General features: G+C 45.3%; 2 protein-coding genes and 2 non-coding genes across 7 annotated transcripts; all 4 read right to left on the reverse strand.

Annotated features, from left to right (window-relative positions):
- Positions 1–9135: 9135 nt before the first annotated feature.
- Positions 9136–33105, reverse strand: LOC118235090 (CMP-N-acetylneuraminate-beta-galactosamide-alpha-2,3-sialyltransferase 4-like). Of its 4 annotated transcripts, XM_035432084.1 has the most exons (13): positions 32769–33105; positions 22603–22691; positions 20194–20265; positions 19040–19117; positions 17332–17404; positions 15623–15712; positions 13710–13807; positions 13271–13334; positions 12876–12971; positions 11711–11900; positions 11170–11307; positions 9448–9600; positions 9136–9263 (listed from the first exon to the last, which is right to left on the reverse strand). In XM_035432084.1, the coding sequence occupies exons 3-13, from the start codon at positions 20213–20215 to the stop codon at positions 9174–9176; spliced, it is 1092 nt and encodes a 363-aa protein (XP_035287975.1). In that variant the 5' UTR covers positions 20216–20265; positions 22603–22691; positions 32769–33105; the 3' UTR covers positions 9136–9173. The 4 variants fall into 4 exon arrangements, with proteins under 4 accessions (XP_035287975.1, XP_035287976.1, XP_035287977.1 ...); XM_035432085.1 differs by lacking the exon at positions 22603–22691; XM_035432086.1 differs by lacking the exon at positions 19040–19117 and having other exon boundaries at positions 32769–33104.
- A 1397-nt stretch (positions 33106–34502) lies between these two features.
- On the reverse strand, positions 34503–50565 carry dcps (decapping enzyme, scavenger). Its single transcript, XM_035432089.1, has 6 exons — positions 50308–50565; positions 49691–49841; positions 43354–43499; positions 41795–41908; positions 40360–40470; positions 34503–34855 (listed from the first exon to the last, which is right to left on the reverse strand). The coding sequence occupies exons 1-6, from the start codon at positions 50515–50517 to the stop codon at positions 34589–34591; spliced, it is 999 nt and encodes a 332-aa protein (XP_035287980.1). The 5' UTR covers positions 50518–50565; the 3' UTR covers positions 34503–34588.
- Positions 50566–51248: 683 nt separating this feature from the next.
- LOC118236826 lies at positions 51249–51412 on the reverse strand. The gene has a single exon (XR_004767106.1). It is a non-coding gene; the product is annotated as a U1 spliceosomal RNA (small nuclear RNA).
- A 645-nt stretch (positions 51413–52057) lies between these two features.
- LOC118236791 lies at positions 52058–52176 on the reverse strand. The gene has a single exon (XR_004767075.1). It is a non-coding gene; the product is annotated as a 5S ribosomal RNA (ribosomal RNA).
- Positions 52177–56236: the final 4060 nt, after the last annotated feature.

The following is a 56236-nucleotide window of genomic DNA, read 5'->3' on the forward strand; positions in this document are numbered from 1 at the left end:
TTACGGTGAGGACATCCTGTTATTGCAGTTCCCGGAGACCAAACTGAAGGAAAAACTCTTCTCCGCCTCGCCATTTAACTTGGATGAAATGTAGAAAACATAGTAGTAAAATAAATGAAAATGCAATGAGAAATCAGCCATGCGCTGTGCGCTCACGCGCTCGCGAACGCCGTTTGCTTTTCCGCAGTTTGGTCACACAAATTCTAAGCATGAGCGCGAGGGGATTGCAAAAGTGCCAACATTTGTCTGTGACGCATTTTCCCGTTTTAAATGTCGCGGTGTTATAGGTCACTCAACACATGAAACGACACGAGCAGTTCATATCAACGGAAAGTCTTTAAAAACCCCCCTCCAGCTCCATCTGTAAGCGTCACTCAAATATGAATAAGCCAAACGTCTCATTTATAATTCACATCACGAAAAAGACTCCAGATATGGAAACAAGCTTCGGCAGCTAAACGTGAAAGAATTTACTGAGCATCGACGCTGATAAAATGATCTGATGAATCAGCGATAAGCAAAACCAAGTATTTGTACTTCAGGATCACTTTCGCCCAGATCAAATAAAAACCTTCCTTCAAAAGCCTCATTTACATTTCTGAAATCATGATACTGAGTTTGCACCGGCCCACTTGTCCTCTTTAATGGACATTCCTTCCTTGGCAGGAATTTACACGTTTACTGAACCAGCACTGGGCCAAAATATATATATATATTTTTAACATATGAAAAAGCAAATGATGATGCAGTTTATAAGATAATGACCAATATTAAAACAACATTTCTCCACAACTAAAAGTACAAGCACAATTTGGCAAGTTAATAATCTAAAATTGACTGGCCAGAATAGGTTTGTGAGGGAAAACGGTTCTGCTTGTGTTAACTTGGAAGTCAAAGTTACGGGCAAATGTTCACAGAATACAGGCCAATATCTCCATTCCCTCCCATTCTGTGCTATAATTGATTTATCTTCTGTATCAGTAACTCAGTCCAGAAAAAGCAGGTCTTCAGGAATTAAAGCAGTGAAACAGAGGAAAACAGAAGCACCCCCTCATCCCTTCAGGTACTAAAAGGCTGCTTCAAATCCCAGAACATCGACCCAGGCTCCAACACCAAATGTAACCCTCATTTAAACTTTTAAACGAGAAACATTTCTTTCCCCCTATACAGTTTTATCACTGATTCCAAAAGCTGTTTGTTTCGTTCTTGGAGAGACTGCTGAGACTGAGCCTCAAAGGAAATCCATGTGGTGGGGGGGGGGGGGGGGGGGGGTGCTTGTGGTTATTCTTTTGAGAAAAGAACAAATAATAAAGAAGATTTATCATTTAAAGTCCCCAACAATTCTGACATTCAGGATACGATCTGAAGATTTATCAGAACGTACTTGGCAGCCTAGTTAACTTTTATCACAACAAATTTAATTTCCCTGGTTTGTGCTCCGTAATCTACCATCGCCATGGTTACACTGTAACCTCATCCAATGAAAGAGACGGGAAAAAAGTGCAGCAGTGAATCTCGAATCTACAAAGAATCTACAATCCAAACCCGAAAAAATCTGTGAATTACATTCTACACTACGACCGGACGGGCATTTGCGTCAGCAGTGAAATGTTCTAACTAGAGAGGAAAGTTTAGTCAAGTTTTAAAAAATTTTTTTAAACCAGTTCTTTAATATGATTAGATGTATCTTTACCATTAACCCTCTAAGATGTATGAACACAAATGTGATTCGAATGTTCTTAACTGAACATTCTAATGCTGATGTTACATCAGCCAGCGTTCTAGAACAAAACATTCCAAAATTCTGCTCTACAAAGGGTTAAAAGAGAACAAAACTGTGGGATAGCGCAGACGGGCCAGAGACTGAGCCCTGCGGTACACCTGTGGAGAAAGAGTGGGTGAAAATTAAAGGAGCCGAACTCAACAAAAGCAGACAGGAGAATTTAATGACGCACGATGTGAAGTGTCGCAAAGAAATCGAGGAGATCGCCACGGGGGAGTTTTATGATGCTCATGCATCCATGGGCCAGCGGTGTCTGCTCGACAAGCCAGACAGTTTTGGAAAACCGGAATATTAACTTGCAGAGACGTGCAAGGATTCCATTTAAACAGCCCGTGTAATGGTACTGGACAGGGGGCCTTCAGAATGAATAACAAAGGAGAGTGTGTTTGTCAGAGCAGGAAATGACAAGCCGGCTTCAAGGCTCAGAGAATGCAGCCAGCGCCAAATTGTTCAGAGAAAATTTAGCCTAAACTGAAAAGTGTTAATGACATCTTTGATCAAAGCCGTTAAAATTATAGCACTCCCCACACTCCATGCTGGTAAAAATTAAATTTTTAATGAAATGTCAAGGTTATCAATGTGGCCTCCCTGTGCCTTAAAACAATGTCTTTCAGAGAGTAAAAAGCAGGTGCACTGGCACTTAGGTAGACTACTAAACAGAGCATATGCTATAAACAGGCATAAGCTGTTTCACACCATCCAAAAGCAATGCTATGGTAGGCTATAGATTATGTGTAATGCAACCACTGCTATTAAAACAACAACAATACAGACAGCAAATGTAATTGTTAATAACTTGTTATCATTACTTATAATCATTACTAATAATATTATATGTAATTATGTTGTTGTTGTTATTGTTATTATTAGTCCTATTATTATTATTCTATCCATTATCTATACCGGCTTATCCTGATCATTCACTCACACATCCATAGCTATGAGCAATTTTGTGTCTCCAATTAGTCTAGAGCTTATGGCTGTGAGGCGACAGTACCATCCACTGATGCCTTGCATAATGGTTTATGCTACCTATAATAATAATAATAATAATAATTATTATTATTATTATTATTATTGTAATTATTATTATAGCTAAGACAATGACAGAGCTGGACCGTAGGGTCTCTCAAAAGCCGCAGACAAAGGGATAGCACTACACTCGTATTTATTTCGATTCACAGATCTGCTTTGTGCCTTCGGATCTCACTGGGACGCCTGTGGGACTGCACAAGGGTCGTACTCATAATGAATTGCTTCCGCCTCTGGTGGGACTAATTGCTTCGCAGGCCTTCTTTCCACCGCGGGCACTGACAGAGCATTTAATTATTCACCGAACTTCACTGCCACGTTGCTCACATCACGGCAACGACAGAAAGGCATAAAACGGCCATCATTCAAGGTAGCAGTGCAAAAAACACAGAATCGATCACTTCTAAATAACAGTCGCCTGTAAACTTGGCCTAATAAAACCTAAAATCGTTACTTGGCACAGCTGTAGTGTAGGTAACTGGGTGCTGCTGTCAACCCTTAGTTCCTCAAGCCGATATCTGTTAAGTAGGCCACGCCTTTTCTGAATCGCGCCATAATCAGTTGATAAATGTTCCTTGTTTCTTTCCACTAGCCTACGCTTCGTTTTTGGACGAACAGCTGAGCTGACGGTCTCTGATGCTTATGATACTATATCTGAGCTCAAAAGTTAACAAGCAGGGAACCGTCCAGACCCACGGCGCAACTCACTTCCGCAGACACATTTTAGCTGGCACCACCGGCGCATGCGTCCCACAAAACGTCCCTCAAAGGTCGTCCGTGAGTGAGTGAGTGAGTGAGTGACCACAATGAAAAATGAAGGGATGGGAACAGTGATGGCCTCTCGCTCTCCATGGCACCGTGACCTGATCGCAAAAAGCGAGCGAAATGAAAGGAAGCTCTGGACCACGCAGCATACTGCAGCCGCCGCTGCGCATCGTTAGACGGCCCAATTAGCGTCTATTTTCTCCGTGTTCAGCGGAGCTCGACGTGGAGAGGAAAACCTGTAAAGGTTAAAGTGCGGACTGTCAGCTTTAATTTCAGATGCGGCTATTTACGTCCGTGTCCAGTGATCCATTTAGGACTTGCAGCCCTTTTCATATATAATCTCACATTTCAGGGGCCCACAGTAATTGGATAAATTAATATAGTCTTCAATAAAGTCTTCTTATTTGGTACACGATTGCAAATCATTTGCACTGATGACTGCCTCAGGCCTGCGACCCATAGACATCATTAGAAGTTGGCTATCTTCCCTAATGCGTCGCCAAGCTGGTCCTGCAGCCACCATCTTCAGCTGTTTGTCTCTGGGGTTTTTTTTTTTTTACCTTCAGTCTTGTCTTCAGCAAAGGAAATTCGTGTCGGACGCTAAGCAGGCTTTCTTCTTACGCACCCAGCGCATATTCAGCGTGTTCGTTTGAATGCACTGAAGTACAATCTGTGACGGTCATGTCCACACGTGCTGATTAAAAGCTCTTGAAAAGGACACAATCGCATTTGCATTCGTTTACTCCCCAAAGGACACGTAAGAGCAGGGGTTCAAAACAAGGCGTGGTGCTTCGTTCGGTCTTTGATCGCACCTACGGAAACCCCCCCCTTCCCCCCCTTTCCCTGTCCCAGCGCGGCACCTTCAGGCTCTAAAATAATCGCGATGGCATGTTATGTTGCTGCCATGGAAACGCAGTTTGCTGCCCTGTGTGGAATTAGCAGCAGCACCGGCGCACCGGGTTCGAATTCTGCACTGCTGCTGCTCTGCGAGCATTGCCGCGTGCTGCCTGTGACCTCACGGGCCCACTCTGGTAGAGCGCGGAATGACTTATCTGCCGTACCATTCTGCTATAGCTACACTTTGGTAGCAATCCAAGAAGGCCAGATTAGGGTCAAAGTTAATGCTTCATCTACAATGTACATCTTACAGTTCTTCCCAAATGCCTTATTGGAGCCAGTATAGCTACTGAAATACCCCCCTCCCTGATGTCTTTTCCCATTATTATGTCTGACCAGATTAAAGCGCGCACGTGACCGTTTTTCATCCTAAACTGGCCAGTGAAGCTAAGCATGCCCATGTGGAGGAGGGTATCCATCAGGCACACACAAGTAGACAATCTCCTCTTCATGTGCTTTAGCTGACACTGTTAGCCTCACGATGTAAGTTACTTATTATTTAGGGTCAGATTTAAGTGCACATTACGCACATAATTCATGATTGTTTCACAGTTAATAGGATTATTTTAGAGTACATTCCAGCTAACAATGCCTTTGTTTTTCTGAGTAGTTTTAGCAAAGGGAGGGTGGTATTGAATACAAAACAACACACACACACACACACAAACACACACAAATTCCCCTTTTAAACATTCATAAGCAATAACAATTCTCTGGGGACACGCATTCAATGACAAATAAATAGCAGTCACACACACACTGCAATTCAGAGCTGACAGAACCAGCCAGTTTTGGGCTAAACAATCCTAAAAATGCATTAATTTACATTTTGCTTTGACAGCTAATAGAGCAGACACGGCAAAATACTGCAGCGTCCATTCGCTGAAGTTATTATTATTGTTATTTTTCTCCAGGCTGCGCTATGCTTCCCACTGACTGAGCGTGGTGTTGCTCCGGGTGGAGCACTGCTACGATTCCGTTGAACGCTTGAAGGTTCCCCGCGTTCGTGCGAAAGCTGTTGTAACCACGGCAACCACTTCAGGCCCAAATGGCACGTTACCAGGTGCCGTAAATACTGAACCTACCGGGTGAGGTGAACATTAGGGGTGGGTGGGCAGAAGGCTTCGTTGCAGTTTACATAGCCGCCGCTACTCCTTCAATTTCGGTCTGTTCCTCAGCAGTTGGATGGAATACCACAGCCAAGGGGTACAATGGAGGCGGGGGGGGAGAAAAAAAAAAAACAATAAAACAAAAATCCCTTTAGCTTTTCGTGCCATCTGCTGGCTGAGGTCTTCGGGGGGCAGTCGGGAGTCGCCGCATTCCGACGCGCTTCTGGAAAACTCTCCGGCCTGCGATCCGCGAAACGCCGACGCGCTCGAGCAAATGAAAACAACCGCTCCCGGAGTCGTCTGTGCCGGCCGATCGGTCCCGAGCGCAAAACGCGGGCTTCGCGGTCTGCTAACAGCATTAGTTCTGCTGCCGTGCGCTCGCGGGCTTCGGCTGTCTTCTGTTGGCGATAGCGGCAGGCGACCACAAAGCACACGAACGCCTTTAGAGCCGCACCTTGACCGGGTCGCTTTGGGGAAACGCTGCTCTCTCAGGGTTCAGTCCTCCAAGGGTGGAGAGTCATGTGGTTAAGAAAGGCCTAGAACAGGGATGTCCTATTTTACCCAAAAAGGGCCGGTGTGGGTGCAGGTTTTTGTATTAAAGTCCAGCACTAAGACACCTGATTCTACTTACCAAGGCTGAAGACCTACTTACTTAATTGAAGACCATGATTAGTTAATTAGTTGAGTCAGGTGTTGTAGTGCTGGGATAAAACAAAAGCCTGCACCCACACCAGCCCTTTTCAGATGAGACTGGGCACCCCTGACCTAGAGAAAAGGGTAGGTTTGGAGGGTCGTGATATACTGGCCCTTTAAATATACTCCACCTACTAACCCCACAGCATCATGGGATGCCTCTCTTCTAGCTTAAGATTTAGGCCATGCCCAAAACAAGGTGGTTGCCTACTACTGAGTACACAAGTTGTATACAACTGGTATAGACTTGTATACTCAGTAGTAGGCAAGTTTTGGACATGGCCTTAGCCATAACTGTAGGCTACTGACTTAGCCAGTGCTTTACTGTGTGAACTAAATTTGATGTTCATGGCTATGGAAAGCTGCTACTTTATGAGACTTGTACTTTATCTGACCTGTGTTTATATTTGTTTCAGTGACCTTTGGTAGGCAATCATTGTACATTGCTTTGGATAACAGTGTCTGCCCAATGAAAGGTAATGCAATGGTACAGGTGAGGTCCAGGTGCAAGAGCACAACCGAGCAGTACTTCACACAGTGGTCACAGGAGGAAACACCACATCCCTTTTACCCCTCTGCCGAAAAGACCAGCTGAGCACAGACCTTAATTGGAAAAGCGGAGGGCTCCAATGCACCAGATAGCAGGTCTAAGCCGGGCCGACAGGCAGTTTGGCAACATCTCAAACAGAATTCTGCCATCAACCCCAGTGCCTTATCCCGCTGCACCATTAGGACGCACGGTTACCCCGTTACAGAAATTACCTGCCCGGTCCCCGCACGAGCCGTATACATAACACCGTCCTTAAAACAAGGTTAAAAAAGTAATCGAATTCTACGGCGTCTGCTGGGCTCCGTGAACTTGTGAACCTGGGCGGCGGCGGCGGCGGCGGCAGGTGAGAAGGGTGCAACGAGACATGAGCCCGTCCGCTGCCCCGTCGGAAACGAGAGAAACCCGTCGGCCTGACGCGCTCCGTAGCGCTGCCGTTAGCTGAGAGCTCGTCGCTCACGAGGCGAGTGCTGTCAGCACGCGTGATGCGCGCTCTCGCTCACGCGCTCTCGCTCGGCCCCCGCCTGGCTGCCCCGCGCGCTCTGTATTCACCGTTAATAAAAACATCGGTGAGAATTTCACGCGGCGGGGATGTCCGTCTGTGCCCCCCCCCCCCCCCCCCCCCGTTCTGCACGAACAGTCCTACAGCGGATGATCTTTTCCTTGCCTATCCGGTTTTTTTTCTATGACGGTTTCAATATATGGCCTCGGATGTCAAACCATAACTTTGCATTTAACATCAGTCAATTTAAAAAAAAAAATTTTTTTTTTACACCAAGCACAGAAATGTCAAATAAAAAAAAAAAAAGAAAATTCAAGCCTGTCTTCCGTCTGGGGAGAGGGCTTTTCTCTCCTAAATCTGGAAGTTATTTTGTACAGTCTTGCGCTCCAGTTGAGACAGTACAGAAGAGTGTTGTGCTGATTTATATATGAGCAGTAATACCAGAGCACAACAGCTGTTTCATGCTAAGCACAACCTCCTCCACAGCCAATGTCCGTTGGGCTCCATGTCCGACCCTTACTGTACAAAAGTAAAACATAAAATAAAATAAAAAATAACCTTTTTTTTCATTTTAACACCTTAAAATGAAAGCAAATTTACCTTTTACCACCATTTACATGGATTTATAAATGCTGCACTTCAATGAACTACCACAACAATGAACTACCACAACAGGAAATCAAACACTAGCCTGCTAATGCAAACATCAGATATAATGACAGCCATTACCTATTCATCTGAGGTTATTTTCCCTTTGTTGGCTTGAACTGGAACTTTGTTATCAAAAGTTACGTATATTTGCAAACGAATGGGTTTTAATACACAAAACTTGTAAAAAAAAAAAAAAAAAAAGTTGCATAAATTTTAATAAACAGTACAAAAAAATAAAAAAGACACAAGAGTGTAAACATTTCAGTTCTTCCACCATGCCTTTTTATTTCCAATGAGAAGAGCAATTTAAAAACGACCTCAAGCTCCCCCGAAAAAAAAAGCTCAGAGTCTCTGTCACAGTATGGCGGGTCACTGGTGGGGATTCTGGACGTAGCCCCGCCCACAAAATTCCAATTGTCCAGCGGTGACGTGACCCACATCACCGTTTCCAGCGACCGTCTCTGGGAGTTCGCTCCGACAGCCAACGCCGTGGCCGTACCTCGGCACGACACCTTAACACGCGCCCTGTGTCAGGCACAAGGGGTGACTGCCACTGGGCCCGACCAGGATGTCCTCGCAGGATTCTGGGTACAGAAAGAGTTCCGGAACATTCTCCGATTCTGTTCCCCATGAAGGCGTGGCCACCCGGAAGAAGGGGGGGGGGGGGATTTCCAACAGCCAATAAAATTTCAATAAAATAGAGGACCAACGACAAGCGGTTCTCTGTGAAGGCTAAGCGTGTTTTAACATTGTTTTTCGGATGCTTGACGGTGTTCGTTTTTCACATGGCATGTCTGGCCCGACTTTTAAAAAACGGTACAGTGTGCGCAACGCTATACAATCTATGCCGCAAGGTCTGTGCAGCACTGAGCACACATTTTCTTATTTCTATTTGGCCCGCTGCTTTGGTGTACCTAAAGAGCAGGGTGTTCACGAACCTGGGAAACTACATACACAATGCCGGACCTTACCGGCTTGTTTTACTGGCCTGTCTGGACCATGTGTGTGTGTGTGTGTGCGTGTGTGTGTGTGTGTGTGCAACAACACTAGCAGTCCCACGCAGAATGTGTGTGCATGTGTGTGTGTGAGAGACTGTGTGTGTGTCTGCTGGTGAGAGAGATAAAATGTGCGAGCGTGCATGCGTGTGTGCCAGTATGCGCATGTGTGTGTGTGAGAGCGGAAGCAGTCCGTCAGTCAGGACGGGTGATTCAGCAACAGGATGGCACCCGAGTCCTCCAGCCTCTTTATAGCGTCTGCTTCATGTCTGAGGTCATGGTAGGAATCCTGGGAGAAAGATCAGAAACATACACACGACCAAAATAAGACCAACCGTCCAATGTCCTGGAATTAAAGACCAACACACACAAACTCCCCGCCAAAACCCCCAGAAATTTCACATAAGCTGACAAAACGGCCTCTACATGACAGGGGTCCTGCATTTAAAGCCTTTGGGCCTTTTCTGCGTTACCTTCATGGATTTCATTGTGTCCTGCCCGTAGTAGTGAATGGGCTGCTTGGGGTTCCTCGACCCGGGGTACCCGAATCCGGCTACGTGCACCATGTCGCAGAAGTTGAGGGCGACGTATATGGCCAAGATCCCCGTGGTGGGGTGCACGGGATTCTGCGGGAACAGGGCAAAGAGCCGGTTTCACCACACGAGCGCGATACTCCATTCCGCCAGCAGGTGGCAGCAGGGGCACGTTCCCCTGACGTCTTCAGCTGTTTCGACACTGCCCTCGGCTGTACTGCATTTTAGCCAACGCCAAAAAAACCCCCCAGAAATTTTCTTTTGCCGACTCGCAGAATTCCGGAATGAGGGGCACCCCCTCAACCTCAACCCCCCCCGCCCGCCCTGGGGAAACCTGCTCTTCGGGCCATTACCAGGGTCTCTCCGCCGCACCGCAGCCCGCCACCTCTGTCGACGATTTCCAAAAATCGCACGAGAGGGTAAGCGGACGAAATTGTTTCCACATGAAAGCGAGCGGAGGGGAGAAGCTGACGTAACTCTCCCTCCTCTCCTTTCCAAGTGCTCGGCAGGAACAGAGCGCTGGTCTGAGGCCGGGCCGTCCGTCTCCCTGTAACCGGAGAGTTCTGCACGGGTTCGAAACGGCTCGGCTCGAACCCTCTGGCAAACCGACTAGTTTGACGGGGACCTGGAAACGAGTCAGCGGCCTCTGCCGTTTCAATGTTGAAGAAATCTTTCTTTTTTTTTTTTTTAAAGAGACACTGTCTACGCCATCCAAATAAAATATTTTGGCGTCATGTTGGTAAGGGGGGAAAAAAAGCGCAGTACCGATCCAAATCCAAATAGAACAAAATGTCGCCGGCAGCTCATCTGAAAAACATTTGGCGCAGCTCGACTGTTCGTGCAGTTATGATGGACAGGCAGCGTTGGACATGCGGAGTGTTGCTCAACGAGCAATTCAGACTGCTGTGCAATTTCATGGCATCTCCCGAGATTGTTTTTTTCCAAAAACTTAAAACACTTAGTTTTACCTTTCGCATTGGTTTAAATCTTCGTAACAGTGTGTTTTGAAACTCTGGGATGAGATTGTTATCATTTTCACCTGGATTTCTTTAATCGTACAATCTCACATTTTTGTACATCAAGGGTAAAGATTGAGATCATATAACAATTTCCTGTGCAATAGCTGATATTATCTTTTATTTTGCCCTTTCGAGAGTCTGGAAATCTATGTCCTGGGCAGAGACAGAAACCTGTCTGTCGAATGTGAGAATACTGTTGCATATGCACACTGTACAAACTGCATGTACCCCAATCAGGGATGCTTTTCCTGATTAGCCAGCTAACAGCTAATAGTAGGACAGAATATTTACTAAAATGCATGTGCCTCAGCAGGCACATTATTTAGAGTATAGAGGGGAAAAAATGAATTAAAAAAACTAAAATTCCTAATGAATCAGGGAATACCAGCAGAAATAAATGCAGAGAGAGAGAGAGAGAGAGAAAGAGGGAGGGAGACAGACAGACGGGGCAGAGATAGAAAGAGGGAGAGATAGAGAGCACACATGTATGTGCTGTGTGAGCGTACATGTGTGCATGTGTGCGTGTGAGCGAGCGAGTGCGAGACTGAGTCTGAACACGTGTGAAGGCGTTCGTGGGCATGTGCGTTCCCAGCATGGGGGGTGGGGGGGGGGGGGGGGTGGGGGGGGGCAGCGGAGCTCTCACCTGGTTGCTCTTTGGCTTGAGGGGGATGTTGAGCAGCCGGCTGGCGGTCTGGTGCAGGAAGAAGGGGTCCAGGATGCGGAGCTGCTTGGGGTTCCCCAGCCAGAACTGAGGAGGGGGCTTCCAGAACCCCTTCCTCTCCTGGTGGAGACGAGACAGGGTTGGAGAATGGAGAAGTGACAGGGCCCGGTACTGACAAACCCTCTCCAGCACCTTTAATTTCCCCACCAAAAAATTAAACTCCCCATCTTATTGCACATGTTTATTGTCAAACAAGGACACACAGTGTCACTGACGCGAAGCACCACTCTTACACAGCACCCCCCCCCCCCCAAATTTTGTGCCAATAGCTCCCCCTTGTGGAGAATATTCAGCCTGCCAAATGTGAGTGAGTGAGTGAATTACAAGCCAGATCCATGAGGTGCTTCGCATCTTAAAAGTTCAGGGCTAATGCAGCGTTCTGATTGGTTAGCCTCCCTCAGAACCACACCCCACCCCATCCCACCCCCAGAGGCCCACTGCACGGGGTGCGAGTTGGCAGTACCCTCTTCTCGTCATTGAGGATCTCCTTGATCCAGCGCAGGTCCTGCTGTTTGAAGGGCACCAGCACCATGAGGGTGTCCGGGTCGTTGTGGACGCCGGGGTTGGAGGAGGCCGACTCCGGGTAGAAGAAGCGCATGGTGGTCTTGTTGCCGACGTCGTCCTCGTAGCCCCGTACGGGAGCGTCGTTCAGCCTGCGCGCGGGAACAGAGACGAGCCGAAAAAAACACCATCTCAACACAGCGTCTCAGTGTAAACAAAACGCAAGAGAAAAAAGGACCAATCAGAATCACAGGCGTCCACCAACGGGCAGTGTATACGTGAGAAAAAGCATTACAAGTTCTAATTTCCACAACAGAGTGTCATTTTGTGTTACATCTACGTCAGTTGTAATTTTAGGCATTTCATCTGTTGAACAGAAAAACAAGAGCGCTCCACTATCAATAACGTTTCCTCAACGTTCTTGAGTAACACAATGACTTTGACATTTTTTTTGCGACAGTGGCAATGTCACTCACTGGTATCACAAGTGCAAATCAAAAGGAAAATAAACCTGTTTTCATGCCATGTTAAAGGCATAAAAGGAATCTCTGCCATTTATTTTCCATAAACAGCATGCGACAGAAACGATAAACTGCAACTTGGAGCAGAAGGTACCCTACAGCTGATAGGCTGCAGTATAAAACCAGTTTATGACATAACTCCTTCTTGTCTAATGCTGCACTTAGCGCTAATTCTCTATGACAGTCTAATTTGCCAAATTCCACACGAGGCAGATGAAAAACCGCCCGTTTCAGAAGCAGTGTGGAGTCTAAACTGAACTAGCTGACAGCATCTGCTCGCTAAATGTGTCGCTGGGATACGAGGACAGTGTGAGAACTCAATGGGGCATGACAACTGCGCAAAGCAGCAAGGAAAGTGACGGAACTGCTTCAAAGGCACATGGGAACAAGCCGTACGTCAGTGCCCATAATTTAGCATTCCCAAAGGAAAGCGCAACCGACACAGCGCTCCTACAGCTTGGGGCAGACCAAGGCGGGAGCAGCGAACCAAGGAAAAGGTGGCTAAAATGACTTTTTAAATCTACGAGTTTATGACACACAAAAACATGGGGATTGGTACAATCACACGAACGTAAAATGAACCGGGTATTTGGAGACGCCATTTACCTGATCACCACGTCGTACTTGTTTATAGCGCCCCCTAGCGAGCTGTTCTTGATGCTGAACCCGTTTCCGATGACCACGCAGGTTCTGCACAGCGAGCTGGAGACAGGGACAGCGGAAATGAGGCGGTCACTCCGACGCGGACACAAACTGAAACTCATTACGGAACTCACGGACCCCTGGAGAAAGGAGCTCTGGGTAATTTCCTATGGCAGGGCGTCACAAGCTAGCCCACATAACCCCCTTTCACGCCTGGATTCACTTCACCTCCTTTAAGGAGATTGATGTGTCTGCAGCAAAATGTTGTTTTTTTTGGGACATTCTTGCTTTTCTTTCTTTTGAAAGGGAAGAAGTGCTGTTTCCGAGCACCGGGGAGGATGATGCAACGTCTCGCATACCTCTTGACGCTGTCTGGCATTCTGTAGCTCGCCGCGCTGGCCAGAACCTTCAGGAGGTACGCCTCTGCAAAAGAAGAGAGGACAGAGGATTCTGAGCCCCCGCGCGCTTCGCGGTTCGGGGATTTCCTGGAAGCTTCGCACCGCCGAGGGCGAAACTTCTGATTTACAAAAACCCGGCGCCGACTAAACGCCGGGACCGGCGTCACGTCCGTGCGCAAAACGGGGGAAACAACGGAACCCGAAAAACGCAGCGCTGCCGTCGGGTAACAACGAACCCCGACTGGAGCGAGCTTTCGGGCACACGTGCGGAGCGGGACTGAAAGAGAGCATGCATATTTAATAAAACCGTCAGCGCCCGGGCCCGAAAGCGGCGGACACGTCCCGGGGCCCCCCCGAAATAAAACTAAAAAAGCGCGAGAGAGAGAGAGAGAGGACTCACCGCTGCCCTTTATGCCGTACGGTAACGGCAGCGACGAGGAGCAGTCTTTCCAGAAGAAATCCCCCAGCCTCAGGAACAGCTGCGTGTTTCTGCTCACACTGGGTTAGACGGGTTTGGGAAAAAAAAAAGAAAGAGGGAAAGAAAGAAACAGATTATATGCAAATTAATTCAATGAAACAGAATGAAGAACGCACAAAAGGAAGATCTTCACACGGCCGAAGGGAACGAAGCAGCCACATACTCCGCCAAATATCGTTATACCCGCTATAGTATTCAAATAGGGAGAGAAGATTATCCCTACATGAATTTCTGGGATTGTGCAATAAAATCTGCATGCGAGCCAGTGAAAGGGGCCATTTTTGAAATCACGCGTAACTTTTGTGGAACGATTTTGTGGAACATTGTAGAAATCATTTCATACGTAGTACATGCCCTCGCAGCTGCAAAAACAGAAAACGGCACAACCCAATGAAATAACCTGCTTAATTTGATGTGTTTTGAAGACAACGCTCATCTTGCTTCCGGCACAAAGATGCCACAGAATCAACCACTTGTTTTATCCCCCCCCCCCCCCCCCCCCCCCCCGGCGTTGCCAGGCGATGTGCCCCTATCTGTGAGCGCACGCCTGCTGCGGTCACGATAGCCCGCGTGGGAAAACGTCTAAAAAGGGGGCGTCGAATAATCACCCGCTGAGCACATTTCAAGTGTTCTGCGCGCGAGGAATACGTTCGCCCTTATCGCAACCTCCTTACGGGAAAAAAAAAAGACGCGCGCCTTCTGCGGTTAGGTAGCGACGCCTCGGCTAACGTCCAGGAGGGCTCTACCTACGGGTGACGAGCGGAGAAGTACCAGATGCCTGTCAGGCTGTTCCCTCCCCAAACAGGAAATGTGTAGCATTAATGGGAAGGGGGGGGGGGGGGGGGGGGGCTGGGGGGGGGGGGCTCTAATGTTAAGAGAGCACATTGCTGTGCAGCCACTCACCACCCCAACCTTCACCACAGCACAGCTGCTACTTTTTTCAGTTCTCGTAAAAAAAAGCCCAGCCACAGCATCTCCATCTTGCTTTCACTTATAATCTTCTCCAATTCTACCATTAAAAAAAACAAATTAGACACCATCTTCCATGCAACTAAATATGGCGTTTGAAACTTTGAGACATTCTGTAATGTACAAGTAAGCAAGTGAACTTAAAACCGTCGTCTTTATACATTGAACAGTCATTTAATGCGGTTAAAATAGCACGTTTCTCGACCCTGGACACAAACTGGACGAGGTCTAGTGAAAACAGGTCGTACAGACCATGGGTTCGGGACATGACAAACTTTCTGCGCGTTTTTTTTTTTTTTTTTGAGGCAGCAGAATTTATCAGCTGCAGAATGGTCCGGATGCACGAGAGCGATAGATTACCGACACCAGTGTTGTCACAGTGCGGTGAATGACAGAACAGCGCTTCTTCATTTTTTGCGGCATCCTGTAAATAACCTGGCTCGCGAAAACAACTCGATTCTATTTCCAACTGTCAAAAACCACTCCGCTTTCAAATCTGCAATTCAGTCTTCATTTCTGCAGCTGCGGCGAAACGTGGCCCTCCACAGCAACGTATGGCATAAGCACGTCAAAATAATTCAGTACTGTACAGTACAGTTCAGTACTGACACTCTAATCAACACTGACAGGAGTACATTTCACTAAGAAAGAGAGTACAAGTTATGCCTTTGAAATTCATATCAACTCAAGAGTTAGTTAATACTTAAAATATTACCCTCCAAATGCCTAGTAAAAAAAAAAAAAAGTGCCGATTTCCTTTGATGTTAAAACGTTAATATGTCAGTATAAAGGATCCAAAACTAGACAGTCATTACCGCTACCCCTATTCGCCGCCACCGGGATCGCGAGGAGCCTTCACCACTCACTTAAAGCCGAGGGCCTCCCACTTCTTCGACATCATCCAGCCGTCGCACGCCGTCTTGCTGGGGGCGGGGGGCTTGCCGGTGCCTGTGTAACTGACAGAGAAAACAGACGCTCTCAAAACCCTAAAGCCCAAAAAAAGGACGGCGGGGGGCTCACCGAAGCCGTGACATCGATTGGCTGTCGGGACTCGTCGCAAAGAGCTACTCTGCTGACCCCCGAGCGAAAGCCACAGGTTACCCACCCTTTACGTCAGGAATGCATTTATGTTTTTCTAAAAATAAAAAAAATAAAAAAAAAACATTTCTAAAACCATTTCACGATTACGTCCGCATCACGGAACCAGTTTATTTTACATCGATTTTCACGTGACTGACAAAGAAATCAGTGATAACAGAATGTCACGTTCAAGAGTGGAAACAATGTACCAGTGTTAATAAAGGACAGGTCTGCCTACACTAAAGAGAGAGAGAAAAAAAAAAAGGACGTTGACATTTAGACATCAATAAAAGAAACGGGAAGGGGAATCTCAATTCTGAAAGGCACAGCCAGCGTACTGTCCTCGTTTTTCCGATGCGTCCCCCGGCCTGTTCAATTTGCGCCACTCGCTCTCCCAGGGCGGTGCTACAGCACACGGCAGACCCAGCGGTCCAGATGGACCGAGTCAGCGTCGCCTCTGGTGCCTCTCGCCAGCTTTAAAGAGCCCGCCCACGCCAAAATGTGCATTTCACAAACCGCGTGTCACGTTTTCATCGCCTTGCCCGCTAGTCTTCTGAGCTGCTGACTGTTTAAAAATGGAGATCTCAAGATTAAATTTCTTCATGTGCAATCGCTACAGTGAGGGGAAAAAAAAAAAAAAAAAAAAAAAAAAAACAGGCCACAGGCTAAAAAAAAAAGCTAAAAAACGACGCACCAAACGTACATACAAACAGAGATGCGACCTCACAGCTCCTTATTTGGGGACGTTGGCTAACGCGTGAGGCCTTAGCCGAGGCGGCGGGTGTAACGTGTGCGCCACCGTGAAAGACGCTGCCCGTGAAAATGTTACGTTTAAGTCGCGCTTTATTGACCCCGTGGGGAAATTTGTCCTCTTGACCCACCCTAGCTATTTAAGGAGCCACAGTGCAGCGCCCGGGGACCAACTCCAGTTCTGAGGCCAGCGCCGTGGTCAAGGGCAATGGCAGGAGCATACATTACAGTACTGGCATTTAGCAGACGCTCTTATCCAGAGTGACTCACGCAACTTTTTACATAGCATTTACACAGCTGGATACACACTTGAAGCAGTGCTCAAGGGTACAACAGAAATCAGGAACTGAACCTGCGACCTTTAGGGTGCAAGACCAGTTCCTTACCCATTACACTACACCTCCGCCCTTGACATACGTGTCTAACCTGACGTTACGTGTCTTCTGGCGTGGGTGGAAGCCAGGGTGCCCGGAGGAAACCCACGCTATTACGCGGAGCACTTGCAAACTCCACGCAGAGAGGATTAATATTTCCCCCTGTGATCAGCCAGCGCTATACATTCACACAATTAGTAACTGCTATAAGGTCATTAGCATCGTGCGATTCGTTTCGCTTCAAGGTCAGGCTCGTGTTTCTACTCTCTTAGGAAGCTTCTAGAAGCCCTTTGCTCTTCCGCGGGAAGCGGAACGGGTTAGAGGAGGAGGAGGAGGAGGAGGAGGAGGAGGAGGACGGGGACGGGCCTTACCTCTGGAGAAACACGTGGGAGAAGTAGAAGGAGACGAAGAAGAGCAGCACCGTTATCAGTCTGATGGACCATGCTGTGGAGCAGAACGAAAAGCAGACGCATATTTTTTAACCTCTCGGCGCACACTGTTAGCCTGAAGGTTGACTCATTAGCCCTGTTCCAGGGTGGACTCCCTCCCACTCCCCCCCTTGTGAGTCTGGTTCCTCCCAAGATCTGTTCCACCCAGGGAGTATTTTTTCTTGGCACGGACCGTCGCCCTAGGCCTCCTCCTGAGGCAGTTTAGTTTACCGGGCATACCTGCGACGAGCGTTTGTTAAATATCGGTTTTGATTTATGGAAATGCACAGAGACTGACTGTGCAGTGTGCACCTGCACCTCGCCTCAGGCTACACAGCCAAAGTGATCCATCCGTAATCTCCGCTGCGTTCAGCCGGCACTGCTGTGATAACAGATACCGCGGTTTGCTTGGCTGGCCTTCAATGCAAATTGGAAGTGAACAAAAGAAGTATGTTGCCATGAGTTGTTTTTTCCCCCCCGGCCTATCTGCACTTGTGTTTTTGTCCTCCTACAAGAAGAGGGCGATATTTTCCGAAGCCACTTGTCAAGCAGCCAACGCAGTGCTGTATGTTAATCACCTCTATTACGTTGTCCTAACCTGACCAGGGCTGGTCTCTAATTAGGTTCAGTGGGTGTCTCAGATCAAAACAAAAGCTTTCACCCACACTGGCTCTTTTTGCATGAGACTGGACACACCTGGTTTAGGAAAAACAAGATGCATCAACAAGCCGACTGATTAGTATGTAAATGTATAAGTGGTTGTGTTGCTTTGATTATTTACCATGAAGATTACATTACTCACCAAAACAGAGAGTATCTACACTGATGCCTTCAAGGAACCAACTATGTGTCAAATGTCACATGCCACCCCCTCCCACCCCCCAAAAAAAGAAAAAGAATAATATTGCTCAAAACATAAATTCATTCAATATTAACTACGCTGGCACAGGAAAAGGTTTTCTTGAGAAATCGTTTGACGCATCTTTATAATCTATTTTTATAACACCTAGAGTCGTTTGGGCGTGGTGGCCAAGCACGTCCACAGGAACCGCTTCAGCTGAATGACAGACCAGAGGGCCTGCACAACCGCAAACAGACTGATCCTGCACGTCTAACTAGGGCAGGAGGCATCGGAGAAAAAAAAAAACCCTTCAGAACCTTTGTTTATTATTATTATTCACCATGGTTTAACCAGGAAGTGTCACTGAGATTAAAATCTCTTTTAATCTCAGTGAGACCTGGCCAAGGCAGCAGCAGTACGCCTACACAATAGTTACAGACTGTACAACAGTCAACTGGACATACAACAATACACAGAGACAGCTATTCAGTCTTGCGGAAGACATAGCATCTCGAGAACATTGATTGGACCGCTCAGACAAACTGATTGGATGACGTGGCCGGTGCACCGTCCCCCTACGCTACGCTGGTACCACCGGCCCAGTTCAGACCAGCTGTTCCGTTCTCTGCGAGCTCAGCCTGCCGGCCGAGCAGTACCCGACGAACAACGTAGGCGCAGTCGGTGCCAAGATCTTTCAACACTTACTTAGGCTTCCTGCTGTAATTACGAACAGGGTTCCTATACCCCCCGTCCGTGTGCACACTCTTACTCCTAATGGTTCAACTTTCCCAAAACATTGCGTTGCCTTACCTTTTAACGTCAGCACATACAAAAAGTAAATAATCCTGGTACCCTTTTGTCTTCCTTCACTGGAACTTTCAGTTACTCCTTTTCAAACAACAAACATACAAATAGCCAAATTTCAAAGAAATGTAACCACAAGAACACAGAAATGGGGAAAAAAATACAAGCTCAAGCTTGATGCATTCCAGCACTTTCCAATTAGGCCTAACTACTGAAAAAAGCATCACGACTGGTACTAAACCAAGGTGCAAGCTAGCTCGCTAGCAACAGAGAGAGTATCCAGTGACAACCACCTCCTTTTAACACTGGGAGCCATTACACTGTTAGCTACCTGGGCTGTTAGCTAACTCAACAAAAGCTTGTCATTGCTATATTGACCACTGAGAACTTATCAAAGGAGATGCCAAGTTAGATTATCCTGCCAGATACATTTAAAAACACATTTAAGGTTGTAAAATGATAGAGGAAATACTAATAGAAAATTAATTAAACTACAAATAGACCCTATGTCCGGGTTCTTCAGAAAGAACAGCCCAGAGCAAGCACTGGAGCTCTCGTATAGATAAAGCATGTTTATTTAAGCATGACCCTCTGTTTAATCAACGTCTTAAAACTGTAGGCTAATTTTTAAAAAAGAACCGTTGTTCTTTCTGATGACCGAAAATGAGGAAGAGATGGGTCTATATACAGTGGGAACCAAAAGTCTAAGGACACTACCAAGACCTGATTGATTTCAATATTTACCAAGGGCTAACACAATAATGATACTTCTTATACTTATTCGAGAGAACATTCTTTTTTTAATGAGTCCAAAAGAGTTTATTGAAGGTCAAAAATAGTCAGTTATCAACGCTTCCCATAGATGCTCTGTGGATGTGACTTGACCTTTTCCCTCTTCAACAGCTCCCACAGATGTTCATAAGAGTTAAGGTCTCATGATTTTGGTGACCTTTTTCTCAATAATGTGCTCTTGAATAATAAGTGTAATTGGGGCATCACAATTACATTATTCCTTGATAACTAATAAAAACCAACAGGAACTGCTAGTGTCCTCACATTTCTTGTCTCCAATGTACGCACTTGCATCGCACGGAACACAGGAAACTAGAGTGCCCAGGTACGTCCGCCGTTAAAAACTCAAGTTGGTCTTGAGGTCTTACTTTTTGCTGTCTTGAGGGACATCTTCACATGCTCCTACGCGCTCTCATCTCCGAACAGCACATGGCGTTACCCTGGAGAAGAAAGGGGGGGTGGGGGGTGGGGGGTGGGTGGAGAAATGTTACCACAGAACGCTCCGTCAACACCTGGCCGTCCCCGTCTTTGTCCTTCCTGCCGTTCTCGTATCCAGGTAGCCGTCGGCACAGCGAACCAAAAGCTGGGACGGGCGCCAAGCAACTGTGACCCGTGACAATGGGACTATTCTGGCCTGTTTTCTTCACACGCGCGCACACACACGCGCGCACACACACACCAAAAAAAAAAGCTAAAGGAAACAGAAGTATGAGAAAAAAAGGAAACAAAACTTGAAAAACAGCGAAGGAAAAAAAAAAAAAAAAGAAGGCTTCTGGAAAAGGCGACGGTCTCCCGTCCTCTTCGCGGACTCTCGCGCGGGAAGCGGGCCGGGGGCAATCCCGCTTCTGGACGGGACGGGACGGGACGGGCGGGCGATTAAATCGGCTTAGGGGCGCAGGGCCGGAGATGACGACCGGGGGGGGGGGGGGGTCGGAGGGGGGGGGCATTTCAATCTCATGCCGTTGCGTACGGCAGAGCGAGATCTGCCGGCTTTAAATAATGCATTCGAAAAAAAAAGCCAAGTTTAGATCGGGGATTAGGCGGGATTATAGTGCCAATGATGTCACAGATAGCCAGGGGGGTTCGTGCGGATTACAGTCTGCAATTACCACACCCTCACAGGACGTTTGCTTTTGGGCTCTGTTCAGCATTTACTGAAAAAAAGTGACACACCAAAAGTTAACTACAGCCTTTTACCCCCCGTGGTATTTACTTATGTCGTCACTGCATTGTTTAATATGTCATATGTACTGCAATGCTTTATGTTGACACTGTGTTGCCTGCTACTTAGGCCTGGTGCCTTGAAAAAAAAAAAAAAGATTCCAGATCTTGAGCAAACTTCCTGGATAAACACAGGTCAATATTTGAATGGTTATAAACCAGACAAACGAGACTGTGGACATTGTGTTTCGCAGGAAAATGGAGAGATAGAACTCTCTCGCCACATGATCAAACAAGGAAAGAAAATTCATTCGAAACTCTTTATTGACACGAGCAATAACAAAAACAGTATGCATCTCTCTGTACATAGTTGACTCACTGAAGGCAGAAATCTGCGCCACCAAGAGCAAAGTTGGCTTTGCAGCCGAATGTGCATACTGTACACCTTAAAACGGGGTTAATTCAGGCCCGTGCTTCGAAACCTCCATCAGATAAGGCCCAAACAATTCCAGGGCAGTATATTTAATTGAGCCTCGCATCACGGTTCACTGAGCTCAGAAAAGGAGCTGAAAACACGTTCCATTTCCGTGTGGGGTCCACAGAGCAGAGTTATGAGTTATGACGTGTAACAAACTATTGGGGGACTGTAATTTGGGGGGGGGGGGGGGCGGTGGCTAGGAAGATGATTGTCCATGAAACTCACCATTGGAAACTTTTGTCGCCCCCCCCCCCCCCCCCATACACACACACACACAAGACACACGTTTCACTTCACCCAGTCACAGGAGCCGGAGTCAGGAGAGCAAGAGCCAACCAGAGAAAATCTGCGATGCATGACTGGCACCTGGTCTGGTGTGCGGCCACCTAAAAAACATCCGCATTCGCTAGAGTCAAGCAGCCCGCAGACCACAGCCAATCACCAGGAAATCACTGCGGTAAACCCTTCCAAAAAGGAACGCAGCACATCTGATTTTCAAGCAGAGCTCCTTCACACGGTAGCACGCTCGCTAACGCCATGCCAGGCTTGCTGTGAAACTCAACAGCATTCAGAACTATTTGCATCACATTACATTACAGGCATTTAGCAGACACTCCTATCCGGAGCAACTTACACATATGTTGCAGCAATATACAGCACCTTGCTCAAGAGTACAAACAGCAGTGTCCTACCCGGGAATTGAACCTGTGACCTTTCGGTTACAAGACCAGTAAGGTCCCCACCCATTATACAATACACTGCCGCCCAGTATTGCTGGGGATTAATGGAAGAGAAGCAGTGTGTGAGGAAGAGGAAGGAAACGAGGCCTTGGGGGGGGGGGGGGGCGGGGTCTCCGTGCGTTCCCCATTTTCCTGCTGTGGAGGAACACAGCGCAACCCCTGAAAGCAGATCAGTCTCGAACAAGCGAGAAAAAAAACATCTTGTCAGCTAACACCCTCCTCTAACCGCCACCCCCCTCCACCCCACCAGACCAGTATCGGAACGCGATGCCAACTTCCGCCACGGTTTCGACATCCTTGGCTAACCCATCGGGCGCAGGGGAATGGGCCACTGAACCTAATTAACCGTCCCTGCTGTTTTTCTGCGTGCGAGGAGCAAGTCCACGCCCTTTTCGTACCTTTTCGTTTGGTCATTTCCACCTCAGGACTGCGTCTCTTCTTTTTTCTTGTTTTCTTTTTTCTTTCTTTTTTTACAGCGGCTTCCACCCTGCAGATTAAACACAGTAAAAAGTTTTTACGGCGTCGATTCGGACGACGGCTACCTTCCCCGAACGAGTCACGAGGCGCGGATCTGCAGAAGGAAATGAGCGGAAATCCAGGCCCCGCGCTCGTAGGCCATCTGTCTCCTCATCCGTGGATCGCGGTTAGAGAATACGCGAGCAGTACACGTGCACAAAATACCGCAGAGCTCCTTCAGCGGCTCCCACGTTTAGGGTACGCAGGTACCCCAGTAGGGGAAAATGGCGCACACAATCAAAATACGCAAACAATATAAAGAGAGAACATAAATATTCAGTTATACCACACAAGAATACAAAAAAATAAACAGCCTAGAGCCTGTGTTTCAGCTTCTCTAGGTAGTCTTTAGGCAAAAAAATTTTAGACTGAGGTAGCACCATAATATAGTCTCCTACAGTGAACACACTGCACCATTGTCTGCAGGACCCCGCCCCCCCGTTTGGTCTCAGAAAGGCTCATAAATGAATAACTGTTACAAAATGCGTATTGCACCTTATCGGACCTGTGTGTTTTGTAGTTGTTCCAACGACCTTCGGTGTGAACTTACCGTACTACGTGGCTTCGGATAAAAGCATCTGCCAAGTAAATGTAATGCAAAACAGGGACCGAGGAGGAGTCGTATTTCGGCTTTTGAAGGTGAAGGTCACGCAAATCTGACGCATAGGACAGGCGCCGTGGTCACAGGTCATTTGGAATTATGTAAAAATATTCTGACAGCAAATGCCACCCAAAGCCTATTTTTAGGATTTGCCTTTATGCTGAACATTAGCCTGTAAGCTATGTTTAGTAGGGCCAGCAAATATTGGATTTCAAAAAGAGGACAGGAGTGCTATTCTCGTGTCAAGAGGGCTATTCGTTGGCTCATATACGGTCTATAGAATTAGGAAAAAACCTAGCCAGACATTTTTTTTTTTAGGAATTTTGAAATCCCACCTGGATGGATATTTTCGGTTAATCAGGGCGCTAAACCGAAAATCTCAACTTTCAAGAACTCCAGACGCATTCGTGGGACCTGCCACTCGCCTGTCTGCATTTTTTGAAGGACTCTGATGCGCGTTTGAGTCGTTCCTCATTACTCTGCTGTACTGGTGCCACGCTCGGTCCCATTACCCAATTTCGTGTGGAGAGCTCCGGGCTGAACAATGCGGGTTTTGACTTCGCGAGCGGGTCCCGTGGACCGTAAGGGCTGGAGCTCGATCCAGGCTTGTGGCAGCAATTTTAAGATGGCGGGCGCATAAGGGGGTCTTCTGTTCCAGCTGCTCGCGCACTCTGCTTGACCCCTGCTCGCGAGCGAGAGAACGGCGGGCGTACGCGCACGAGTGTGTCTCCGCGTGCGCCCGTGTGCGTGCGCGCTCGCGCGGCCCAGAACGCCAGCCATTCCGAGCGCCACGCTCAGAGGAGAATGCTAATTAGCGTCCTAGCTAATTAGCACAAGCGAAAACAAGACCTAAAATGGAAACGCAAGCGCAGCGGCGATGGCGGAAAACCGCACGCCTGTGTGAAACAGAAACGGAGCCGGCGGCCACAGGGCTCAGCGCACAACAACCCTCTCTTTTTTAACGTCGGCCAGGAGAAAGAAAAAAAAAAGAACTCCAATTCACGCCATTTTACGCGGCTTCTGTTCGCCTGGCAGGACACCTGGATCGCTCTCAAAATGGCGAGGCGAGCCTGTAACAATTACAGAGCCTGGAAATGAGCAGGCCTCATTAAAGGCTCTTAACTAGGAGCAAACTACCAGTCAGTCAGTCAGTTAGTCAGTAAGAAAGCAAGCAACAGTAAGTCAGTCGGTCAGCATGCATGCAAGACAGTCAGTCAGTCAGTATGTAAGTAAGATAGTCAGTAAGTAAAAAAGGCAGTCAGTCAGTATGCATGCAAGACAGACAGTCAGTCAGTCAGTATGCAAGTATGATAGTCAGTCAGTCAGTAAATAAGTCAGTCAGTCAGTATGCATGCAAGACAGACAGTCAGTCAGTCAGTATGCAAGTAATAAAGTCAGTCAGTGAATCAGTATGTAGGTATGTATGTATGCAAGAAAGAAAGATAGTCAGTAAGTAAAAGTCAGTCAGTCAGTCATTATGTAAGTCAGTCAGTCAGTGAGTAAACGTGGCCTTTTCCCTCCACTGTAACGCGATCCCCACCAGGAAGTGAGCCGGTAGGCCCGCCCTGAGACCAGCAGCCCACCGCCGCTCCGCCGTCTCCCCTGGCGCTCCTTCCGCGGCGGCAGGCTCGTGAATGCCTCATTCAGGGCCCCGTTAACTACCTCCACATGCTCCCGCTTCCAAGAGGAACTCTCCCCCCCCCCCCCCCCCCGCCCCCCCAAACCCTAAACGTCAGGTACGGCCTTCTCCCCACAGCCGGCGCCTCCCCGAGGCACGTGCCCCGGTCGCCGTGGAGAACAGTGCCGCCGTTATCGACCGCGGCGTGGCGGGGCCTGGCGCCGCTCCAGGCCCGCCGGAGGGGTCGGGCCGCCTCGATGGGGCCCCATCCTTGGCCCCTCTGGGGTCCCCCTTGCCGGAGGACCTTAGCTTTATGATTTTAAGTGACCCACGGCATAAAACAGACCGGCCCATCATGAGGCTGACTCGGGACGATCTCCGGTGTGTCGCCTTAACGCGAGCCAATCAGGTGAAACGTGATCTCGCAGAAGATGGCTCCCCGCCCCCCCCCCCCCCCCCCCCCCCCCCCCCCTTGCGTGATACAAAATGAGGGCGGACGACAGTCGAGATAACGGCACTCATCGATCAGCTGCTCATCGGTCACGGCACTTCTCCACGAACCACGTAACATCTCGAAAAACAACAGGGTAGGTCTGACAGGACAGTGTCATCAGTGCCTCGATAAACAAGAAGATCCTGTTTCCGAGTTTTTTAATCTCGACAAACCGATAATGCAAAGTTATTTTTTTTCCTCCAATGGGTTTATGTGAAGTCACAACTGATGTCACAACTGTCACTTTCTGAACTGCAGCCCAGTCCGTGCTTGCTTCACAATTCATCTTCCTGTGGCGTCTAGCTCCATAGGGCCTTGTGCAACTGCCGAATGCGTCGCCCGGGGTACAGGAGGGATCAGTCGGTTAGGGGATCCGCGTTCGTCGCTATCTAGCGGCCCCTGCTGGTCAATCGTACACCCGCGGCCTGCGTGTGAAAGGTCCTCCTCCGACTCCGCCCTGTGCGAGCTTAGCTGTAGTCGGCGGTGTGAGAAGAAGCAGCTGGCGACACCACGAGTCTACACTCGAACCCGAACCGGCAGTGGGGTCCACAGCGTGAACGCGGCTGCTGTTCCAACAGCTGGACAATCCAAATTCGAGAGGCTCAGCCCCACATTGGGTGCCAAATTCACACACACACACACACACACATACACACACACACACACACATATACTATATAAAAGAATTCAATTTGAAATCTACCTCAACAAAAGTCTCCAATAAACCTCACAAATCGACAGTGAGTCCCAATAAATTATGGTGGCTATCACATGAAAGCAGCTGTAGGGTCAGTGAACAGTGATCGATATGGAAAAAGCAGAAAAATAATGTGTGTGAGCATAAGACACAGGCACTACCCGTTTCAAATGCCAAATTCACAATTCAGACACGACTAAACTCGTCTGAATTTTAAAGTGGACGGTTCTGGCCAGGGCCTAGTCAATTAGAATAAAAAAAACATATTTAAAAACTGTGCGCAAGAGGACAGAAGAAAATGCAAACGCGTCTTTAAAACTGGCAGTCTTGGTGGTGTCGTCTTATCGGAGATCCGTTTCCCTTTTTGGAAACTGCACCGGTAGCAGCCCCGCAGTCCTCAGTTTAAAAGAAGCGCATCGGGTTCACGCCGAACGTACGCTTTCTGACACACTGTTCGCAGCCCAATCGCTTGTAACCATGGTTACGACATTACGGCCATACGATGGATCCATAGAACCCGTGGAACCCATGCAGAGCTCATTCTTCCATTTAGGCTAGCCTATTTTTTTTTTTTTTATAACAAATTAATTTACTAAGATTTACCAAAAAACACTGTTTTATCAATTATTTGTGAAATCCGTATCACCACATTGTGTAACGCATGTGAGGCCAAGTTATCAGATCAAAAACACAACCATTAATATTAATTCTGGGAAGAATGCCCAGTGAAAGCCAGAAGCAATATAGGCTACAGATTGTATTTGTTCTACTTGTCCAAAGCTGAACACTTAAATAATCACAGAGATTCATTAATTTATCATGTAAAATGCTAGTTAGTTAGGCTACTTATTGAAAAACCAAATCTGTTCCTTGATATTTAATTACTTTTTCCTCATTCAACACTACAAATTATAATTTTGCCAAAATCCATTCTTAGTCAATCAATGCAACTAATATTGGACACATACCCATATATGAGCTATAGCCAGTCTCTCATCTACTAAAAATGATAACAAAAATGACAAAGTTCAATGACATAACTCCACTTGGTTGTTTATAATACGGCAAATAAATACAATGTACCCTCCGAGCTCAAACACTAGGCCTACACTATGACGAGAAGTAGCCAAAACTTTTATCTAAAAAAAAATTATCTAAGTGACCTATTTGAATAATCAAAGAAAAATACCATTGTTTTCATATTTTAAAACGCTGCATATTTAAGTACCAATTTGGGAGGGGGGTGACATAAGGACAGCTGTCCACTCCCCATTGAAAAGAAGGAGCCCCCCTTTGGGGAGAAGAAACTTAACAAAACTCACAGTTTTTTGCCCAGTTGTGCGCGTATTCCTTTTGAACAAGCAGCTCTGCTCAAACAACGGCATCAAAAGGTATCTTATTTGCTTACCTTTAAAAAGGACCAGTCCTGTGTGCTTTATCAACCGCTCGGTCTAGTAATGCAAAAAAAAAAAACTGCTGAGCAAAACTAATGCCCTCCCTGCCGGCGGGTGACGACTGCTATTTGACTAGCCGGGCTCTATGCAAAGTGAGCTGCTCCGGGTCATGCTAGTTCAAAGAACCTGAGATCATCACTGGCAAACAGTCCAGGTATGTAAACAAAGAGCTTGTGCCTCACATGCAGCACGTATGCACGCTTTGTGAACAAGGGCATCAACTATGTGGATATGGTCAGATGCTAAAGGAAAGAGCTTGATATTTGTCTGTCAAAAGGAATTAACATTGAACCCCTTTTGGATTTTTTTTTTTTTTTTCTTCCTTTGGCTTTATGACCTAAAAGACAACTGATATTACAAATAATGTAACATGTAGCCTATGAAGAATGTTGACCGGTGAATAAACACATTACTCATGTCTGTCTAAAACAGATTTTATATGTGCAGCACTTTTGACTGCACATATAAAACATGCCATTACTCTTCTGGAACATTGTCAAAATCAACCTTGACTTAAGCATTCTGGGATGCCTTCTTATGGGCGTTGTATGATGCATATGACATGTGCAAATATTTGGCCAAGCTGCTGTTTTGAGAAAAATAAATACAGATGTTGAATAACTTACACCTGATATATGAAGTGACACGTGGCAGCGTGTAACGTTAAGCACTGAAGATATGCAAGCCATCAAGCTTATCACTGGATCAACATAAAAGCAATAACAGCAAAACAAAAACCCACGGGCTTTTCAACGGAAGTTAATCTTGATTAGACTGCGAACAGTAGGCTAAACGTCCCATGTCGCTGTGTAAGATAGTGCTCAGAAACTTTAAAACGATCATAATGATTGAACATTTAGTGATTATGAAAGGCAGTCAAACACTAATCATTTGATTAGAACAATTCAGCTGTCAAGATCTTTTCCAAACATATTGCATCTTAAGAGTACATGCAGCACACAATTATGTTTAAATAGGACCACGTGGAAACTGTAGGCTATTCAGTTTTCAGAAATAGCCTAATGTTACAAATTACACTAATGCACAAGTACACTACACGTTCTGATACAGAGAACAATTTGTAAATGGTAAATGGACTGCATTTATATAGCGCTTTTATCCAAAGCGCTTTACAATTGATGCCTCTCATTCGCCAGAGCAGTTGGGGGTTAGGGGTTAGGTGTCTTGCTCAAGGACACTTCGACATGCCCAGGGCAGGGTTTGAACCGGCAACCCTCCGACTGCTAGACAATCGGTCTTACCTCCTGAGCCGTGTCGCCCCTCCTGAGCTATGTCGCCCCAATTTGTCGTTCGTGTTCTACAGAGCAAACAAAAATTTGAGCGCCAATATAAATTTCAGAACGCCGGCTGAGGCAGGCTGCAGCATCCGACCGCGCCAATATGCCACTGGCATCTTGCGTGTAGCGCATCCGTTTCGATTTTCGGCGGCATACCACGAGGCCTGACTTTCGCTTAGAATGAGAAAACATTCTGGGGGGGGGAGGGGGGGGGGGGGGGGTAGAATAACTGCCATCTTGAGAGATTTGGAGATGCGGCATCTTGACATGAATAAGCGCCCTCGCGAATTTCCCCCGACGTGGAGAGAGAGAACCCGACACGGACCGCGCGATAGCCGCCTAGCGTTACAGGAAACTGGCACGCACGTAATTACCGTCTGATTATCTGATCTGTATACCGAACAACACGGAGGCTCGTGCAGGGACAATGTTTTAGCCACGTTGCAGAGGAAGCTCTTCGGGCCAATGCAGAGCACCAACATGCAGCCCACGGGCTTAGAACAGGAAGAACTTCACCGCCGATTAACAGCAGGGGGGACAGGGGAGAGGATCTTAAACCTTTCCACGCAGGAGAGCTGCTAAAGTCACCCTGCAGAGTCATTAACCCCACGACACCCCAGGCTCTCCTTCACAGTCCTGTAGGTAGTGTGTGTGAGTGTGTGTGTGTGTGTGAGAGAGAGATCGGGATTTGGTACTTAGAGTAAATCGTTATGTTTGCGCACACACTGAGATGTTTACTTTGATCCAATGGGCTGATATCAATTATTGTCTCAGCGCAAACATTAATGCCAATTATTGTCTCAACGCAAACATTAATGCCAAGTGCTTGCTTGTATACTGTACACGATCTACCTCTACTTGAAACTTACAAGCAATTTTGTAGCTTTAAATGGGACTGGCCATGTGTGAGATCTGTGGTTGGCTATGGGACCATTTGTGGGGTCAGCAAAAAAACAACGCTTTTATGATAGGGCTATTTCACCAACAGCCAATGCAACTTTGATTACGGACAAGCAGATAAGCTGTCCGATTTTCTTCACGCCTCCTCCCGTTCTCTCCTTTCTTCCACGTGTCTCCTCTCCTCCTTGCCTCCACATCCTAACGGGTTGGAGAGTGGAAAGGAAAAGGAGGCGAGGAGTTAAAAGTATTGGGATGCACCCCTCGAGATCTTGAGCTGCTAATTAGCAGAATCGGGTGCGCCAAATCACTGTTGAAATGAAAAGCCACCTGGGCGGTAGATATCCAGGAACAGGGTTGGTGTAAGGGGACAGAAAGCAGTAAAATGGAGGTGCACTTCATGTAGAGCCAAACGCTGCTCCACATCCCCCCTAGGCCCTTCACACAGCACTCAGAGCAGGTGCTGTAGGGGAGAAACATGGCTTCCAGCCACACGGAGACAACTTCTCATTGTTAGATTTATTTCTTTGTCGGGTTTCAGGCATCCATTTTGCCCGAGGCTCCTGGGTGACTTTCTTTTTTAAGAAATGAAGGGGTGGTGGTGGGGGGGTATTGTGATTCCAAAAAAAAAACACCCAGGAAAAAAAAAAAAAGACTGATAGAAAGTATCATGCCATGTTTTAAAAACAAATCCAACCAAGAAAACGCCCCTGTCTGTCACTCAAACACTGATTGCAAAAAAAATACATTTGGCCAAAAAACAAAGAAACTATTGCATCAGATTCAGTGACAATTGCCGAAGGGAGTCTTCCCAGTATCCAGGACAGCACCAGAAAATCCGATACTTTAACAATGGGCTGGACCTAGCATACCAGGCTCCTAGCATACCAGGCAGTCAAGGGATCAGCCCCAGCATACCTCCACAAGATATTCAAACCCTACATGCCAGCCAGATCCCTCCGTTCTGCTACCTCAGGACGCCTGGCACCTCCCCCTCTTCGCACCTGCACTTCCAGAACACGTCTCCTGTCTGTTCTGGCCCCACAATGGTGGAATGACCTCCCCGTGGAGGTCAGAACAGCTGAGACACTGACCCATTTCAAGAGACGACTGAAGACTCACCTCTTCAGGCTGCACCTCTCCCCATCCCTCCCTACCCCCCTGTAAATGACTTTAAGCTTAGGGTTGTAACTAGGCAGCTGTTTCGTAAGTAACTTAGGTGCATTAACTGTCTTAACTACTGCTTGTATTTTTTCCATAGACTGCGTTGTTGCCGTTCTCATTGTGTTAGTGTTAATCAGTTTAACCTTCAGGGTCCAAGTTGAACTATGCGGTTGTTCCCTGCACTTGGACCGGTACTTCTCTCTAGGGTTTTCGTCATACTTGTTCCTGGTTATGGTTATACACTTTGTTGTACGTAGCTCTGGATAAGAGCGTCTGCCAAATGCCTGTAATGTAATGTAATGTAATGTAATGACCTAGCCATTCCTGCAGCACCATGGCCCCATCAATACACTACTGGGGCACCTAGTCTTCTACTTGGTCCACAGGGAATACTGCCCCCTACTGGACTACCAACACCTCTTCTGGCCGCAACTTAAGTTCCCCCAGGATATTGCCAATCACAGTACTTACCAAGCACTAGCATTGATTAGCTTTGATCCATTAGGCACTGAGTACTTAGCGAGCAGCATGTCAACTGACATGTCTGTTTACCCATCGTAAATTAGGTCAATACAAACAATGGAGAACTGCGCTAGTGGTTGAGCATGTGGACTGGGGTTTTACATTTGAGGGAATGAGTGAACAGTGTAATATCACAGCACTGCGAGTCTGCGCACCACTTTACTGGCGCCTAAAATACTAAAAAAAGATTTTTTAAATTAAATACACCACAGTGTGATCAATGTTTTGACGTGCTGGTTCTTCCTGGTTATCTGAAAACTGCATGGATAGTGTGCACACTCGTTTGCATTACTCCCCTACTATACCTACACCATTGACTTGGATGTGGGCGCATTAGCATTTTTTATAGTGCAATGTGACAAAATATTTTTTTGAAAATATGTGGAACGTTGCTGATAATGCACGCATGATTAGTAGATGTGGTTATAGTAATTTAGCTTAAATTCTGTAAGGGTGCATGCCTACATCAAATAGCATGTTGCTTTTTCTTGCAGTTAGCTACTATTAAAGTCATTGGCACCACGGTAAAATAAGGAGTATTCACTTGCAGAGCAGGAAACCCAAGATAACTTCGTAGAAACGAGCGCATTCGATCAAAATGATTCTTGTTTTACTTAGTGTTGGTCGCTGGCTCATTTTATACACATTAAATAAACTACCTTATCAAATTACTTACACTTGCGATTGTTCGCATAGCGCAACACGTTATCTCAGGATGAACTGACATAGCTACTTCTGGGTCAAAAAAGGAAGGTGAGCACAGAGACGACTATGACTACCCACAATTAATTCTAACAGAAGACATGTATACTGAACAAAGAACCAAGGCTACTCCTAAAACACAGGATAGTATACCTAAGGTCTGTTGCTAACCCAATGCTGGCAAGCAGTGGAACTAGACATCAAGCAACCGCAACTATTCCAAGCACAAAAGTCCTAACGTTAGCTCCCGAGACAAGAGACGGGGCGGGTTGCTGTGCCTGGATATCTGCTTATATTTAGATAGCAACCATTACTTGGTGGGGGAAATCACGAAAAAGACAATAGGTAGCCAACAAGTCGATGATAATCAGACTGACACGATGCCTCAAAAATATGCAGCGAGAGTATTAGCAAACGTTACAAGCCAAGAACACAATTAGCTACCGCCAGCTATATCAAATAAATACGCGGTAACGTTATGCAAAGGCTAACTGCCTGCGTTCCGTTAGCTACCATATTAATTATTGTAGTGTTTTGTAAACAACCAACTACTGCACACAAAGTCCATAGAAACTGATATAACAGCTGGCTGGATAACTCACCAATGATTTATGACTAGCTACCAACAGCTAGCTAGTTCCTTCCCATACCAGGACTCAGCGATGCCAATGTTACCATTTGAAGAAAGAGTGGTCGTGTTAATGTTTTTTGTCCTCAGACCTCCTCAGTAGTAGGACGTGTCCAGTATGGCTCGGCTGGTCTTATTTTGAAACAGTCCTGACTAGTACTTCGCCAGTTACAAGCTTACAAGAAAGAAAGAAAAAAAAATTACCCCACGATTTCACATCATTTCTGACTGTTTGATGATTAAGAGATCCATCGGAATGCAAGTTAGGCAGCGATACACGCTGCACGCCTTTTCCTATAGACGCATGCGCATGTTTTAAAGAGGGTTGATTTGGCAGTGGAGGGCACGGTAAGACTCTTCTCTGCAGAACCCTTACGGTTTGGACACTCGTTGTTGCAATCTTGTGATAACTGTATGCGTGCGAATAAAAGGTATAAATTCCCTTCGAAACATTAAAGATTTTCGCCTCGGCTGTTGTAGCAAGTATATGCATGACTTATAACCCGTAATTTTGGTACTGATGCGAGGATAAAATACCGGGTAGCCTACATCTGTGACCTGAAAAGAAATGCAGTTTTTTTCACCCTAAAAATGATTAATCGGTACAAATGGTACATACCTGTACATTGCTCTGGTGTATACCAGTACAGTATTAGTAAATCACCATGGTCCATAAATACATGATATAGCTCATCATTTTTTTAAACATACATTTGCAACATTATTCATCTAAAAGGTTGCAAAAATGTAAGTTTCCAATTGCCCTTGCCAAAGCAAACTATCCCTCTAATGCTTTCATGGTTACAGTAGGGGCCAGATTTGCAGACAGATTAAGCCTAGTAATAAATTAAATTTTCAGTGGAGATACTCCATACAAAACTCAAGTTACTTCTGGACAAAGCTTAATCTGTGTCTGTGAAACCAGCCCTAAGAGTCATGTTTATCTGTTTCCCTATCGGTATGCATATGGTCACTAATTTTATTTTGTCTGTACATATCCCCAAACTAAGTTAACCAGTGGAAATTAATTTACAGACAAGACACAATCAACGTCATTGTGCACACAGTGGAGTCAAGTACACAGATGGAGAAATATTACCAATTACTGTTGATTAGACCAAACCCACAATTCCAGTTTTGATTTAACATGGTCAAAGTTAACATCTACAGGTTTCAGCATTTCAGAGAGTTGTAACGAGTCACCTATCAGAAGTTTAGCATCAGCTGACCTGGACAGAAGCTACAAAATTTAAAAGTTAGGACAGTATAAATTCTTGGCAAATACAAGTTATTTTGGCTGCTCAGCTGATTTTATGAGCCCCGTTTCACTGGATCCTGTGGAGATGTACAAAATGAAGGATAAGGCAATTTTCTCAATATTCCTCCATCAGCAGAACATTTTTTTTTAGTACAGAAGAGCTTGCAACTTTCAACCTGTAGGAATATAATAATACCCGCACAGACATTCTATCCAGCTAACACGCAAAAATGTACAACGAGGAGCTGACGGGAGCTAAACACAAAAACATATAAGCTAACATCAACAAAATAGAACAAGTCAAAGAGAATTGGATTATTATTCTTTTTTACAAACAGCTTTATTAGGAAAAATTTCATGCAAACAACCATTGTAGTAAAAAAAAAAAAAAAAAAAAAAAAAAATTTGTCTATTAATAGCTACAGGGGTCAGACACAAGACAGACGATAGCTGAGCAAAGCTACTACGATTTTATTTTAAAAAAATTTTTTAACGGAGCACCGCAGACGCGCGTTCTCGTTCAGACGGCAAGAACTCTACACCTTGCCGGCCTCCTTAAACTTGCGGAGAAGGCCGTCGTCGGCCCTCGCGGGGAAGCAGAGGGTGCGAGAGCAGTAGTGCCGGGGGTCGGCCTCCAGGTTCTGGAGCACGTCGGAGAGCAGGTGCGCCCGCTCCACGCCGGAGCCCGGCGCGTCGTAGCTCAGCGAGGTGAAGTGGACGTGCAGGTGGTAGTAGGACGGCTGGTAGTGCAGGTACACCCTCAGCTTGTTGGCCGGGACACCGTACCGCTTCCGAATGGCCTCCTGGGGGGGGATTAAAAGCAAGATGTTTTTCACCACGTTACAGGACGCTTCGATGCCCCAAACTCAGGTCCGGTTACCACCACGGTGATAAAGGGTACTTCCACCGGTGCATGCAGTTTATTTATTTATTTATTTTTCAGCTTAAGCTCCTTTTGTTTGACTGATTGATCGATTGACTGATCGCCATTTACGAGTTCTCAAACTCGCTGCCGAAGCGGATTAGATTAGATCTGACAGGAAGATTACATTACAGGAATTTTCCTAGCATTAACTGAATTATTCACAAGCAAATTATCCCGCTAACTGATTTGGCAATCGGATTACAGGCTGTTGGTTTTTTTTGTGGGGTTTTCCATTTCTTGTTTATCCTCCTGAGTGGAAAACGTTTTTTTTTTTTAGGAGACCATTTCTAAAGCTATCAATCTGTATACCTGAGAAGCAAACTTTATCCAAATACTCAGAGCAAAAAGATACCAAGATATACACACAGCAAAGGTTACTTTTCATTTGATAATCATTTTTATTATCTTTCAAAAACTGTTTGATATTGGGCTCTACCGCGGTTTTTAAAAAAATAAAAAAATGACAGTCAACTAGCAAGCCAAGTGAACAGATGTTTTTTTCCCCCTCTCTGTTCTGTTTCAGGTTACTTGCAGTGTCCTTGTCACAACAGTACAATAACCAGCTCAGTCTCTTCGTTTGGAGACTGAAAATATGTGATCAGTGCAGCACTGACTGTTTTTCTACACGAATGTGATGCCCAGTATGCAGTATGACTCTGTAAGGCATTGTTAAGGACACAACAAAATGTTCAGCATTAAATTAACTCTTGAAGAGCACATATGGTCCCAGTTGGACTTGTGCATATATATTCTGCTGGAATTGAATTAACACTGAACATATTACTGGGGGGGGGGGGCTGTAATAATGCATTTGTATGATATGTACATATTCAGCACTCGTGTGAGTCCACACATCTACAGACACATACATTCACACACACAAACATTGCTTTCTGTTAAGACACAAAAACTAAAGAACAAAGAAAGAATACAAACAACAGCGTGCAACTGCTGCAATCCAAATGGCAAAGAAATATAATGTCCATTAAAAAGTAATTTGCCATGCACTCAATCCAAGACTCTTATGGTTATGAATCCAGATCCACATCTGTGTGGACAGGCATACACAGGCATACACACACACACACACACACACACAGGCAGGGCTGCAGCTATGAATTCTCAGGCCCGAGACCAAACATACTGGGATATGCTCTTGTGTAAGAATACAGCTTTCTTATAATACAAAGCTTGCTCTCCCTTTTCTTTTTCTTTTTTGATATGGAGATTTAACACATTTGGCTCCTGCTGGAACGAGTCACCTGCAAAAATGAGTTGGGTCGCACCTGCACTGGTGTGGGCACAGATTCGTTCAGTTTAAAGCACCACCTGGGAGCTCTAGTTTCATTAGTAACACAAATGGCCGCGAATACAATGGAAATCATTAACATAAGAGGGGAAAAGTGGCCTCCATGCGGAATAACATCTAAATGTGCCGAAAAACCCACGATCGGACCAATTAGCCACCCGTTATTAATGTTTCAGGACGAACTAATTAACGTTAGCAGCACGAGCAAAAAAAAAAAAAAAAAAGATTAAAATGCGCAGCAAATTTCAGCCACAACGAACAACGAAAAGCGTACCTAAAAAAGCCCGAAAATATATACAATAAAATTGCCCAACATTTTAATTTAATCTTTTTGCCGTGCATGCATACTTGCGTAATACTAATGTCAATCCATTTCATATAGGCTAATGTACAATCGCCATAACACCTAAAATGTTGTATATTTTAATGTTATACATTTTATTTTATAGGCACAAAGACAGAAAAGAGAAAGAAATCAACACGACAAATAAGAGAAAACGTTGTATATTTTATCTAATAAAAAACACGTTTTCAACGTACAAAAATGCCAAGTTACTCACACATACAAGACATACACCGTCAATAAACTCATTCATTCAGACTGCCAAAATCCAGGCCTGCCATTAAAAGTATTGATATCAAAATGACGCCAAGTTACGGTACTACAAACAATATAGGCTATCTTGCCTCACCGAAATTTAATAACATGTATTCCAAAGCAGTGATACCCAATATTTCCTCAATTCTTTCAAGTCACTTGAAAGAGAAGAAAGAGAAGAAAGAGAAGAGGGAGGAGAAAACGCAAAATCCCCTTAGTTTGGGGCTTTATTGTGTGGACATGTGAAGTTGTTTATGAATTCTGTCTGTTGAAATGGGGTCAGAATGTACAGAATTTAATGTTTTTAAGGGCTGAGTGTATGTGGCTGTTGTGGTTATTTCTGTGGGGAACCCTGAAAAGTGCCAAACTCTCGGTGCTGTATAGGTATGGGGCATGTCCCCACCAAGGCGTAACTTGGCGGGATGGCATGCCTGCCATCCCAATAATGCTGTCATATGTTGTTGATAAACACAGTTTCAGAGCAATGACTGAAGACCTTGCCTTTCCTGTTCATCATTAAATCCGCAGTACATCACGCACTTCAAGACAAAACGCGCAGTTTTACTCACAAGTGTAACTGTGAAATCAAAAGCCACAAAAGCACACCTACACTGGCAAACTATAATGTGCAATGCGCAGACAGCCTGTGTGGCTGATATACACCTCTACTTAAGCATAACAGCCCCCGCTGAGTAATGTAGATGAGCATCACCAAAATAACACGTAGGCTACTGCAAAAAGGAACATACGTGATTAGCAATCCTGGCAACGGGCACAGTGTTTTTCTGTTTAAATAACAGGGAAGTTAAAGTATTGCGCAACTCATTTACCACAGATGTCGTCACAACGCTGGGCAGCGTTCACATCCTGACAAAACCGCAAATTACGCGGTAAAAGAGGTGCTTGGGAAAGCAGAGATGACGCGGCACACAGAAGTTCCCTGTCTAATAACACTCGCCAGCATGGCCTCGGACAGTCAAGCGAGCAGATGAACGCAAACATGGAGGACACCTGCTGATAGAACGCGAGCACTACAGAGAGACATACAGACAGTCCCAGCCCCGGACCCCCGCCCCCTCATTTCCACGGAAGATCGCTTCCCGAGGCCACACGGAATTCTGCATTCCCGGAACATCTGCGCTGTGCTGCTGCGTCCAGATGACACGAGGACGTGTCAACACGTTGTCCCCGCCCCCCCCCCCCCCAAAAAAATCTCGGGTTCATTTATTTGTATCAAAGTACATTTTAAAGTTCACAGAAAGTACAACTTTTTTACTCTTCAAAAGACAACCGCATCATAAGCATGACATTTTTAATACTATGAAAATGTTTCTTTTTTTTTTTTTTAATTCGCACAAGTAAACAAAACGGTTAGATGGACGTAAATTCTGGACATAAAACCGATATCAACTTGGAGTGTCTTCTACAATCCAGTTTATTTATCCATTCCATTTAATAAACTGTAAAAACTTTGGTTTAATGTTTACCATCGGTTTCAGGGAAATGGTAATGATTTATGAAAGACTGCTCCCGCAGGACAAAAGAACAGATTACACACCTCAGCCTTAACGGCATTAGTAAGAAGTCACCCTTGGAGGGGGGGGGGGGGGGGGGGGACGACGACGACCGCCCAACACCAGTGTTGCGGTCCAGGCTATGCTCCTAGCATTGCAAACCGGCTTTCATTTTAAACTCTGAAAGGAGTCAAAGTCAAGGAAGCTAATTGACCAAGTCTTCTTTAAAATTTTTTATTTTTTTTAAAAGATTATTTCCAAGCCATATATCAGCTTAGATCATTTCAACTGTACAATGCAGACTTGGTTTCCTACAAATATTGGATGGAATTGAGCGTTACTTGGCCGTTGAAAAAACCTGGAAATTCTAAATTTAAAAACATCTGCACACTCCATTCAGAATCACAACACGGTTAAGAGAGATAATTCTCTGTGGGGAGATGCTCAACATAAAGACCGGCCAAGCTCACTTCCAGCAGGTCACGCATCCAAGTACTGACCAGGGACTATAAAAGAGGGGTCAGATTGGCGGGTGACCTTGCTCTCAAAGTCCCACTGAATCTTTACTTTCATGACATCACCCCACCAGACCCTACACAGACCGGCTCAAATGACTGTAAACTTCCTTTACCATACTCATGTGAAAACAGCTTTTCAAATACATACAAGACAGCTTAATTAGCTAGCGTTTATAAGCACCCATTATGTACATACATACACATCTAGTGCAATTAGAGCAATTCATGATTCATACGATTCCTTGGCTTGTATTTACACATTAGGCATCGGAAAAGCTTAAGAATCACATTGAAAAAACATTTTTCTTGGATTTATCTTGTCATTTCACTTCAATCACACACATATCATCACAATCTATTATTTAAGCTCATATATGTTATGCCACATGCCTTAAAGGAGAAGACAAATTCATCATTGTTGAAACATTCAATTTAACCGAATTAGTTGATCAAATCAGTAGACCTTTGTTTAATTACCACTGAACTGGCTGAATGAGCTCCGTGTGTTTATGTGTTGGATAAAAATATGTCTGGCAATTAGACTTCAGTTCTTAGAATCGAGGGCAGGTAACAGAGGTCAGCACTACAAATGATAAAAACAGACTAATCGCTAGGCAGAACAGTGTCTCGTGTTACTAGACATGTGAATACGCTCATCGTTTGTTCTCAAAAATGATAGGTCTGTTTAGTTTGATTGTTTAATGTATGATGAGCAATGGGGTGTATGGGCCAATTAAGATTTGTTTCCTGACATCGTGGCTAAGAAACCACAGGACGGTGAGCGGACTTTCGCTACTTCTGTGCATATAGTGCACTTGTGGCATGGCTGATTGCAAACCAGACCATTTTCTCGCCACAAAATAACCACATTTAGAAAACAGGGCAACCTGCCGCGAAGCACTTTCTCACACTCAATCAAGATATACTGGGCTCATAAGGCAGCACATAGATTATTTAAAAACCCCCCACCAGTGCTGCACCGTGTAATAAATGCCGCCTTTTTCATTGCGTTCTGGCGAGATTTCCCATTGGGCCCAACCTTTGCAAATAGGGTCTCGAGCAGGCCAGTGCCGAGTTAAAAATGAGGCCCCAGCACACCCCGTGGCTCCCCAGGCCTTTCAGAAGAAGGCTAAAGGGTAGCGTTGGGACCGACCTTGTCAGAGGAGCTAATTAGCCGTTTACCAACCTCTGCAAGAAATGCAATAGAACGTTAAACAAAAAACAAACAAAAAAAAAAGGCGAGCGTTCTGTAGAATTTTCCGGTAACGGAGATCTAAAGCACCGGCTCACTGCAGATGAACGTCTGTGTAACTAGGGCCAGATTTACAACGCAATCAATAGTGGTCAACCACCACAATAAGACTCCATTAAGTCATCACGTCAGCTGCCTACAGTAATAGCCAATGAGAGCGCAGGAAAAGAGTGGGAAAGGAGTCGCCCCACCTGTCCTCCCTTCCTGATGTTACTCAGCAACGGAATGTGCTCTGATCTCAGGTCCCGCAGGCTTTTGAGGTCCCTCCGGTGAACAATGGCGATCAGATAGAGGTCATCCAGCTGAGGACACAGAGGAGGGAGGGGACACTGAGGACGCCATTTTATACACTTCTATGAGCTTGATACTGGGCCGTTTTCAGTCATACATGCATATTTTCATCCACATCTTATGAAGGACACAATGTGGAAAATATTACACAGACAACTGCTTTATCATGTCTATCAGCACTCCCTAACCCTGCTCCAGAAGATCTACCATCCTGTAGGTTTTTATCTCAATCTGAACTTGGCACACCTGATTCCACTAATCAGCAGCTCAATGAAGACCTTTAGCTGCTGAATGAGGTGTGCTTTGTCAGAGTTGGAGTGAAAACCTACAGGACAGCACTGGGAACAGGGTTGGGCCTAACTGATGTATATTCTTACATTAATTTGTACGTGTTTACTATGTGTCTATGTATGCAAGTCATGGTGACAGTGACAAAAAAATGTCCTTATACGGCAAAGCATTCATTTACTGTAAAATCGTTCAGGCAGACGGATGGACTTCCCAGAGTGAGTAATTCCACATGAGCACAGTCCCTTTGAGTTGTTAATCTCACCACTGCGGACTCCTCCCTCGAAATATTTACAAGCATTTTTCAGAGCTGACTCACAGGAAAACATCACCTCGCACACGTTCAGCAGTGAGCTCAGGTTCACGGTTAAAAAAAAGTAACATAGGTGGAGAAAAAAAAATGTTGCTATACAATCTTTTGATGCCAAGTGGTTTTCTGTGGGTGGTTAATACTTTTAAGACGGTGTATAATGCATTCATAAATACTTTATTAAACATTAATGACCACAATGGAAATATTATCCAATTTCCTGTGGACTGTTCACTGTTTGGGCCATTGAAGTACACCTAAATCAGACACAGCTAAACTAATTCCAAGCTTCTGGTATACACACAGGACAACATTGAGAAGAGAGACATCTTCAAATGAAGATGCGTACGAAAAGAAGGCGATTGGTCAGTTGTGAGATGAAGGAGAGACACGTAAGGAGAGGTTTTGATGAGTTATCAGGTGAAGATGCTTGGGGAGACAGAGTGATAGGTCATTTTGAGAAAGGTGCTTTGGGACAAAATTCTCATTTTAACAGAGTAAGCAGGTCGTCCAGTGACTTTGACTCCACAATAGAACGAAAGTCTGCTTTCATTTTTGTAGACTTGTTCTTTGCTTTTCCTCTCAAATGTCAAGAGATGAGCTGGAAAAACACAGAAGTGTTCTTTTTTTATAAAGACTTCGAATCAGGGAGCGCGTGTAGTGCCAGAAAGAGGACACGGGGGATTCCGGAAGCTTCCGTTTCCTTTCGCGGCTCCGAGCCGCGGCGATCGTCTTACCTGCTTCTGGTCCCACTTGAAATCCGGCAGCAGGACGAATCCGAGCTCAGGGTCTGGATCCTCATAAATAATTCGATCTGCCTCAGCTTTCTTCTCCAGTATGTTGTAGACCCACTGCAGGGCCAGAGAGAGCGCGTTAGCGACAGCCTCTACGCGTCACGCTCACACCACCGCGCGTAAAGCCTCCGTATTGACTGTGTGATAAATAGTTCTTTTATTAAAACTGCAACTGCGTGCAGTGAGCCTGAAGCTCTTTGTAAAGACCAAATGGAATAAATGCCAAAAGGAGATTCAATTAATCCGGTGAATTTGCAATTCTGAGCATCGCTACATGGCACCAAATATCAAAACCCAACAGCAATTACAGAAGTTGAATTATTATTCTGAAGCTATTCATTTGTCAGTGAAGTAGTTCAAATACATCTGCAGATATTCCGTGGGTTTAGAGACTTGTTAATAATTAAAATGTTCTTTTCTCCTAATCACTGCACGAAACAATTATTTTCCGTGTTCATAATGGCTCACTTCACTTTACCTAGCATTCAGTCGATTTCAGGCGGAAAATGAATATCAATTATGAATTTTAATGCAAGTTCAGCTAGAAGAATACTGATAAGGCTGAAAACAAGCCCTTCACTCTTCTTCAAACTGTGATCATTTGTAAGCGGTCTAATGCCCCCAAGTTATCAATTACTGATAGAATAATCTAAGAGCCAGAGTAAATGAAAATTATCCAAGCAAATAATCTGTCATATAAAGGCTGTCAAATGCTATAAATACATGCTTTTTGTCCTGAATTTAGAACAGGGAATCAGTTTGAAAACCTTAAAGGCCTCAACACTCTACAACTTGGCTCATCTTTGGAGAAGGCCCACATTTACATGTACACAGAGTACAGCATTAATTCCATGAGTTTACTCTGGCACAGACTCACTACACAAACCCAGGCCTGCAGGAAACCCAGGCTGAAGAAGGCTCTTGCCAGTAGGGGGCAGGCCTGGGCAACGTGGGGTAGGGGTCTCAAACTCCAACCACCGCAGGTTTATTTTTGGTGTCGGTTCAATCAGCAGCCAACGTTACCCGACTTGCAGCCATTTTACCTCTTTACTTGCTGGCTTTTTGGGGACCTCAGTGTTGGCCCTATTCCAGTTTCCCCAATTTTCTCTTTTTTTGGATGCAAAGCACCTCACGGACCTGGCTTGTAACTAGCTAACTTCAGCCAACTAAAACTCACTCACTCACATTTGGCAGGCTGAAGATTCTCCACAAAGGAAAGCTATTAGCGCTCAAGTAGCTGAACTTCGGGGGTGATGCGTAAGAGTGGTGCCTCGCATCAACGACACCGCGTCTCCTTGTTCGCATTAAGCGTCTTTGTGGCAGTGTCTCGGTAAAAGAAATACAACCGGACTGAGCAAAACAGAACGTAGGCCTTACAGGCCTAAGTTGTGCGTGGGCTCGGTCCAACCAATGGCTCGACTCAGACGGCGCGGGAAACACTCCCAGCAGGCCGTGCGGCCCTCGGGAGGCTGGAGTCGGAGGAAAGGGCGCGCCGCGCTTGCCTGCACGCTGAAGCTCTGGCTCTGGATGAAGGGCAGGGTGATGGACAGGTAGTCCTCCCCGCTCTCCTCCAGCAGGTAGGTCTCCTGGCGCAGGTACTTCTTCACGTGCTTCTCGGTGGCCGGACACACCACCGTGGTCTTTATCTCTGGGAAGAGAGCAAGGAGAACGGACCCATGACGCTTCCACCAGTGCCTCGGGTCGAACCAGGCTTAGATGTATCATGGTTTGCCTGCACCCTGAATCCAACAAAGCCTGGTATTTACCCCCTTGGATCCTTACCAGTGTCCTTTCAGCTTACAATGAAATGTGAAGACGTTCACGTTAAGGAACGTTCAATCTTCCGACGGGGTAATCTTGAAAAATGTTGTGAAATGTGTAACAAACATTAAACTGTACAGTCCTTATATTATAGTGTATATAATCCCATCAAGGAAACAGTAAAGTCAATCCCTGCCCAGAATGACTCATTCTTTGCATGCCTAATGTTCACTTGAGCTTTGCTAACACTTAAGCTGTGGTAACGGGTAGTTGTTTTTTTTAAATGTTTTTTGTGCTGTGTCATTTCGGTGTGATCGTTAGATTAGATAAAAACTTTCACGAGCAAAACACCATGAAACTCGTTCTGAAATAAAAATATGCAGACGTGTGGCAAACGCATTGCTTTACCCGCTAGCCACGCCCGCTACAGGATGCCGAGACCTTCCTGTGGTGGCCGAGTTCATATCATTTCAAAGGTCGTCTGTTAGGGCGGGCACCAGTCACTGAGTCAAAACCGGAGCACCGTAAATATGCAGAATGGCCCAAGCCGAACTGCACACGCTGAGTGTCATATGACATGACTTCAAAGTCCTCGCAACAAGCATCGCTCAACGCCCCTGAAAATTCAAAAAAGCAGGTGGGTGGGGAAAATACAGGAGGCCCTGAAGCTCTGTGATTTGACCAAGATCTTTAAAAGTAGCTACCCGTCATTTTTTCCATACTAAAAAATGCCACAATGGCATTTTTGTAGCAACGTTGTTCCAACGTGCCTATATGCTGATATCCGCTGGTGGTGTCGGGCGCGACAATCCCGCCAAGTAGTCAAATGCGATGATGCGCGCACAGGAACCTGCACGCCGAAGAGCGAGCACCTTCTTTCTCCAAAACACGCTACTGCCGAATTATCTTACAAGAAAGATATGCAGTCGAGATACAACTCTGTTTGAAACGGTATTTGGATTGTGAAACAGGAGCCTGTTACCATCACTCACCATAAAGGTCACCAAATCCACAAAAACTAAATAAGACAAATTAAGAATAGACACATGAAAATGGACAAGAACAGACAGTGAAAAACACCTGCTGCTTTATGCAGGACAAAAAAAAGAAAGAAAAGGGAGAAAAAAGGGAAAGGTTTCATCAATACATTTCCATCCTCCAGTGCAGTCAAGGCTGTAAGCTATTTTACAATGTTACCGAATTTTTGGCAACTTAGCCTTCTGCCTTCCAGTTAATCAACTTAGTCCCCACAACGATAAATTACAACAATCTGTGATGATATAATTTAAAAGAAACCACACACACACACACACACACACACCAGTTTACATCTGGACAGTATGGTTTCATGATATTGTACCTACAGTGACACTAAAAATAATTCAATTTTAAAAGCAAATAAATCTCTCATTATAGGCCTGTACCTCACCCCCCCCCCCCCCCCCCCCACTTTTGTTTCTTTTGATAAAACTTTTCGACTGCCCCAGTTATACATATGCGTTATATTTCCTTGCGTCTCTATATTTTATCCAGTTTAAATAGACCAGGAACAGCTATGGCCCCACCACTACAGGCATCACCATGCGCAGTATTTCTGGGCCATAAATATCTTGTCAACAGGAATTATTGCTCTGACCTGTTTCCTCTTACTGCTCGGTCTGCACTGCCTCCTTGCTTGGCTTATAGGTTTATAATGGCCTTGTAACACCTTTTGTTCTAGCCCGATAGTCGATAGACATTTTTTTTCTGGGTACCGAAAGTATCTCAAAGGCTGAACCTTTGCTGATGCGGATGAATCCAGGAATGTGGACCGATGGTCAAAACTTCTGGGTGCCGGAACACAAAAGCGGAAATCAGCAGACGTTCGCATGCCAATCACGGTCATACTCTCCCTGAAGTGAAGATGGTGCCACGCTGCTTTTAGATGTATAAATACAAGGCGTGAAGCCCTAAAGAGCAGGGTGAGAGTTCTCACAGTTTGTCACGGAGGCCACAGCCGCCCCATCCTGGCCAGCATCGCTTACTTCTGCTCAAACCCGGCCCTTTTGGCCAAAGTGCGCGGTAAGACACCGTTGCCATGACGCTGCAAGTCATCCTGAGTAAGACCGTCACGCGATGTGACGCGATGTCACGGTCCGCCACGCACGGCTGCCAAAGGGAATTTACACTCTCATCCAGAGTGACGCATGCAACTTTTACATACCATTTAGCATTTACATACCATCCATTTTTTTTATAGCTGGAGCAATATATTTTTTTATACTGAAGCAATGCATGATAAATACTGTACCTTGCTCAAGGGTACAACGGGAAATGAACCTGAGATCTTTAGGGTACAAGGCCAGCCCCTTGCCCATTATACCGCGCTGCCAACCTTTCAAAAAGCTTCTCCTGCAGTGTGTCTCTGTGGTCACATGACGTGTCCAATTGTACAACCTTACTGACTGTAATGTTTCCGGTGGGACTCTTGCATGTCTAGCACACCTCCCGGACACAGGCCTCTACCCCCCCCCCCTACCCCTGCTTTCTCCAGGTCGTACAGGATCACACCGTGTCTCAACGAGCATCTTACAGCCAATGCCTACACCGTGTCTCAATGAGCTTCTTACAGCCAATGCCTACACCGTGCCTCAACTAACTCCTTACAGCTAAGAGAGCAGCAGACGCCGGGGCCAGAGCAGCAGATGTGTCTCAGAGCAGCGCTCCGAGAGGCAGGCTGGTTCTCGTTTACGTTGGCTCCCGCTCCAGACCCTCCTGACCACAGACCCCGCCGCGGCACGGAGGACCCTCTCTCCCTCTCTCTCTCTCTCTCTCTCTCTCTCTCCCTCTCTGCCGTGGGTGGTCTCCTCGCCCGCCCGCCCGCCCGGCCGCCCCCGTGCCAGCGCCGCCGCGGTCTCCGCCTGGTCAAAGCGTCCCGTGACCCAGGAGCGGCACGCCTCTCTCGTTTGGGGTTTTTGGCTCCGTCTCCCGCTTCCGATCCGACTTCAGGAACGATTAGCCGCCCAAGTGCCCAGTTCTGGAGCATTTTCAACGTCTGATACGCTTTATGAAAATGCTGATTCGTTGTGAATAGTATACCGCCGCGGACAGAGGCTAATTACACGCAAAGTTCACTGACTTGTTCACTGATTCATTTGCCCCTAACAAAGGCGTTTCTACACATCAGCAGCTTAAACAAAGACACTGTATCTCACATCGAGAAAGGGCGTCTTGGTTCTTAGAAACACAGTAGAGAGCAGAAAGGATTTTACTTTCAAGCCCTGCTTTCATAAAATGAGTTTCCTCAGGTCCACAAGGTATAAACCCTCATTTGTGAGAGACAGACGAACAAATATTGAACGACGTAATCATTATGAGGAGGATTATAGCCTCCCCGTGCACCGGTGAGCACAGAGGAAGGCATCCTAATGGCTATTTTAGCAAGAGAAGCAGGAGAAGGTTCCTGCAGTTCATTTGTTTGCAACAGCTGCCCCGCTGCAATAGGAACTGCCTTTGGGGGAACTCCTTGGAGAGCTGAACTCAGATACCCAGAAACACTTTCAGTCCACAGAGGTGATGACATCACCAACCACAAACTTTGTAACTACATTAAAAGGTTCCTCTTACCTTACAGAGTGCATCTTTTGCCTATACGTTTTTTTGTATACTGCATGTTGAACCAGCGCTGGTGCATGATTAAATAATTCAAAGCAGAAGACAGAATGAAATCCAGAAACAGATACAGGCCCCAAGGACCAGAATTCCCCACATTCCTGCTTCTGGATGCTGCCCATAGATTTACACTGACCCCGTACCCTCCCAAGACCCGGCAATTCATTTCCGTCCCCCACAGGGGACATGGTCTGAATGTCAAGAACCATATATTCTACACTACAAAGGACGTTCAGTAAAAACAAAATAAGCAATATTCTTTTTAAAAAATGTAAATATTTTCACCATAACAAGTTTTTTTTTTTTCCCCCAACCAAGGACATTTGTATTACATCAAAAAATAAATTTAAAAGAATTAATGCATTTGTAAACTTTTTTTTTCTGATGGCTTTCAGCAGGACAGTCTCTGTGACTGTGTATTCACTGACTGTTATCTGGCTGTGACGCACAGACTCCGTTACTCACACTTTTTTTTTTCTGGTACAGCCCCAGAAGGGATTTGGCGCGTCTGGAGCGGTTGCCGTCTAATGCGAGACCGCTGTGAAGTCATGGGGTGAAAACTGGCCGGTGACTAAGTGTGGTTTTTCCGCAAGTCGGGTGAAAATCTACAGAGGACTCGGCTGCTTCCAACTGGACATTTTTCCAGTGGGCAAAGTGAGCCCGGGGGTCGGGAATGGTTTTTCGAAAGCCTGCACACTGTCTCTATTCACATTAGACAGGCACCGAGCCTCGTGTGTTTCTCCAGTTCTCTACAAAAAAAAATATATATATACAGACATTTAAAACTAAAGCCAGTACAGTTTGGGAAAACTTAATTTACCTGCTAATCATTAGGTTTCGGTATTTTACCTGCATTTTAGCTAAAAAATAAATTGTAAATAATTGAAATAATATGAACAGTGGAGTGCGGCTCATTCATAAATGTAGTTATAATATCAATTTGATTGAAGGAAGCATCTCTGCTTTTAACTCAAATGGCTGGAAAAAAAAGAGTGCAATCTACTTTTACATAAAAATCAAAGTAGTTCCTCCATAATAAATTCAGCACAACTCTAAAGGCACAGAGAATATGCAATGACGGTGTCAGGTTTAAAATGCAAAGCACAAACTGCTGCTTCAAAAATAAACCCCCGTTCAAGATATTTTCGAAATATCACAAACTGCCTGAAGAGAGTTTTGCTGCATGTTTAATTTCTACAACAGGAATACAAACGGAATACTCCAACGCAAATATTTGATATATCAGGGTAATTATGTACACACTGAATTCAGTGGAAAGTTACACATTCAAAGCCTGAAAATATTCAAAGTGGTGAGGCAAATGAAACTACATTGTGAAATGGTATTGACAGTTTATTTGGAAATGTAATTAAACTCTTCGCTATAAGGCATAAAGTTATTCACACCAACTTATTACAAAACAGAACTTAAGCTGCATAAGAATGTTTCAAGCGCCGGTTCTCAAAATGACCGAGAAAAAAAGCAGTTTCAATATGCTCTTTTCAGTCAATGTTTCCCTCTACAGCAGAACTGAGGTATTGCACCCTTATTTGCGAAAGAGGAAAAGTGTAATGCAAAGGGGACCAGGATGACGGTTCGAGGCAAACTGTTGATCTACGGGTGAAGAGCTGAACACTGGCACGGTCTTCATCAGCGCAGCTTAGCGGTACATCTGCCTCAATGTAGCAGGGGTCTGTATTTCACCTGATCAACTTTTACATCCTTCCACAATTCTAGTCACCTTAACTGGAACATAGTAACCATGGTTACTATGAAAAGTTTATCTAATGTGGCGTGTGAACAGCATGTGGACAGGACTGTGCTACCTAAAAAACAGCAGCCTGTGCAATGTAGTGATGGAAATAAAATACAGTTTCTGTCTTTGGAATTTTGTGGTAAAGCACCTGCCTCCACGTGGGTTCCTCAGAGCATGACCATGACCATGACCATGACACCCCCCCCCCAGTATTTTTAAAGCTGAGACTCCGACAGCTGATTCATCATTGACCTCCAGGAAATTTGGGTCAGTGGAAACACAGCTACTGGCAACCACTAGAGGGCATTCAAGCTCTCCATTTAGAGTGTTTCTGTAGGTAATTAATGTGTAGCTCAATAATAGCAGTCGTTTATTAAAATAAAGAAATAATGTGTGCATGTGGTCTTAGGTTAGCTCATTAGTTTGTGATTGCAGACATTGGTTATATTTCTGTCGGGAAAAAAACATTACATATTTCACTGCATTTCGTCTCCACTGGTGTTTTTACCATAAAACGGATATTTGACAAACTAGAAATAGACAAATAACCACAATTTGCATTAACAGAGGTGCTCAGGAGTGTGTAGTATGAGGCGCATGTGCAGATGTGTCAGTCAGACCCAAGTATCAGAGTGGGCGTGTGCACAATCGCTGGATACTACCGTACATACCGTTGAGGTGGGGAGGAGGCTGCAATTTGTAGGTACTGTAGATGTCATTCTTCATTTCAAGCTCCAGACGAGAGTCTTTGAAAATCTCCGGAAGGGTTTCCTCTCTGATAGGAGTCTTCTCCAAAATGACCACGGCCTCCTGGCCAGCAATCTTATAAAGATTTTTATTATAAATTCAAGTTTCATTTGTCACGTGAAAAGTTAAAGTGCAATGAAAATCGTGCTTTTGGGCTCTCCCGACAATGTAAAAATACAATAGACAACGAATACAATATAAACAATCCATACGGTATTAAAAAAATAAAAAATAAATGACACGCAATAAAACCCAGTTTGATGCTTAATCAACATCTTTGCTCAACACGAAACCACGTGTAACAACAAAGGGGGCAGGTCAGTCGCTGTAGGTTGCATTAGCCAATCATTTACATGCAAACAGGAAAAAGAACCTGCAAATTATGGGTTAGCTTTCTAGCGACATCAGCTAAATAACGTCCTTCACACCATGGCCGTAGTTACGTTTCCAAATGGCATTTGACAGACTGTTAACTATATAAATGGAAAATGTTCCTTAACGTTACTTAGCTTTTCCAAGTTAGCTAATGTTAGCTCCTTACCTTGCCATGAATGAATATGTTTTTCTCCCGCGCCGAGTCCCGGAGAACCTCTATTTTTTCGAAGCCCGACAGCAGAAAATCAGATGCTGCGCCATTGCCTTCTCCTGGCTCATTACCGGTAACTTTTCTGAATTTATGCGTCTCCCCGTGTCCCTCTGATTCCTTATCTCCACCAACTACCTCTATTTTGCGTTTTCCAGAGTCCGCCATCTTTTTGTTCAAACGTTACAAATAGCCAATCACAGGTATGGAGAGAACTCTCTTGCGCAGACTTTTTTTGTGTGGATTTACGGGCGGATTTACATTCCAGATTCAGTATTGCCACCTACCGTAGTGGAGGGAACAGTGAATACACAAATAAATATCGAGGTACGCAACTCTCATTTACTCATTGATACTATCTTAAAAATATTTTATGTACTTTGAATGTGGTAAGTGAAAAATACAGTCTTGGCTATTGGTTATCTTTAATAACCATACTAGACTGATGAGTAAAAGCTCCTGTCTTGATAGTCAGTGAAAGCAGAACTCATTAAACTGGGCACCTTATTTAGACAAACCAGCTCACATCTTAGCCGTTTCACACAACAGAAATTGAAACGGACCCAAGACAGATTTTGAAATCAGTTTCATGTATAATCATTTAAATGTATAATGTAAAAAAAATTTTACTCAAGTATAAATGCAAATACAACGGAGCCATGCTGGTTGTAGGATACCTTTTAATGACATACAGATGTTAGACTGTAGGCTACTATGCGTGTGCAACACCTGTATCGTCCTGCATCTGATTTAAGATTGAAACTGTAAAATCAGCACAACATACACTAAAGCTAAGTCAAGAATAACCAGTTATTAGAATCACGACATAATTCGTGAATACCTATTGGTTACAGTTAACTTAACAACATTCCTAATGTTCTTTCATTTCAACCGTAAATCAGGGGAGAGCGCGAACGCAGTCCCCCACTACCAGAAATTATGCAGTCGAGATTCCCACATTTGGGGAATTCGCAAGGGTCAGCACAACCGGAGTGCAATGGCTGAGCCTCGCCCTGGGTGAACCACCTTCTTGATCATGGTATCTTCCCTGCCAGGTAAGTATGAGTTGTACACTTTTCGGGATGCGTCCGCACTCGACACCATACGTTTCTCATACATGGGTAGAAAATATTTCCACTTACTCAGTTATCAAAGGCGCAAAATTACAGCTGTGTATTATTCGGTTTCATTACGAAAACTACAATACTGGCGCTAGTTATTTATATTATCACCTATAAATATTGATTTTAAAACATTACCCACAATGCCATGCAGTACACATTTTAAGAAGTACCCATACAGGAAGAAGTGAGAGGTAGCCTAAAACAAAATCTGGAATTCCAAACCCCTGGTTAGAAGCGATTAATATTTATTTCTCACGATGTACGGTCTCACTTGTAGTCTGAGTATATCGAAAGATTTGCAACGTACAGAAGAGAAAGGGACTTGACACTGCCTCACATTGCGCATGTGCACAGATATGCGAGGCTCGTCAAAAATAACTTTTATCCTTTACAGCGAAACCCAAACTATTTTCTATCTTTTTGAAAACAACTTCAACACATCCTCGAAACTTACTTCACAATAAACATGCACACATATAATTCGCAAATACACACAATTACGTTTAATTTTTCTTCAGCATGAATATTAGTTCTTGTTTTCAATTTTTAGCTAAATAGCGCCCTCCTTGGTGAACAGGCAAAAAAGCTTACAGCACCTGGTATTCCCAGGCGGTCTCCCATCCAAGTACTAACCAGGCCCGACCCTGCTTAGCTTCCGAGATCAGACGAGATCGGGCGTATTCAGGGTGGTATGGCCGTAAGCGATAGAATAACGAACTAATACGGTTTAAATAGTGAAAGATGTATATCTACCACCCTCTACAACAAATATTTATGTTAAATTCTGTTGTTATAAAGTATAAACGATTAGACATGTCATCTAATGGTATTATTAGAACAGAACAGGAGCACTGCATTTGCTTCTTGTCTTCTCTCTAACTCATGTCAGTTATAGTTCAGTTTAAGAAGAAAGTGTCCGAGTAACATTAGCATCTTTATAATGAAAGGCTATGTAATTTTCATGCAAACCTGATGAGGCTATCAGGGGACCTTTAAAATGTACTAACCTTCTCCTGTAACTCCGACTTCACAGATTGTAATTCTTCTGTATTACGATTCAGTAAAATCAAACTTTAAACCCTAAATGTACTTCAAAGCCACCATAGCGTTTTTGTGACATCGACATACCACTGAAACAATGTGGTAAACCTATTTATACTATTTCATACTTTTGCATACATTGCTTTGCTTTGCAAAAATGCACTGCAGTTGGAGAAACCTAATATTTAAACCATCAGTCCACAGTACTGCACACGGTTTATCGAAAATGTTTATTAAGAAATGACTGCAAATTACTAAAATAGTCTCGTCATGACCTTGTACACGCACGTATTGACTGAGGAGAACAAGAGAGAAATCTTAAACTCACAGAGGTTAGGTTTTGCCTGAAGAAATCTTATGAAGATCAACATTAAAACCAGCGCAAATCAGAATCCAGGTCAAAACTCCACAGAGTTGCATGACCCAGCAAGTTGTCTGCAAATTCAGCAAGTTCAAAGACGTTCTGTTTGAGCAATGTTGCTTTGATTCTCTTCATTTTCTCTTCGTTCTGGTGGACAGGTTCTGTGCATTTACACTGACATCTGTGCCAGACCTTACGGTATTTACAATATTTGAAACCAATTCAAATCTGATACAACAAAAGTTGACGAGCATTGTACCGTTCCGTAAATGGCCCATCTCACAGGTGAGTATATTCAAATCATAGTTTTTAAAAGAAGTGTTATCAGCATTGACATGTTTCATAAGTATTTAAACGCTTAACAGTTACCCATTCACCATTCCCGTTTAACACTTCCATTTGCCAATTCCCCAGTCTGTTACACAGCAGGAAGCAACATACTCATAGTTGTAACAAACACAGGCTACAGACCCAGGATAAGAAATCTGACCGTACATAGTCTATGGTAGAGGTTTCAAACTCAAGTCATGGAGGTCCTCAGTGTCTACAGATTTTCAAGGTCATCAGCAGCCATTTTAGATGAAACGAAGTATTTGAACTCTTTAGCCGAACAGTGACGTACATTCATCCCATACGTGTTGAAGCACGCCAGATATCGAGACCTCCAGGACTGCATTATAACATCCCTGGTCTACAGGATCACTCATTATAAGGGATTCTGAACTTTGAACTTATTTGCCCTGAGAGGAATAGCGTATACTCATGCAGACCTGACACTACGTACACACACCCTCCAGACTAGCGTCTTGCTCAGATCCTTCCTCCTACAAGAGCGCATCTCAGATCCTCCAGCTCCTTCTCCACCTCCTCGTCGTTTCTCCTCGTCTTCTTCCCGCTGGACCTCTCCGGCGTAGTCATCGTCGTCGTCGGCGTCCTCCTCCTCCTCCCGCTCCGGTCGTCCCCGCGTCGCTCGTTTTCTCCTCCGTCCTCGGCGCTCCCCTCCGCCCGTCACACGATGTTCCTCTCCAGGGCGGGCCGGTTGGAGAGGATGCGCTGGAAGCCCAGGGCGCTCAGGTCCAGCGTCCGGAAGCCGCCGTCCAGGATGAGCTCGGCCAGGGCACGCCCGGCGGCCGGGGACTGCTGCAGCCCGTGCCCGCTGAAGCCCGTGGCGAAGTACATGTTGTTCACCAGCGGGTGGAGCCCCAGGATGCCGTTCTGATCGAAGGTGTTGTAGTCGTAGTAACCCGCCCAGGCGCTAGTGACCTGACGAGAGATGAACAGAGAACCTTAAACGTGGGGAAGGTTATCTCACAAAGTTTTGTAAGATCATAATTTAATTTTGGTTTCACTTCGCCACTGGTGTTGGTGACTCTAAAAGCCTTACCAATATTTCTTTAGATTTGTAAGGTTTAAAAAAAAAAAAAAACTTACCTTCAGCTTCTCGAATGCCGGAACGCGATTGGCCAGATGGGGCCAGATCTTCTCCTGGAAGAACTCGTGATCCACTTCCAGGTCAGTGGTCGTTGGCTCCTCCTCCTGCATTGAACCAAGTTAGTCAGACACGCAGGAAGGGCCAATGCCAATGAATTAATGGGGTAAAATGGTGCCGTTGCTCACCTCTTCAGGGGACATCCCTGTGATGTAGTTTCCCCCCAGTCCTTCTCGCCTGAAGTACACTCCCGAATAGTCGATCACAAAAGGAGCGTCCAGACCTGGTCCGTCTGGACAGTGCAAGACATAGATAAACCTGCAGAGAGATTCATCCAATTTGAATATTGACTAAACCAGCAGTCTTCATTCCCGGTGCTGGAGAGCCACAGGGTCTGCCGGTCTTTGCTTTCGCCTTAATATAAGCAATCAGTTCAGACCCAGAGTAACAAAAACCAGCAGACCCTCCCTGTGGCTCTCCAAGACCAGAAATGAAGATCGGGGTCTAAACTATGACCAGGGCCCATACTCATAAAATATCTCAGAGTATGAGTACTGATCTAGGGTCAGAATTCTCTGAAATTCTCAGAATTTCCTAAACCAGGACTGTGCAGAGACCTTTAGAGTTTGAGGGGCTGGTGCTCAAAGGGAGCAAAAGGGAACACAGACCTGGAAAAACTGTTTTGCGACACCCAGTTACTGTACAGCATGTATTTTACCAAAATGAATGAATGAAAAATTAATGACAGCAACAACAATAATACTAATATTATTTCTTCAAAATCAAATCCAAGGGGCAGGTTGGGCGTTTTGGGCCCCTCCCCCTCTGCGTGTCCCTTTCCTAATCTTACCCGTCACAACCAAAAGTAGCAAAACTGGTCCGTGATAAGCACTCTTACTCTGAGACATGGCATGAATACAGAACCTCAGTCAAAGCACTCAGGAGGGCTGGGCTGACATTTAAGGAACAAGCGCTTGGAGAGTTTTCACAATGTACCCATTACCTTCTAGAAGTTATGCCAGGTCAGAATGTAGCTTTCTCAGGTTTAATAGCATTTGTCATAATGCTGGATGTCATGTTCTTAAATATGAATAATATAGGCATCTGAGCCTAAACTCTCATAGAAACAGAATATACTGTGATATTCCGTAAATATGTTGACCTTTTGGAAAATTATGATTCATATATTTTCCAGTAGTGCATTTATAAATATTCATTGCCATATCTGCAAAAGGCAACAATTCGTACATTCGCCAGCAAATTGTGAAGCATAGCAATGTATTTTCTGATCTGGATAATATATTTTATCTTAGCAGACGCCCCAATCCAGAGTGACTTATAGAAGTGCAGAAGAGAGCAGTATGTCTGTGAATGTTCAGCCATGTTCTGTACTTCACCGGGTGGCACACGGACGTCCGCGGTACCTCTTCCTGGGTTCCACAGGCACCGGGATGGCGCCGATCGTGTCCTGGGGCCCAGATCCGATGCCCGCCAGCTTGGCTACCTCCCCAGCGTTGGCGCCCGCCGCGTTCACCACTATGGCACACTCCACGGGCTGGTACTCAAGACTGTTAGGCATTCTGACCTGGTTACAGAACGCAGCCATCAAGAACATTGTTAAACTTCAAGCCGACTAATTTCACGCTAACGCTAAATACAGTACGTCTGTATTTTTAGTCTTCACACAAAGTACAGGTCTGAAAGGGAGTAACATCCAAACAATTTGTTCTGGACAATAACGCATGCAAATGAGCATGCTTGGATGAACAGCAACTTGGTAGTAGCCATAAAAGACCTGGTCAGAAGTGGGAATTTTGAAAAAGCTACTTTCTGTTACCTCCCCCACCAGTCTTGTGCTCAAGAGTGTGACCAAAATGGAGTAATAAACCAATAATGCGTATATAAAAAATTGAATTAGTTGCAGAAAGATGA

This window comes from Anguilla anguilla, chromosome 9 (assembly GCF_013347855.1).
Source record: "Anguilla anguilla isolate fAngAng1 chromosome 9, fAngAng1.pri, whole genome shotgun sequence".
Classification (NCBI taxonomy): Eukaryota; Metazoa; Chordata; class Actinopteri; order Anguilliformes; family Anguillidae; genus Anguilla; species Anguilla anguilla.

Bases quoted from the DNA above. Each gene is read 5' to 3' on its own strand.
- LOC118235090 (XM_035432085.1), bottom strand. From the start codon at position 20,215: ATGTCCCTCAAGACAGCAAAAA. The intron at 12,972-13,270 runs GTATGCGAGACG...CCCTGTCTCCAG, and splicing joins ATGCCAGACAGCGTCAAGAG to CTCGCTGTGCAGAACCTGCG. The intron at 9,264-9,447 runs GTAACGCAGAAA...TCTTTCTCCCAG, and splicing joins ACACAATGAAATCCATGAAG to GATTCCTACCATGACCTCAG.
- dcps (XM_035432089.1), bottom strand. From the start codon at position 50,517: ATGGCGGACTCTGGAAAACGCAAAATAGAGGTAGTTGGTGGAGATAAG. The intron at 41,909-43,353 runs GCAAGCGCGGCG...CTGGCCCTGCAG, and splicing joins GCCAGAGCTTCAGCGTGCAG to TGGGTCTACAACATACTGGA. The intron at 34,856-40,359 runs GTGGGGCGACTC...ATCCCCCCCCAG, and splicing joins ACATCAGGAAGGGAGGACAG to GAGGCCATTCGGAAGCGGTA.